Raw genomic sequence first — 72,089 nt, forward strand, 5'->3', positions numbered from 1 at the left:
CATACATGGAGAGCTAGTTTTATAATTGTTTGTGATATACTGCTGCACTCAGCTGTTTGAGATGGTATTAAATCAAGCCATGAAGAAAAATTTCATCATCTCTGGTTTGATCAGTCCAATGATCTAGGTCTTCCAGTCAAATGGGTTATCTTTATTATTTATTTATTTATTTATTTATTTGTCAACAAATACAAGAAAACAAGTAACACAGATATGGACACATGAAAAATTTTTGGCACAAAAAAAAAGGATATAAATTGGCAAAACATAGTCATAAACACTTAGAATGATTACATATAATTGGGAACAGTAGGACAGGGATGGTCGGCATTCTGGTGCGCTTATGCATGCCCCCTTAGGGACCTCTTAAGAAACATGAAAGGTCCACAGTAGACAGTTTACGGTAAAAGTAAATTCACTTTTATTAGTAAATTATTTTTGTGCATAAGAGCACAAAAGCGCCTACCGTTCCTGTCCTATTGTTCCCTTCATTATATCAAATTAACATAGCTGTTGCATACTTTTACTTATATATACATATTTTTCCTTCATGATGTGTTGTTTTTATTTATGACGATGTTTGTGTATACTTTTGTTGTGACAAAAATAAATAAATAAATAAATAAGGTATGTGGATTAGAGAGACTAACAACAGGATCAGGTAGATTGTTCCAGACATTTACTACTCTACTGCAAAAGTCATATTTCCTACAATTAAGAATAGAGCAAATTACATTGAGTTTAAATCTACTGATGGCCTTTGTATTATTATGGTTGAAATTAAAGTATTCATTAAAGATAAATGAAATCTTTGCCCATTACTAGCTTATCCTTCTTGTCCATTTCTAGATGACTCTTCTTCGATTACTTCCTCCTGCAAAGAGAAAAATGTTTTGTTCAGAGACGATAGCCATTACTCACCAATGACTATTGGGGAAATTGCATCAGCTTCTTTAAAGGATTGCATATGGGTTTTCAGGAAAAAGGCTTCTAAGTATTACAATATATTGCATCCAACATGCCAGTAATTAGAGGAATGTTAAACGGAACATATTGAAAACAGATCTTATTTGAATAGTTTCACATAACTTTCAGACTTCATGCCAGCCACAGCAATCAATTTCTACTTTCCAAAAACTCATCTCTGCATTCCGTAATGAGCTAACAGCAGGCCCAGCAAAATTAACTAAGTGGTTAACTGCAGAGAACAAAAAAGTAATGTCTACTTCTACTGCAATTTACAGCAATCAAACCTTATATGATCGTGTTCAGGGTTAGAAATTTAAGCTGGAGCAGCTGGCTGTCTGGGCTGAGAAGTTCTGATTCTCACCTTTCCAGCTTCAGCTTTGTGATGACCAGACTATGTTTCAACTGAAAAAAGAAGCATTACATTACACATCGGACTGTATTTCTTTGTTTGTCTAAATTTAGGCACTACCTGAATGGCTCACAGTGTCATCTACGACAGATAAATAATAATAATACTCATAGCCCTCAACTTACAATTCTTCATTTAGTGACTGTTCTCAAGATACAAGAGGCACTGAAAAAAGTGACTTATCACCATTTTTCACATTTACGAACTTTGCAACATCCCCATGGTCACATAGTCAAAACTCAGATGCTTTGCATCTGGCTCATATTGATGATAGTTGCAGTGTCTCTGACTCATGTGATCATTTTTTGCGATCTTCTGACAAGCAAAATCAATGGGGAAGCCAGATTCCCTTGATAACCATGTTACTGACTTAACTTTTACTAACTTAACCATGTTACTAACTTAACTTTTCTTAACAAATTGTTAAGTGAATCACTGAATAACTTCAGTGATTCACTTAACAACTTTTCAAGAAAAGTTGTAAAATGAGGCAAATTTCACTTAACAACTGTCTCACTTAGCAACAGAAATTTTGGGCTACATTGTGGTATTAAGTCAAAGCTATGTATAAATAACAACCAGTGCAGGACAAAAAAAATCTAGGATCCATTCATTCGATACAAAAACACATCCAACAAGGGACTTTGTTCATCTTAACTCAAGATCTGAAAAAAACCCACAAAATCATCAAGGCTTTCTGGCATGCCATGGAGAACTCCAGGCCTCTAGTGTTAAAATCTGACTAGTAGGCTTATCTGCTGTTCTAAAAAAAAAAAATTAAACTTTAGATTACTAGTAATCTAGTAGTGACTCAGTTCAACATACAGAATGCAAATTGTCTATTAGATTTAGGGTGCTTCCATTTATTGGTTTGGTTGGTTTTATAGTGTTGAATTTTGGATTCGAACCTAAATTAAACTTATTCTGGCATTTTTTAATTCCCAGGAATTAAAATTTTAAGAGTGACCAGGTGCAAAGGATGTGGGTTGTAGACAGAAGTTTAACTTCCAGTTTAGAAATTCATTCACTCACTGAAATTGTCCGATAGCTGTTTTTAGCTACATTTATTTTCTTTATGTCAATTGAGGGAAGCATTTAATGATTCAGAAAGTGTATAATATATCAGCTATATGGCATACATTTTATTTCTAAAGGATTTTTTTTTAACCTCAAATAATTGCCTGTGGATTGGAGGAAACTCTTTTATTGACTAATAAGAACAACACCATTAAAATTGAGACAGTTAAATGGCTTTAAGGAAAATAACCCAATGGGCTGCAAAGGGTCTAAAAAAAAGAAAAAAGTAAAGGTAGTAGTTGCAGCTATTCAACTGAAGCTCCGCCCCTTTATTTGTATTTGTACATACAAATTTGTATTTGTATGTTTGTAAAGTAAAGGTAAAGGTTCCCTTCACACATATATGATGTGTGTTCCCAACTCTAGGGGGTGGTGCTCATCTCTGTTTCAAAGCCAAAGAGTCAGCAGTGTCTGAAGACATTTTTGTGGTCATGTGGCCGGCTTGACTAAATGCCAAAGGTGCACGGAACGCTGTTACCTTCCCACCAAAGGTGGTCTCTATTTTTCTACTTGCATTTTTTATGTGCTTTTGAACTGCTAGGTTGCCAGAAGCTGGGACAAGTAACGGGAGCTCAACTCATTATGTGGCACTAGGGATTCGAACTGCTGAAGTGCTGACCTTTTGATCAACAAGCTCAGCGTCTTAGCACCGAGCACTACATCCTCTTAATGTTTGTATGCCACACATTATTTTAAGAACGTTTGCTGGGCAAAAAATCATAAAATAATTTCAAAATGTTTAGAAATTAAAAATTAAAATTAGAACGTTTAGAAATTAAAACTTCTATCATAAATACAAAAATTAAAATACACAGCAGCTTAGGAAGATGTCACAATCAATAGCTGTTAGCACAGCCAAGAGATGGGATCTTTCACACTTTTGTACATGTGTGTGATATTGATGCATGTACAAAAGGGAGGGGGATTCACTTGTATTAAACGTGATAACCATCTTGGCTTTTAGGGATCTCCTTGCAGATTCCACTGTAGTAACTCCAAATCTGAGTGTCATCATGAGTTAGTCATTTCAAACCCGAGAACTGTGCAGCATGCGATAAGAGGTCAAATAATAAGTTAAAAAGACTTCAGATAGCTTCAATGATGGAAGGACTATAGGAGGACTAAGTGAGTAATGTTCACTCTTTCAAGTGACATGAAAAAGTGAACATCACTCACTTAATCCTTAAAAAAGCCATCATAGATGGCTGTGCAATTCCAGTTTTGTAAAAGCCACTAAAAAAGAAGAAAAAAGCACCTGCCATGGAACAGACAATAATACTGGACCGACTATCTTACTGGTTCTTACTGTCCATTTTTCTCTGAAGAAACCTACACAAAACATATTTGTTTATGACAGATCACTGCAAAAAACACGTATTCCTAAAACACCGTCACTGCATATATTTCAGAAATATACACTGGGAAATATACAGGTAGTGTTGCAACCATTCATTTGGTGACTGTTTGAAGTTACAACAGCACTGAAAAAGTGATTTATAACTCATTTTCACATTTATGATCATTGCAACGTCCCCATAGTCATGTGATCAAAATCTGGGCACTTGGTAACTGGCATGTATTTATGACAATTGCATTGTCTATGGAGGGGGGTGTCATGTGATCACCATTTGTAATTTTCCCAGATATTTTCCGACAAGCCAAATCAATGGGGGAAGTCTGATTCACTTAATTGCAGTGATTTCTTTAACAACTGCAGCATTAAAGGTTGTAAAATGGGGAAGCCTCACTTAACAAATGTCTCACTTAACCACAGAAATTTTGGGCTCAATTGCGGTTGAAAATTTGCCAAATACCAACGGGTCATCAACAAACACATTGACTTAGAACCAGCATATGATTCAATAAGGAAGTGGTTCACCCCCTTGCCAGCTGAATTTCACACCTCACAGTAACCAGTCAGAAGTCACAAGACCAGAATCAGTCTTGTGATTCAATCAGTCACAAAACCAGCCAACCATCCAGGACCTATATAAATGAACCAGAAACTTCACCTCGGACTCCTGAAGAGGTTACTTAGTTTGGTAACAAAACATCTGGGAGCCAAACTCGGAGGACAGATCTCTACCTAAATCTACAACACGAGCTACGAATTTTCTCAACAATTTCAGAAACTATCTGTACATTATGTAACAAAGAATAACATCAAAGATTTTTGCAATTTAAAAAAAAAACCTTAGGTAATTAACTTTTAAGAACTACATAGATCAAAAAATTGTAGGCAACAGTTGTAACTTTAGAAAAAGCTACCAAAGAAAAATGGAGACAGGGTTTAAATGAATTTGTTTTCATCTATTTTTCAAAAAAGAAAAACTCAAGGTCAAAGATAAAGAGGGTATTCCCCTAAATACCTTTGTAGGCTGGGAACTGTGGGAACTCAGTATTTTTAGAAGGCACTTCCCACCCCCACCAGCTTGTGACAATGCAGTTTGAATGCTGAAATTCTCCTCATTCAGATTATGAACAAGTTTCATGTGTGCATCAGAAGAATTAAGTTTGACTGCACTCTTGTGGTGATGCAGGGCTCTACATATTATTTATTTTTCTATTTCTTGATAAGAAAGAAAAGTAAAAAGATTGTCACAGTGATTATAATCTTTAAACACCGTTATACTCTTTTAATATTCATAATTGTAATATAGGATGAGGTAAGATACGTAACTTGCACAAACTTTCTAATGGATGCTAACCCAGGTATTAATGTAATTACGAAAACAAAAATCTAGAAGAAGTCTACATAAAGGGGGTTTTTTATGTACATTTACATCACCTAATAAAAAACACAAAGAACAGTCCTGATTTTATTGATTCCCTATTCACTTTCCTTATTATTTTTTTCCCCACATCTTTACTTTGCATTTGCATAGCATGTTGCATAGTACTTGAAAGAAATTGGAAGACTAAGAGCTGAAGTTGAACTGAAGGGGCATGTGCAGGGATGGAGCAGTGGTGGGTTGCTACCGGTTCTTCCCGGTTCGGGAGACCCGGTAGCGGAAATGTTGATGTGAGAGCGAACCGGTTTGCTCCAACTGTCAGCTGGGCCCTCCTGCCCACCCCTGCGCTATACCTACCTTTATTCCTTCGTTTTTAGCCCAGCTGAGAGGTGCAGCAGACCAGACTGCCATGCCTCAGCTGTTCACCAATCCAATGCACTTCTGCGAAGTGAACCAGTGGTAACACCGATTAGAACCTACCACTGGGAGGGATCAAAAAAAGAAATCGGACAATGGAGCTTCAGTTGTACAATTGTGTTTCCATCTTTTTCCTCTTCTTCTTCTTCTTCTTCTTCTTCTTCTTCTTTCTTTCCTTCCTTCCTTCCTGACACATGCACTTCCATTTTGTAGCAGCATGATGTTAGAATGGTGTCTGTGAGATAGACATACTTGTGCTTGCATCTTTGATTAGACTTATCCATTATACTAAATCAAAATGAGCTGGGTGTGATCTGAATCCTGGAACTTTATTTACAAATCACAATTTCTAGTTTAAATGTTATTTGTTTTATTTATTATTTTTACTGTGAAGCCAAATCATTGTGGCTTATTCAATAAAGCTTCAATAAATAAGCCTAGGCTTCATTCAGTGGATCAACATAATCTTTCAGATTATGCACTTGATCTTTGGCTGTCCTTACCTTTTTGCGCTTGATCTTTGGCTGTCTTTCAAATTTGCTAAAGAAGTAGAGATATTTACAAATTGTCTTATCACCCCAGAGCAGGATGGTTATATAATTCAAGTGTCAGATTTTGAAATGCTATTTTACATATACAATAAATTTCATTCAAGTGATTCTGAGAGAGGAACAGAGGAAGACAGATTCTGTGATTTCCCCCTTTTTTCTTGTTCATCATGATTTTTTTTAAAAAATTCTGCAGTCTCAATATGTTATCATGTTCTTTTCCATAAAGCCACTGAATCCCCCCAGTTGTTTTGATCCCTAACGTCTCACATTTTTTAAAAATTTCTATTTATTTATTTGTCAAGTACATGTTAGATCATATATAGATAAGTATAAGCATGAATTGAACATATAAAATGAATACAATTAAAGGGAACATTAGGATAGGGACAGTAACATGATTTTCAACCCTTCTTTTGCAATAAAGGAATTGAACCACCTTATTTCCTTACTTATGTATATAGATTCAGAAAAGGAAGTGGTGAAACTGAGCTGCTTGCTGAGAAGTTTTCTGAGAAAGAAACCGTTCAGCTCATACCGGAAGCTTTGCTGTCTTCAGTTGCAGCACACTTCTAAGGAAAGCCCAAACCCAGGAGTTCAATTTATTTTAAATGAATTCTGTGGATCTGCTGCATTTTTCCTGTCTCCTTTGCTGCTGAGGAGATATCCTACAGTGTGTCACAGCTGAAGATTAACATGTTTTGCTTCCTAACTGACTAACCAGAAACAGAAATGGATTTACGAAGCACGCCCTATCGCTCCGAAGTGGCCCGCTGGTCGCCCAGTGAGTTGGCAGACTACTTTAGGAGGGTAAGTTTCATTTTAATTGAACAGTGTCATCTTTACCATTTCCAATTAGCATTCCCAATTTTCTTCATTGGAAAGCCTGAGCTTCTATCTATTTATCTCGTATCCAGAATGAGGAAAAACATATATGTTTTTATGTAATTTCAGCTTTCCAAAGTGATCCTTCCCAAAGAATTTCATATCTTAGCTTCTCATATCTAGGGAGAAATTATTATTATTATTAATAATAATGATAACAATAATAACAACAACAACAACAAAAGATAAGAAGATACTTGGTTGATACCTAGGAGGCTGGCAGCAACCCATATCAACCATTAGCACCAGTCAATTGTATTTGTGAAACATTTTTAAATGTTCAGTTGACTGAGTTTCACATTTAATGAATAAAAGAGATAATAATAGTAATAGTAATAGTAGTAGTAGTAGTAGTAGTAGTAGTAGTAGTAGTAATAATAATAATAATAACAATAATAATAATAATAATAATAATAATAATAATAATAATAATAATAATAATAATAATAATCTGTTACACTCTTTCCACTTATTTGCAATAAGAGCTTGGAATTCTACCAGTTGGCAATTAAGTCATATGGTTTCTCTGTAATGTGTGAGTGAATGACTGCCATTCCAGATTCAAAGTTACAAGGGGCCAGATTATTTACACCCAATTTGTATCATCTAGCTCTATGTAGGCCTTGAATTCAAGGTTAATTCTTTTTTTTTCTTCTTGGCCTACACATTCTTCAGAGAGAAAGGCAGCATTTCTGCCTCAAAGCAAAGCTTGGGAGGCAGCATTTCTGCCTCAAAGCTTCAAGCTTTGCTTTGAGGCAGCTGACTTTTGATTTGGAGGGCCATAATTAAAGGCTTTAAAGCTGACTTTTGATTTGGAGGGCCATAATTAAAGGCTTTAAAGCAAAAGACACGTTTCTCACCATTAATGGCCAGTGACAAAAAGAAGCATTTGGTTGTGCTTTCTAAAGTTCTCTGAGAAGGCTTTCTTGCATAGCCTGGTGTTTTAGCTTTATAACTATTGGAAGAAGGATAAGAACCAAATTGCAAAGAGCTATTGCTGTGCCAGGAAGAGGACATTCTTATGATCACACGCTGGTGCTCTCGTGTAGCAAATGTGGAATGCTGCTTGTGTTTGCCATAAAATGCCATCTCCCCTTCCCCCAAATTGAATTACAGTGTGCATAGATTGTGTAATATACTGCAGAGTTTTGAACATGGCTTTTAGAGCCATCAGTGGGCAGCATTAAAAACAGTTCAATTCTAGAAATAGTTTGTGGTCTCACTAAATTTCCTCCTATTTTTCCATCCGTTTATGTCAATCACTCTCTCTTTAATACCATGTTAGCTATTATAAGTGACTAGGAGCTACATAAACACCCCAAATAGTAACCCCGCAGTATTAGAGCCAATAGTTCAGACTCAGCTTAATGTAGCTTTCAGGAGACACAGCACTTCCTGCCTTGACTGCACTATGTGGCTACGACAACTTAATTTATTTTTCCTACAACTCATAGCAATGTGCTTTCACAGATGAATACCATGTTAGCAGTCAGAGAGAAGTTAAACCAAGTGGCAGACTTCATTAGAGTGGAGTGGAGACAGCAGGAGCACTGACAATTACACTACCTTGGACTTACAGGTCTTCTAGTCTTGACAGATTCAATTAGTCTCTTTCAGCTTTATTATACCCTCAGGCAATAGTCAAGAATAAATCAAGCTCGAGTGACAACTTTGCAGTGGCCCAGCAACAGACCACAATTCTGTGTAGATTAAGTCCTTTGTAAAATTTGAGGATGGATTTCTTGTTCTTTTTTCTTTTACTAATTGCTTTTGTGTTCTACAGATATACCATACCCTTCTTGCATTGGCTTTACAGACTTGTGGTCTATACTCTTTTTAAAAAAAAAAAATCAGCAAGACAACCAGCTTTTGCACAATATATCTGGTTTTGCATATTCTAGTTTTACACAAAATATTGCACACAAAATATTACACAAAGCCACAAAATATTGTGTTTGCTGAAAGATATTGATTTTCTTCCCTCTGCATCTTAAAAATCAAATTTCTTTCATGTGCTTCTACATTACAGTACGAGTTGACAATATTAATAAGTGATAGATCTCATCTTCCTTCTCTTACCTGTTTCTTAACCTGGAGGTAGTAAGATTGAACTTGGAAACTTCTGAAAACAGCATATGCTCTATTAGCTTCTTCTAATTACCATATTTTCTTGGAAAAAATTACAGTGACCATATTTTCTTGGAAAAAAAATAAAGGACAAACCTAAAAAGGGAACAAATATGGACGTGGTTCATAAGCATCAAAAAATCAATTGTTTATATTTATAACTTTGCCTTACAAAGGACAGTCCAAGAGCAAGACCAAGAAAAATTTAAAAAATAAAGCTAAAACTGAGCTTTCTGAAATAAAGGACTGTTCTTTGTAATAAAGGATATCTGGTCAATGAATCCAAAATACATCTAGAATTCAGACAAAAGTCTTGCATCTGTGTTTACTAATGTAAAATTAATCAAACGAGCAGCTGGTGATTTGCTAATTTTCAAGGCCTCCAGTTTTTCACAAACAAGTTCTGTTATTATCTAAACTTGGCTGTTCCTTTGTTTTGAACAGATTCTTCTACAATACTGTCTTCAGCAGAATTTAGGATGATCTCAACACCTTCCCGTCCTTTCCAGAATTTGTAAATACTTCTCTGAGGAAAGAGCTTTATCTTTCTGTCAGTAAATACTGTAAACATGATTCCAAAACCAAAACCAAAATTACACAGGCATTGACTATTTTATATCTAGTGCTCTGTTGCACTCTGTTGCACTAGTGAGCATTTCTTTTATGACAACACTGTCTTGAACTTCATAAACCAAAACTTCTTCCCATGTCCCTTGGGCCAATTACCCCAAATGAGTCTGCCTAGGTGGAGTCCCTTCCACATTGTATAACATCTGGATTCTCAGTCTTTTCCTAGTAGGAATGTAAAGTATGACTGGGAGCTTAGTAGGAATTTATTTTTATGGATACATGCTCTACTTTTTAGCAGAGCAGATTGCTAGAAATAGAGAAGTTCTTTGTTGTGGGGTGCAAATCTTATAGTTCAAATATTTTTGAAAGTGGGTTGCCTGAATGCCACCCATGTTAATTTAGCATCAGGTCAAATTAGGGACTGACCTTTTCAGCACATTGATGTTTAAAGCATTAGAGAATTCTGAACTGATCAGCTGTGGGATTGCTATGCAAAGTCCTATTCAGCTTTTGGCTTTCCTGCAACTTCACTTGCCATATTTTCAATTTAGTGTTTGATTGTGCAATCAGCAATAGAATAGAATAGAATATTCTTTATTGGCCAAGTATGATTAGACACACAAAGAATTTGTCTCCGGTGTATAAGCTCATAGCATACATACAAGTAACAAAGTGATAGATCATATATCATAGGTCATAGTTAAAATCATTGGTCATAAAATACCACAAAAAAGTGATAAATCATAAGACACTAATAGAAAAAGTAGTAGGAAAAATGAGAAGATGAAAAAGATGAGATGATAATAACATATAGTCTATTACATTGGTAAATATATTTAGGCCTAAGACAGTGCTGTGGGAATTAGATGTTCAGCAGAGTGATGACACGGGGCGGGGGGAGGGGGGAACGACTATCTTTGTGTCTAGTTGTTTTGACATGCAATGCTTTATAGCAACGGCCTGAGGGGAGAATTTGAAACACTTTATGTCCAGGCTGTGAGGGGGTCTGTAAATATTTTCTCAGCCCTCTTTCTGGGCCATGCAGTATACAGATCCTCAATGGAAGGCAGGCTGGTTGCAATTGTTTTTTCTGCAGTCCTAACTATCTATAACTAACTGACAATGTGGAAAGTTGATGCAAACCATCTCAGTCTTTTTTTCTTGTGTTGTTGTTTTCTCTAGTGCTAGATCATCTCTTGTACAACTGTAAAGAAGTAGTTTCCTTAGATGTCCTTTTTTTGGTACTATTATTCAGTACTTTTCAACCTGAGCAATGTGTTCAGTCCCTACAAACAGAGGTCAATCAATTAATCTAATTGCCTTAAATTAAAATATAAAAATTTAATAAAATAAATAAATAAATAAAATAAAAGCTGTCTTCATAATAACTGTTTTGGACTACTAGCCTCTGTCAAATTTACCAGTTAGATCAGGGGTGTCAAACTGGCGGTGCCTGGGCCGGATGCGCCATATGCAGGCCACACCCACCACAGTTCCACAAATGGGGAAAATATCACAAAATGTCACGTGACGGCAACATGACGCAGCAAATTTGACACTTGTGAGTTAGATGAAGCCCTTTGGTGGGTAGTATTAATGTTACTTGATTCCTGAATGATATTATTATTTAGGAATATCAAGATATTTATTATTTTTGTACTTTCTAAAATAATTTTGAGAGCTAAACTGCTTGATTGACCTATGCCATACCTATCTTGCCACCTATGTTGGTCCTATATTTGGCTTCTGACTTCTCTTAGTCTTTTATTTTTATAGTAGTGTTGAGGACTCAAAAAACCTTTCTGGACCATTCTTCAGGGTGAGATTGTGTAAGAATTATGCTTTAATTACTATCTTGCTAGAGGGTGGGACTCTGGTTTTGTATTGAAAGCTGTTGTATGTATTTATGATCGCTAAGTAGCAATCCATTGTATTCCTCTGGCTAAGATGTATGCTGCTGGAAGAAAATCTCAACAAGGATATGAGTGAAATGTTTTATGTTTTGGTTCAAGAAGAGAGATTTCAGTCAGTCAGGAAACTCTCATGAATTCAGTGTTCATTGTAATGAATATAATGTCTATAACCTGTAATGAAATGTAGTGAATTCATTGAAAATTGAACTTAAATTTAGAAAAAAAAATCCAGAACATTGTTTCTATGTCTTGGTTTATATACTTTTTGTCTGAGCTTCCTTTCCATTCTTAATATATCCAGTTAACATAATGAGAACAAAAGTTCTTCAAAATTTAAGAGAGGGATTTTTTTCCCCAGCAAGCCTTTTCTTAACCAAATTTATGTAGCCACATTATTTCAATCCAGCAGTTCCCAGTGCTGGAAGAAATTTTTATGGATGAATGTCAATCTCTTGATGCATGTGCAAAACACTCTTTTTGCTTGTGGGATTCCTGGAGGAAGCTTTAAGACAATGTAAACTATTATACTTCTAGTTATTTCTTCACTTCAGGGCTAAGAATTATGTTGCCTCTTTCATGTGATGCACTTCCTCATTGAAGTTGAAATTGCAGCCACTAGCCTAATGAGACTGTTCTGCACTCAGATTTGCTTTTGGGTGGTTAGATAATGGCTATGCACAGGAGAACCTATTAAAAATATTATCAATATTTCGGAGATGGCAAAAATCTCAGCGTATCTGAAAGACTATTCAAAGAAAGATATATACTGGAATGGAGAAGATGGGTTGATTATATTCAAAGCAAATATCAGACCAAGAAGTACCAAATAGCTTATGAATGAATAGAAAGTAAAAATTGTATTTGTATATTTTTCTTTATGTAAAAGGGGAGTTAAGGCTCTAGGGGAGGGATGGGAGTTTATGGATAGTTAGTGTATTCTAGCTTATGATTGTTAGATGTTATATCCTGTATTTTGCTCTGGGAAGTCCGGGGGAGTGGGGGGTGGGGGGATTGGGGGGAGGGGGGAGGGGGGTGGGGGGGGGGAGGGAGGGAAAAATAAAAAATAAAAAAATATTATCAATATTTGTAAATTTTTGCCCTCAAACTCTGGATAGTATACAGCAAGGAAAACAAGACAGCACAAACTAGACAAAATTACAACATGAATTATTATACCAATTAATATAATGAATTCCACTATTATTCAAAGTCAAAGGCATATCAGAATAGGACAGTTTTCAATTGCCTTAGGAAGAACCGGAAAGCATGAGGCAAATGCTAGCTAAGGAACTCTGAGAGTTGAAGTCCACACATCTTAAAGTTGCCGAAATATACTGCTTTAGAGATACTGCTGAAAAAAATCCTGCTTTCTGGGCCACATTGGTTGTACCGCTTAAGGGGATAGAAAGCTCAGCAAGCCCTTGCTAGATATTCGGACATGATGGGTAGACTCATTCATCTGAAAGGTGGTTGGTTCCTTATATATCATTTGCAACTTTGTAAGTGATACTTTAATAACTCTGAAGTAGCAAGCTGGCCGTGCCAGAGGTTTAGCAGTTGCATTCTGTATCAGCTGTGAGTTGTCTCCAAAGGCAAATCCACATAGAATGACTTGCAGTAATCTAGATGTGTACTGATCAAGGTGGAAGTTATCTTTGTTGGAGCATCCTGACTGAACATTAGCCAAAGCTGGGCAAAAGCCCTCTTCCACCTGCTCTTTTAGAAGAAAACAAACCAATCAAATAGTAAAGCAAATACATTAATAGGGACTTTCTAAGGCTAAATAAGTTGTGAAACTGTACAAGGTGTGAAGCTGTACAAGGTGTATAGAAGACACATTTCACAGAACTGCTACTTAAATGGTAATAAAAAATATCTTATAGCACTCTTCTCACTATGAGTAGTTACAATCTTAGAGCTAAAATTACACAATCTCTTCTGCAATTAAGGTTTATTTTTTTAAAATAAAAACACTCTAAAAAAAATCAGGTTAGATCTGCATTGGAAGCTCTGACAAATTGTGTCTTTAGCCTTTCAGTTCATGATGATGAAACAGTCTTGAATACTACACCTGACGGCTATCATTATAGAAACAATTCTGGAGTCATAACTCCCACTCAGTGTTATTTCTGAAGAAGCATGTCTAATTTTCGGGCATAAATCAGTTATGCTTTATTCAGAAAGTTTAAATCTGGTTAAAATATGCTTGTAATTATTAACAGTAGAAGCCTAACAATGCAAAATTGTGCTTAACTTCTGAATTTGATGGCATTTACTCCCCAAAAATATGAGTAGAGGATGGCAGGGTAACAGTGATTTTTACAAGTTGTCTTATCATTAACAAAGTTTATTTTCATTTGCAGTTAAACTTCAAGGATTGCGAGAAAGTTGTTAGGAAACTTAATATAACTGGACAAAGATTTCTGGTAAGTTTTTCAATATTTTTATAGATTTACAGAATACAGAGCTGGAACTGAACATAAGGATTATTTAATCCATTTCTAGAAAGTTTGGGAACAACATTTAAATCTTGCTACAATTTTCAGAAAGATATGTCAAAAGTTCTAATTTCTTTGGGTATGCAATCAGTCAATCAATTATTATTGATGGATAATAAGTAAGCTAATAAAAACAAAGGAGTATTGGTGAATAATTAGGGAAGAAGGTGAAGGGATGAGGAAACAGCATGTTACCTTTAAGCAAATATCACTCTCATGTGACCATTGCAATTCTATTTTTATTTTATAGTAAGCAACCTCAGTAACAAAACGATGGCACGTGCCTAATTATAGCATGCTTTTTTTTTTTGTTTCAGAGCATGTCTGAAAATGATATTCAGAAGTTTCCAAAACTAAAAGTTCCGTAAGTAAATCACATGCATTTTAAAATCTGATTTGGTCACCAGTAAATTGATGGTAAATATGTGGGGGAAAAAACCATCACAATCCAATTAAAAGGAAAAGTAATTCCTTGAACACAAGTTCTGCTTATGCGCACTAGAGGCTTCCTTCCCCCTCTCCAATTGTCTTACCCTGGATCAGATAAAATTAATTTTCTTTCCGTGATGATGTAGAGATGAAGGCAGAAAGCTATTTCTGAAAGATACATCAATTGTTGACCCAAACAGGAAATACTACTGGAATCTACTTGAAGAAAAGATACAACCATTACAATCTTTTCTAGAATAGAATAGAATAGAATAGAATGGAATAGAATAGAATAGAATAGAATAGAATAGAATTCTTTATTGGCCAAGTGTGATTGGACACACAAGGAATTTGTCTTGGTGCATATGCTCTTAGTGCACATAAAAGAAAAGATACGTTCATCAAGAATCATAATGATATGATCACTTAATGATAGTCATAGGGTACAAATAAGCAATCAAATCATTAGGAAACATTTAATATAAATTGTAAGGATACAAGCAACAAGGTTACAGTCATATAGTCATAAGTGGGAGGAGATGGGTGATAGGAACGATGACAAGATTAATAGTAGAGCAGACTTAGTAACTAGTTTGACAGTGTTGAGGGAATTATTTGCTTAGCAGAGTGATGGCGTTTGGGAAAAAACTGTTCTGGTGTCTAGTTGTTCTGGTGTGCAGTGCTCTATAGCGTCGTTTTGAAACAGTTTATGTCCAGGATGTGAAGGATCTGTAAATATTTTCACAGCCCTCTTTTTGACTCGTGCAGTATACAGGTCTTCAATGGAAGGCAGGTTGGTAGCAATTGTTTTTTCTGCAGTTCTAATTATCCTCTGAAGTTTGTGCCTGTCTTGTTGGATTGCAGAACAAACCAGACTGTTATAATTTAAACAACTTGTCAGAATCCAAACTGAGTTTATTTATTTAGGTATATAAAGTAAAGAACTTGGGTAGAATCTAAGTAGTATTGGATTCAGATTTAATTCAAATCGGTAAGAATAAGTCACAGCCACTTTTTTGTCCAAATTACTATGGGACCATAAAGAAGTTGAATTAGATGCCATTGATGCCGTTATCCTTTTCTAATACTTATTATAGAATTAAATGTAGAAAGAAATAGAAATAACGATAAGGTGCAAAACCACTTCAATTTTTTTATAGCCAAATATAGTATCCTTTTTTCTTCCTTATATAAATCTGGCCCTAAAGCTCCAATTTTGATTATATTGCAAGAAATGTCAGGAACATCTAAAACTTTCACAATTTTTTTTTAACTTTTCACATCAGGGAAGGATAGAGGTGTATGAAGAGAAATTAATTGTGTTGATAGAAACTAGATTTAGTGATCCTTCCTTTTCTTATCTGCTTCCTTTAATATGTTTTGTTTATTACTTCTTTCTTCAATTCTATGTAAAACACCACTCATTACCTCGAAAGGGAACAACATGTTTGGGTTTGTAAGAATGCATGTCTAAAATTTAATTGTTATCAAGCAAAAAACATTCATTCCTGTCTTCTATGGTAGGCAATTGGTATGAATATATAAATTACATAATCCATTGATATTTTGACTCACAGACTTCAGCCTTTTTTTAAAAAAAAATCTAAATCATTCTGACACTATTATTGTCCTTTAATTGTTTTAGAAGCGGTGTAGTTATACTGAAGTTCTACTACGTGCATTTTTTTAAAATCTAAATTGTTGCTATGGGATCTTTGCAAATGCACGCAACAATTTAGTAGGGTTGTTTCGGTACATTTAGGGAATATAAATAATATTCTGGTACAAATGCAATACTGGGTAAAATTCCAGTTTCTGAAATATGTCATAATTGTTCCTGGCTGCTCCAAATATATGGAACAGCAGAATATATAGCAGACCTGTTCAGGTTGTAAAACTTTTAGTAACAAAATATTTCGTGGGCTCCAGGATGTGGAGTGCTATAGTACAAGAACGCTTGCTTGATCTTTTGCAATATTTTGATATGGTTTTTCCTTTCAGTAGCATGTGTTTTCCTGTCTCGGCTTCACTATCCAAAATAGCTTCAAGATCACGTGTTTTGCAACACACAATATCATCTTCTTTTATTACCACCCACATAGTAGTTTTCGGGTTTCCCCCCCCCCCCCATTTATAGTTCTTTTGCTTTTTTTTCTCAACCATCTCGACAATGACAATGTTAAGAGTAGGAGGAAGAATGTTGGTCTCATAATTGAGAAAGAATTACTGTTTTTCATAGGCCTTATACAGGAATTATTCAGACTGACCAATAGGTTCAGATTGCTTTAGATAATGGAAAAAAGCACTGAGGAAGCTTTGTTGGTGTCTACCCAAAATAGAAAACATAGCACCTAAGAGTCATACTTGTGCCACAAATATTCTGTGGGATTCAATTAACATGCATGAACTAAATCAAAGACAAAAGAGGGGAAGCCTGTTTTATTGCATGAGGTTTGGAACCGCTGTACATACATGGCATGGCCTAAACCATGTGGTCACTGTTTGTTTTCTGATTGCTTTATTCTGGCAGATTGCCAAACACAGAAGATGCTTTGTTTTGTTTTGCAAGCAGACTGACAAATGCAAAAGAATGCATTGTGTGTGGCCTTAACAATAGTGTTGTGTTGCTCATTCAAGTTGCTAAATATAAAACTATATTGCTTTATTTGTTTAAGGGAAAAAAAAATCCCAAACCAATTGTCACTTAGGTTTTTGTTTATTGTTCATGAGATTTGTTGAAATCTATCTGTTGCTAATGACATCTCTGCTAAATTTAGTTTTATTGCTTTTTCTGCAAGCAGAGGTTTCAGAAACCATTTTTAATGGTTGCTTCCACTGTTTGCTAGGACTTTTTTTAAAAAAATGTTGTATAATTTATTATCCCCTTGGTCGATTTTGTATATGTGTGCAGAAACCTATCTCCTATTGCTCCATTAATTTTAAATATCCAATGATAAGAGCTCTGAAAATATTTTTAAATTTTATTGTTGGAACACAGAACATTCAAATGTTCTTGTATTTCACTTTAGTGCACATTACTATGCATCTTTCTACTCTTCCATCCACTTACATGTTTGTCAAGACCAATGAGTATAAATTTGTCAGTCCATATCACACAAGAAAAGAAGACGAGATAATAAAAAGGAATGAGAGTCATATACAATTCCAATCAACCATTATTATCCGATTTACCATATTCATTCATTCATATCTTATATATACATGTACTGGCTAAATTACTAATCCATTGTACTAAACCAGTAATATGGTTTATTTGATTTTTATTTAAACTTTATATACCGGTAACTATTGAAATTTATCAGGTGCGATTTGTGACACAGAGCTATAACTCAGCTGTGAATTATTTAACAGACCATGGTTTAAACAAAATATGTGTTGATGCTACATGAGGAGCCAGCATCTTTCCTTCCCTATCTCACATGTTTATATGCATACTCATGTTTCAGGAGATTGCTTATGTGCCAGTAAGTCAATATTGACTCTTAGTGACTACATAGATGGATTTTCTCCAGGATATTAGATCATTCAACATGGAATCCAATCACCTTGCTGCTGGTTGTGCCTTTTCTTTTTCATGACACCCTTTCTTGGCATTATAAACACATTCCAGCATCTGAATATCTTTTTCAATGTCTTTATCATGATTCCAAATGCTGATCTGTGGCTTTTTTTAAAAAAAAAATGCTGGTTCCTTTAGTTTTACATGATTCTAAAGGCAAATACTATTCAATATTTCAGCATCTTGAGTATCAATTTTAAGGCTGATTGCTAAAGTTACAAACATATTATAAACCATTCTTTTTTTAATCAAAATAGCAGAGTGTCAGCCCTGGAGGCCATCTTTTACTTTGGATCTTCAGGGCTGCCACACTTGGTGGATGGGCATGCTGTTTGGAAATGGAAGGGGGGTTGTATGGAGACAGGATAAGATGTGTATTCTTTTCCCTGGGAGTCAAGGACGTTCAGCCTGCCCCTGGAGAGACATGACTGGGAAACAACTCCAGTCGGGACAGTGACCTGATTGGACCATGTGATGGACATGTGGGTGCAAGGGAAGGGACTTTGACTTTCCTTTGGGTGGGAAAAACCCAGGGACCTTTAAGATTTGGGTTTTCCCAGATATGCCAATATGAAATCTCTAATAAAATGGAACTTTGAGGAAGATGCCTGCTTGGAGTTTTATTTCTCATGGGGGTGTTACTTGAAACCCTGAAATTGAGACTAAAATTGATTTAAGTTAAAAAAAATACAATTTGCTATAAAGAAACTATTCAGAAGAGGAAAGTTCTTACTTCAAGTAGCCTTGAAAAAACTAGTGCCATGAAAAGTCTTAGAGTTGAGTCTTCATTAAGTTGAGCTTAACCATTCTTGCCTTCTTAGACATATCCTTGTAGGTGTTGTTGTTGTTGTTGTTTGCAACAGTGGGGTTCTTTTTCAACTTCATGGTTTTGCTTCCAATCCTGAAGTTCTCTATGATCTCCTCTCCAAGTATTAATCACTGTTCCTACTTAGTTCCCAAGCCCAGGTGAGCATATTGTTGTTGACTTAGGATGTCTTGGTTTCTCTACTGGAAAACTGAAGAATGGCTGGATAGCTGGCAACTACTAGATAGATGTTTCTTCCAACTTATTTTAGGAAATGAAGTTCCAAAGTCAGGCTATCTGAAGGCCAGGAAAACAAACAATTGAAAGGTCTGGAAGCATGGAGAGCTAGTAGTAACTGAGTAGTTACTAATCCAAAAGATAGAATCTGAAATTTCTGTGCCTAAGGAAGCCAAGTGACATCAGTCTGCCCCATTAGATCTCACAAAGAAGGCATGTTATAGGTACCATTACCTAGGGAACCTACATTTGATGTGTTCCAGAAGATGTGCCCTTTTTGCTATGGTGCCTGCCTTATAGAATATCCTTTCTTTTAAATTAGACTGGTCCCATTGCTTTTGACCCTAGTTATACTGCTAGGCCTGGGGCTCCCAGGAATCAGATATTTGTCTTGATGGCTCCATGGCTGAGGAGGTCCTTTTTAATCCTCCCTTTATTACTTTGGTTTTTATGATGTTTATTACTATGGCTTTTTGTCTTTTAACCTGTTTTTATAATGGCTGTTTAATTAATTTTTATGTGCCAAGATGCCTTACAGCAGTATTGTAAGTGATAGCATAGTTAGGATGTAAACACTTAAGCCTTTGTTTCCTCATCCTCGCTCTTTCCCTCTGCAGACATAAAAAAAGAAAGGAAGTAGAGAATAGAGGAACTGGAGGAAGGGGTCGAAACTTCTCCATTGAGCATTTCTCTTCTAGTGTGTTTTAACTTTAGAATGTTAAGTGAGTTGTTTCTAGTTTAAATCTGCTGATACTAACATTTTGCCAGATCATGTTTTTTATTTAGCATTGGTGAGGAATAATATTCTATGTGTAGTTCTCAAATTTAAGTATTAAAATATTGAGTATTAAAGTTCTGAGAAAAAGCTAACGAACTGTTCAAAAAGCATTGTGGACTCTTTCATTAGACCACTGAAGCCTATCCAGCCACTCTAAAAATTCAGAGAACCTCTGTTTGGATTAAGTAAGTGGTTGATCTTGGCAGCTTCCTCACCAGGGATTTATATCAATTTTCAACATCATCCAGCCATTGTTGTGGTGCTATCAAGTCTGCCTTGATTGATAGTGATTTATGAAATGTGCCCTTTTGGGGGAATTGATAGTGATTTATGAAATGTGCCCTTTTGGGGGAATTTGTTTTCTGAGGTTTTCACGGGTGTTTGTATATAGGTCTTTGGTTGTTCGGGTTTTCTCCCATGTAAAATTGGAAGTGTCTTGGCGACGTTTCGACGAAGTCTCATTCGTCATCTTCAGGCTTCAGCTTCGTGCTTCTGGGAGCTTTTGCTCCCAGAAGCACGGGTTGAAGCCTGAAGATGACGAATGAGACTTCAAACGTCGCCAAGACACTTCCAATTTTACACGGGAGAAAACCCGAACAACCAAAGACCTATATATATATATATATATATATATATATATATATATATATATAGTGTGTGTGTGTGTGTGTGTGTGTGTGTGTTTACTTACTTTATTTATGTAGCCACCCACCTCACTTTTATATGACACCAGATGGCTTACAATAAAACAAATAAAAATATAAAACACATAATATAAAACAACATACTGTAAAAACACATAGCAGCCGGGTATTATATAAGCAATCATGTTATAAATCTCCTAGATTTCCCCCCTCGGCAGTAGAGATGTTAAGAAATGAAATGAGAGACACAATGTAAGAGAAAAGGAATGGGAAGGTAGTGGGAAAAGAACATGGCCACTATTGATCTTGCTAGAGGAGAGATTGTGTTGTTTCTCTCTCACTGGAAAATACTTTCCTTGGCTGATCTTCAGTTTTGTTCAGAACCAAAAGCACACCCCTCCTTTGCCATTCTTCTGATATAAACCCTTGATTTGGATTCCCTGCATGTCTGGGATCTTGTAACCCTAACAGAGGCAACTTTCTAAAATTGTTGCTTCTCACCAGTCTCTCCAATCTCAAAAATCTTTTTGCTTTTTATAAAGCCTCAGTGAGGGCAAGTGCCTTTTGCAAGGCAGGAAATGCAAGTAGAAACAACACAGGTTTTCTTTTGCATAACCACATTGTCTTGCTGATCGGGTGAAGGCCCAATAATGTGAATTCTACATTACCTGACTTTTGTTTGATACGCTGTTGGATGGTTGCTTTCTCTCAGGTAAGAGCAGAAAAGAGAGAGATTGCCAATCTGCTAAGACCATGCAACAGGATGCAGTGGGTGTGTACATTTTTGTTTTATTTCCCACTCTCCCTCTGCTCTTTTGTGGCTTGTATGTTTGTTAGTCATCTAGCCTCAAAGTTCATTCAGCCTTTTCTTATTGCTAGTAGGAAATTGTTTTCCATTGCCATCTTTCTACTACCAGGATCCTCACCATGTGACCAAAATGAGCAAAGTATTCCAAGTATGTCTTACCAAAGCAATATGAAGGGATACTAACACTTTGTGTGATCTAGAAACTCTGATTCTGTTGATGCAGCCTAGGACTGCATTGGCCTTTTTGGCAGCTGTAGCACACTGCTGGCTCATGAAAATAAATGAAAATGAAATTGTGCACTAGGAGTTCTAGATCCTCTTACAGTTACTGCTGTTGAGCCAGGTACCACCAGTTCTATGCCTATGCCCCCCCCTTTTTTTTTGCTTATGTGTAAAACCTTAATTTCTCACTACTGAATTGCATTTTGTTGGATAAGACCCAGTGATCAAGTCTGTTAAGATCCTTCTGGATCTTGACCTATGTTCTAAACTGTTGGCTATTCCCCTCAGATAGGTGTCATCTGCAAATTTGATGAGTTCCCCTTCTATCCTTTGTATAAATCATTTATGGAGATGTTGAAGAGTATACATATGTAAAATAAAGGCAAGATGTGAATGAATGAATGCATGAATGAATGACTCAATCATACAATCAATGCCAAGCCGCGATATAAAAGCTCTTTTGCTGTTTTTAATTTGCATTGCTAATGCTTTTTTTTCTCTGCATTTTGAACAGGATTGCTTCTTCCCCTCCTGAAAATTCTAGAGTTGGTTGTGTTGTTGTTATATGTGATATGTGGTATCAGCCTAAAATGATTTGAATTCTTGGATGTTAAATTCTTTTTGTTGACTTATATGATTGAAACATAATGTTGGGTGTATGGTACAGGCAACTGTGTTTACTCACCAAGACTGAATTATGCAATCCTTTAGATGACTTGATTTTGAATTCTGAATACACATGGTAACATTGATTGGGTTGAAGAGAGTAAGTGACAGGACTGTTTTCTTCTGTTAGTCATCTAAGCTTCAATGCAGTTGTGTCAATCTGCTGCTGAGGATGTTCTGCAAATGTGCCTTACTATTTTTTTCCAATACTGTTTTAATCCATGATAAGACTTTTGTCTAATCTAATGGAGATAAATGGATAGATAGATAATGATCTTAGTGTACATACAACATATGATGGACCCTTTGATCAAACCATACGGAATGAAAGAGAGCAATGAAGTGATATGTGAGTTAGAGAGCCAATGTCTTGAAGTTCAAATGAAGTTCTGGCAGGAGAATGTTGTATTTTTTTCTGTGGTATTGTCAAGGGTAGAGCATTAATACAGTCTTGGGATGAAGCTCTGTGATGGTTTAAATCCATATAGTCATATGAGTACTTTGACAGGGTGAATAGTTTATGAACCCCCAATTTATCAAGTTTTGCAGAAGTTGCTTGATTTCTTTTTTTGAAGATCTGAATCTAGTTTGCTAGCAAAAATTAGCTTAAAAAGCTACAGGAACATGTATCTTTCAGGTTGCAAAATCAATAAGCTAAAGGATCTCCAATAAAACTCAGTTTAAGACAATAATTAAGTTGCTAAATGCAAACACTTGTCCTAAGAAAAATTAGTCCAGATTCAAATCCGTCGACTCGAGCTATTTCTACATGAATCTGGACAAGTCTATTTTCTGCAGTCTAACCTCAAAAGAAACTTAAAGAGGGAAGTGGCACTGAACTACACTTACAAGGGTAAGAAGTTTTTCATTCTTCATGTACATCTCTTAAGCATTAAAGGTTTTTTTTAAGTGTGAAATATGCTGCAGTGGTAAAAACTGAACTATATAGATTAACTTTATTGTCATTTTTTTTTCTGTGGGCACACTGACACACATTGAAAATGAAATTCTCTTGCATACTCCCAAACGTGTACACGTACATAACACACATATACACAGGCTCTACACACACACACACACACACATAAATACACCCATACATATAAATATACATTATACACACACACACACACACACACACACACACATACACACACACATTAATCACTGTCCAGCTTGAATACGAAACAGAAAGAGGAAGCTTGAGAGTTCACGCTAAGGTTATAAACAACAATCTCTTGACCCTTCATGATATAATTACACCGCACGCATAGATGTATAGTTCTGCATTTATGACCACTTTATAAACCATCAACAAGCTAAAAGGAAAAGAAAACACTGAAAGAGAAATTTGGTCTTACCAGTTCCTTCTTTATAAAAATATTTTTTTATTTAATTTAAAAGATTACTTAATGCATGCATTTTGACTAACCTTCCTATGCAAAAATAAAATTAAACCAAAATCGGAGAGCTTTTTTTCTTAAAGGTGACAGTGGTTTTTGAAATAGTAATTACTTTAATGGACAGGAAAAGAAACTTCTAAAAGCTCAGTTTCACATATACAGTACATATAATGTAAGAGTTAGTGAGAAGGTTGACCTTTAAACTGCCGCTGCCTCTGCCTCTTTTTATTTGACACCGTTTAATTTACTGGAGATTGAAAGTTTACCATCTAATTCCAACTGTAGATCCTTGCTTGTTACTCTCTTTACGAGCCAAGATCATATCCAAACATAAACAGTAGTTTGCAATCCTCTGCAGGAACCTGGTTAATTTCTCAAAGAAAAATCAACAGTGAGCCCTTCGGAAAATTATTGCATTAAATATGATCCACATACATTTATGAGGCTAGATTTTGCAGGATATTGTTGGGTAGTGGCAGTTAAAAACCTCTAATTCAAATATCTTCCCAAGGAAAGCAAAAGCACAAATATGTCTACATGGAGTCAAAAAGTCAAAATCCAAAAACAAATTCCAAGAAAACTAAAATTGTTGTCTCAGTAAATATGATGTTCCTTGTTAATGCATTCTGGAGTATCTAGTTAAAATATGATTTCATTTCAAATTTAATATCTAATATATTGAGATATATCTTTACAACCGTGAGAATGAACTTTGTTGAATACTGAAGATATTTTTGTTGAATACAACAGATATTTTATCTGGGAACTTAAACTAGAAGAATATGCAACAATGGCACAACTAAACCACAAAGATCCGTAACAGACGTTTAACCAAATTCAGGCAATAATGGATTTCATACATGCACTATATTATGGAGCAAATGTAAACACATACAATAAGCTTTCTAAGGGAGTCTAAATGTTTGTAAATATTGAATATTTATTGTAGTATAAAGAAGGGGGAACCAACAAATGAAAATTTACCTACTTTTCTGTAGGGGCATAAAAATATAGATTCTCACTGCATGTTACACACACACACACACACACACACAGAGTGAAGACCTTAGTATTAAGCATTAATCTCTTGGTTACAAACCTTTTTTATATTCTCACCGGCTCAAGGTTGACTCAGCCTTCCATCCTTCCGAGGTGGGTAAAATGAGGACCCAGATTGTGAGGGGCAATATGTTGACCCTGTAAACTGCTTAGAGTGGGCTGTAAAGCACTGTGAAGCGGTATATAAATCTAAGTTATGTTCATTTAGTTGTTAAACTAAATACGAGACCGCCTTCTGCCGCCGATTGCCTCCCAACGACCTGTGCGTTCCCACAGAGCGGGCCTCCTCAGGGTGCCATCGACCAAACAATGCAGGTTGGTGACCCCCAGGGGAAGGGCCTTCTCTGTGGCAGCACCGGCCCTGTGGAACGAGCTTCCTCCGGGGTTACGACAACTCCCCGACCTCCGGGCCTTCAGACGTGAACTGAAGACTTTATTATTTCAGCGAGCTGGACTAGCCTAAGAAATATTTTAATGAAATTTTAAATGGGTTTTAAATCAGTTTCTACCGTTTTAGTGATTTGGCCATTAAAATATTTGGTTTTAATTTGTTTTTATATTGTTATTTATTATATTGTTGTATTTTAATATGGCTGTGAACTGCCCTGAGTCCTGCGAGAGATGGTGCGGTATAGAAGTTTAATAAATAAATAAATAAATAAATAAATAAATAAATAAATAAATAAATAAATAAATAAATAAAAATTTAGAAGGCCAAGATATGCTAATATGCCGAGAAAAGGACTCTGCCTCTTAGTTCCTTCAGAACTCCTTGTGGTCTTACCCTATTATATCATAATTAGAATAGAATAGAATAGAATAGAATAGAATAGAATAGAATAGAATAGAATAGAATAGAATAGAATAGAATAGAATTTATTGGCCAAGTGTGATTGGACACACAAGGAATTTGTCTTGGTGCATATGCTCTCAATGTACACAAAAGAAAAGATACCTTCATCAAGGAACAACATTTACAACACAAATGATGGTCATAGGGTACACTTTAACACTTAATGATACAACACTTAATGATAATCATGGGGTACAAATAAGCAATCAGGAACAATCAATATCAATATAAATCATAAGGATTACCACCAACAAAGTTACAATCATACAGTCATAAGTGGAAGGAGATGGGTGGTGGGAACGATGAGAAGATTAATAGTAGTGCAGATTTAGTCAATAGTTTGACTAAATTTTTTTATTTAGGGAATTTTTATTTAGCAGTGATGGCCTTCGGGAAAAAACTGTTCTTGTGTCTAGTTGTTCTGGTGTGCAGTGCTCTATAGTGTCGTTTTGAAACAGTTTATGTCCAGGATGTGAAGGATCTGCAAATATTTTCACGGCCCTCTTCTTGATTCGTGCAGTATACAGGTCCTCAATGGAAGGCAGGTTGGTAGCAATTTTTTTTCTGCAGTTCTAATTATCCTCTGAAGTCTGTGTCTTTCTTGTTGGGTTGTGAAACCAAACCAGACAGTTATAGAGGTGCAAATGACAGACTCAATAATTCCTCTGTAGAACTGGATCAGCAGCTCCTTGGGCAGTTTGAGCTTTCTGAGTTGGCGCAGAAAGAGCATTCTTTGTTGTCTTTTTTTGATGATGTTTTTGATGTTAGCTGTCCATTTTAGATCTTGCGTTATGATAGAAGCTAGAAATTTGAAAGTTTCTACTATTAATACTGTGTTGTCTAGTATTGTGAGAGGTGGAAGTATGGAAGTGTTTCTCCTAAAGTCTACCACCATTTCTACGGTTTTGAGTGTGTTCAGTTCCAGATTGTTTCAGTCGCGCCACAAGGTTAGTCGTTCGACCTCGCATCTATATGCAGATTCGTCATTGTCTCAAATGAGACCAATCACTGTTGTGTCATCTGCGAACTTCAGTAGTTTAACAGATGGATCGTTGGAGATGCAGTCATTGGTATACAGAGAGAAGAGAAGTTGGGAGAGCACACAGCCTTGGGGGGCCCCTGTGCTAATTGTACAGGTATCTGATGTGATCTTGCTTAGCTTCACCTGCTGCTTCCTGTTTGTTAGGAAGCTTGTGATCCACTTACAAATCTGTTCAGGTAACTGTAGCTGGTTTAGCTTAGCTAGAAGAGTGTCTGGAATGATGGTATTGAATGCTGAACTAAAGTCTACCAAGAGGACTCTTGCATAGGTGTTTGGAGATTCAAGATGTTGTAGGATGTAGTGTAGAGCTATATTAACAGCATCATCTGTTGATCTATTTGCTCAGTATGCAAATTGCAAGGGGTCTAACAGCGGATCCGTATTGGTTTTCAAGTAGGAAAGTACTAGCCTTTCAAAGGTTTTCATGACTACAGATATTAAAGCAACTGGTCTGTAGTCATTCAGTTCCTTGATGGTGGGCTTCTTCGGCACTGGGATGATGGTAGAGCATTTAAAGCAAGAAGGAACATAGCACGTCTCTAGTGATTTATTCAAGATATGAGTGAAGACGGGGGCCAATTGGCCAGCACAGACTTTTAAACAAGAAGGAGTTATCTTGTCTGGGCCTGGAGCTTTTCCTGGCTTTTGTCTGTGAAACAGGTCATGCAATTCTTTTTCTGTGATCACTAGGGGTTGTGAACCCAATGGGATGGGGTCAGTTGTAGGAGGCTTGGCTGTTGTTGTTGGTGTGTCTGAGATGGGGGTTGTGAAGATAGGTGGCTGTAGTTTCCTTTCAAACCTGCAGTAAAACATATTCAGGTCATCTGCCAGATGTTGATTACCTTCAGCCTGGGAAAAAGGTTTGCCATAGCCGGTGATATTTTTAAGAGTTTTCCACATGTTTGCTGGTTCATTTCAGTGAATATATCATATGCCTAATATGCCTAATAATAATATATCACATGCCTAGTGAGGTCAGTGAGTCTATATCCTAATAGACTCACTGACCTCATTAGGCATGTGATATATTATGAAATACCTGGCTATTATATATAATCACATGCGCCACCACATTGCTTTTGATGTATATGTGTGCCTGTTACTGTCTTGTAACCCCTTCCTCTCCTCCTCATCTGTTTTCTCTGCAAATGGGAAAAAAGAAAACAGAGTCTGACAAAGACTAAAGGCAATTATAGGATTGAAGTAGGCTGCAAAGGTCATGAATGTGGGCATTGGTGGTAAAGTTAATTAAAGTCTCTTCCCACTTATGACTGTATGACTGTAACCTTGTTGCTGGTATCCTTAAGATTTATAGTGACTGTTTCTCTATGACTATCATTAAGTGTTGTGCCTTATGATTCTTGATGAATCTATCTTTTCTGTTATGAACTCCAAGAGCATATGCACCAAGATAAATTCCTTGTGTGTCCAATCACACTTGGCCAATAAAGAATTCCATTTTTTCAGCAACATCATAACTTGGAATGGTCACTGAATAAGGCAGTTGCTAAGCAAAGAGCACCTATATTTTAATTTACATTAATCTTCAAAGAAATTTTTAAGAAAATGTTGGAAATGGTGTAGTTTCCTGCCTGGGCAGGGGATTGGACTAGAAGATCTCCAAGGTCCCTTCAAACTCTATTATTATGTTATGTTATGAAAGTCTGTAACCTCCTCTCTTGTGAAGCCTGTTTTTGCCTCTAGTAATATCAATAAATTATTTTGTACCTCAACAAAATATGTCTTGCTTCATACATACCACTAAAAGTTCTATGATTACATGGAACTTTTATGTGTTTATTATTTACTTTTGTCTATTTTCTTTCTTTCTTATTGCATTAAAGCCTTAAGCTTGCCATACTTTATAGCAGGGGTCTCCAACCTTGGCAACTTTAAGACTTGTGGACTTCAACTCCCAGAATTCCTCAGCCTGCTTTGAGTAAAGATTACTCATGTAATCTTTCTGTTCAATATTGTATTTTTAAAAAATTAATGGAATAAATCCAGCTGATGTTGAGCGAGATACTGGATATACTATGTTAAACCAAATTGAGCATATTATAGAATAGAATAGAATAGAATTTTTATTGGCCAAGTGTGATTGGACACACAAGGAATTTGACTTGGTGCATATGCTCTCAGTGTACATAAAAGAAAAGATACGTTCATCAAGGTACAACATTTACAACACAATTGATGATCAATATATCAATGTAAATCATAAGGATTGCCAGCAACAAGTTATAGTCATACAGTCATAAGTGGAAAGAGATTGGTGATGGGAACTATGAAACGATTAATAGTAGTGCAGATTCAGTAAATAGTCTGACAGTGTTGAGGGAATTATTTGTTTAGCAGAGTGATGGCCTTCGGGAAAAAACTGTTCTTGTGTCTAGTTGTTCTGGTGTGCAGTGCTCTATAGCGTCGTTTTGAGGGTAGGAGTTGAAACAGTTTATGTCCAGGATGCGAGGGATCTGCAAATATTTTCACGGCCCTCTTCTTGATTCGTGCAGTATACAGGTCCTCAATGGAAGGCAAGTTGGTAGCAATTATTTTTTCTGCAGTTCTAATTATCCTCTGAAGTCTGTGTTTTTCTTGTTGGGTTGCAGAACCGAACCAGAGAGTTATAGAGGTGCAAATGACAGACTCAATAATTCCTCTGTAGAATTGGATCAGCAGCTCCTTGGGCAGTTTGAGCTTACTGAGTTGGCGCAGAAAGAACATTCTTTGTTTAATATACAGTTTAATATACAGTTTAATATAATGATTGTTTTATTAATAGCTCCTTGTTTCTTTTCTCATCTCAGTATTCTAAGTAAATTAAGTCAGGAAATAAACCGACATGAAGAAAAAAGAAGCATCTTTCCAAAAAGGTAGGAAAAGTTTAATATATTTCTGTTGTAACAATCTTCCAGTTACTTGCTGCCATTAGAGGGCAGGAGAGGATGCAAATCCAGTTGTTAGAATGAATGGAACCTCTTTCAGCTGTGTTTGCTTGATACAGTATTAATTGCCAAACCGCATCCTAGGAAGGAATAGCAAAAGCAAACTTAGTTCAGCCCAAATCATTGAGCATGGATCAAGAGATTGAATTTTAAAACTTAATATGAGTGGCATTAACATATTGCAACATAACACATTAAACACCAGCAGAGATCATGGGGCTGAAGCGGCTGCCGCTGTTGCGGCCCTGGAGTTGGGTCAGGCTGAACCCAGAGTTCTGAGATCCAAAACTAGGAAGTGATAAAGATATTTGGGATTGTGTTGGTTTTCCTTATTCTCTTTTGTACGATATTCTGTTTATTCTTGACTCTTCTTTATTACGTATTTAAAATTTGCAAACTTTGCTACTTCGTGTCACCTGCTTGCCTTATGGCTGTTGTATGTGTTAAAAAATTTGAGTAAAATTCTTATTTTAGATAAGAAAAATGAAAATTTACCATACCTGATATGTATTTGTATAAACCTTTTTTGACTAATAAAAACTTTTTGAATAGAAAAAAATTAAACACCAGCAGAAACTATTTCGTTAATGAGTGTACGACTTGGCACTCACCTTCTCTTGAATAGATGCTGGGTTTATTCACCCAATTCAGCTGCTTATAGGGAGAAATTACCAGGAGTTTCATTCTTGGTTAACGCACTGAATTAGTTAATCTAAAAGCGCCTCTGAATGGCTTTAATATTTTCACCAGCAGATTCCAAACCCAGTTCCTAAAACAGAAACTTGATACCTTCTTCCTCTTCACTGTGGACAACCTTCCTTTCCAATCTAATTGTCAGTTCTACTATTTTTGGCCTGATGCCTTGCCGGTATCCTGCCATCAAAAGCTAGGTGGGGAGGGGGACCAATGGGCAATGAACCTGTATGGGGAAATGGTGGAAAATAGGGAGGGGGGACTGACATTATGGAAAAGACCAGAGATGCACAGAACCAGTTTGTGCCAGTCTTCAAGGCCATGACACCTGAGCAACCTGGGAATGAAATGTGGATTGCTCCAAACATTCAAGTGATTCTCACAACACATATATGCCTCTCCATTGGCCAAACAGGTCAAAGAGGAAGGCCTGGGTTGGGGATGGAGATGGAATATATAATCTTTTGCATCGGAACCTTAGTTCTAGCCTGATTTTACTGCAGCCAGCAACCTTTAGTAAAAGAACCTATCACTTCAAGCAAATGGAGTTGAGGGTCTTTCTTTCTTAAGGGATCTGACTGGGACATGTCTGACACTGATGTTATGTAGTTGTAGTTGACAAGGGTCGCTTATGAACTATTTTCATCTGTGAATTTCTTTTACAACAAGAGCTCAGATTTTTTTTCCAACTGAGGCAGGAAGTAGGCATTGAAAGTCAATGACATGTGCTTCTTTGCAAAATGTAATGCAACACTCAGAATGCTTCTGAGTAGTTTTGGCCTCTGCAAACAGCACCCAAGGAGTGAAATGAAGTGTTAGGGAGTTTCACAATCTAGTGGTGTCATGTCGTATATTTTATTGCTAATTAGCAGATCTTCTTTCAAGGGCAAAGGACTTAAAGCAAAAATAATATGGCCCTCCATTTGCAGCAACTCCATTCTGACTCTAGTGTTGAGCACATTTCTTGAAATAAGCGTCATTAATTTCAGTGCCTCGGGCTTTTAGTCTCATTAGCTTCACAGCTGACTCCAATGGTTTGCACTAAGAAGGCAGCCAAAAAAAAAGCTTCTTTAAAGAAAGCTCAGCTTGTGAGAATGTTTTTTTTTTAAAGAATCTGAATACTTGGTCTGAGAAGAGGCAGAAACTGCACAAATATCTGAACAATATATCTGCACATAGCAAAACTTGTACAGCTGACTGGATGTGAGAGGGTGTATCTGCAAAGGCACACACTATCTAGGAATGTTTAGAATGGGTTGTACTGGAAAAGCTGCCATTTTTTGATGCAAGGAAAAAGAGATGGAACTGCCTTTTGGCCAGGGCTGGATTGGGGACAATGTCACATATTCAGGTCCTCCACAAATAGTAAGCCAGAGCAATCAGGACACTTGAATTAACCTATCAGGCGCAAGCAAATAGAACTGCTCATGAATTGTCTCAAGCAGAAACTTTATTGTTAGGCAAATATGTTACAAGAATTTCACCAGATTGAGTGCATTCCCTTGGGAATGTCCAGACAAGGCTTCAGGAATGCCCACTCTTAAACACATCCCTCCAGTTTAGCTGGAGATTCTACCACCCATAACCCAACCTTCTTATCATTGTCATCACCTAAAACATCAATTTGTTTATTTCCTCTTCTAATTTTACAGAACGCAGATGCAGAAATCTCCTGAACATACAGGTAAAAATATTTGTTATGCCTATTCACTGTGCACCAATATTCAGAATTCATGCTGGTAGCCAGTTTTTTGGTTTTTTTTAATATTCCTACTGGATGATATGGCTTTAGGTTATGTTGGTTATACTTCAATGTTACAAAACTCAATGCAAAATGTTAAATATGTTTAATTTAAATGATTTCCAAGAGAAATAAATGAAATCAATTTACTTTGGAGCCAACAGTTTGATACATAATAATGGCTTTTAAAACAATGGAAGTTGAAGAGCAGAGGGTTAAATAAAATTTACCACAAGTGGAGAAACATTTTTTCTGCTTGTTCTTTGATGCGATACTAAAAGAAAGAACTGGATTCCTGTTTTGCAGCTGTAAAACCCACTCATAGTTTGGGTTTCCACCAAGGCCATTTAAATTGAACAGATAAAGCAGGACTGTTTACAAAACTTGCACCTTGCTCATGGTTCGGATTTATCTCTCTCTTCCATTCATTTTTGATTGGCAGGCCCAGGATTGAAGGCTTTTGTTTAAAAAAGATGAAAACAGCATTGCATTGTTGCAATGCAAACTCCACCCCTTTCATACTTGGGTGTGATGCCACGGTACACATTCAGAAGGGGTGGAACTCACAACATAGTGCTGCATTTGTTATTGGATCTTTTGAAATTATGGTTACCCGGAATCAAAACAAAACTACCTAAGAGGCTTAGTATCATATATTGTTTCGATACTGATTAATCATAGGCACTGTTTTCACTTCAGTGTCAACTTTCTCTCTTCACCACATGATTTTGCTCTAAAATCCCTCCTTCTAACCCAATGAGACAATTGTAAGTTATGTTTAACTATATCAGTAAGAACATAAAGTTTGAATATAATACAACAAAAGCATCAAGGTGTATAAAATCTGTTATGCTTTGCAACTTATTTCATAATTAAGTAGGAAACACATAAATATAATACTCATTCTTGAACTGATAAATCATACCAGTAGATAATTGTGCTAACAGAATTAAATCAAAACAGGAGCTACTGACTGTCTCAAAGATTTTTGCCATCCTAGTAAATAACTACTACTTATTTATGTACTTCCTGCTGTATGAATTGTGAAATTGTTTTCTTTTAAAAAATTAACTGAGGCTATATTATTTCATCATTTCTTATGATCCTCTTTTTGCTCATATATCTGCTTCAGTTAAGAATAATTCGGATATACATTTTCATCACTCAATATCCACAATACAATATAAGCAGGATCTCCGCTAGTGACTTAAAACATTTTCAGTATTATCTAACCATGATTGTGCTGATATAATAGGGCAACCTTAACATTGTTAACACTGACTTAACAATGACAAGGTGAAACCAAAAGATGCTGTAAGTCATTGATGGAGAAAATGGCCATAATCTGATACATGAAATGTCAAAACAGGGCTCTTGAAATTTCACACTCTATCATTTTCAGTGGAATACATTCAAATATTCAAATATTTAACTGAGACAGACAAATAACATTGTGGAGGGATTAGCATGACGTATCACAGTGAGGGTTAACCTTTTCCAGACCGAGTACCCAAAGCGCACCCATATGCAATGCATGTGTGGCCCCGTGCATGCACCCTGTCGCCCTGCATGTGCGCGCGGCCCCACCCACATGCACCATCCCCCCCCCACATATGTGTGTGGTCCCCACGCGCCCCATCTCCTATGCATCACAGCAGAGACCATCAGATAATATATACATGCAGGAATAATAATAATAATAATAATAATAATAATAATAATAATAATAATAATAATAATAATAATAATAATAATAATAATAATAATAATAATAATAATAATTTAATTTTTATACCACCCTTCTCCCGAAGGACTCAGGGCGGTGAACAGGTAAATAAAACAATACAATATATTACAATAAAACACATTTTCAAAAACTTATTCAAAATAGCCTAAATTTAAAATACCATACAAAATATAAAAAATAAACCCCAATAAAATCCATATTTAAAAACCCTATTTAAGCCAGTCCTGCTCGAAAGAATAGATATGTCTTCAGCTCGCGGTGAAAGGTCCGGAGGTCAGGAAGTTGTCGAAGTCCTGGGGGAAGCTCGTTCCAGAGGGTAGGTGCGCCCACAGAGAAGGCTCTCCCCCTGGGGGTCGCCAGCCTACACTGTTTGGCTGACGACACCCTGAGAAGACCCTCTCTATGGGAGCGTACCGGCCGGTGGGAGGCATGTGGTAACAGAAGGCGGTCCCGAAGATATCCCGGTCCTATGCCATGGAGCACTTTAAAGGTGGTAACCAACACCTTGAAGTGCACTCGGAAAACCACAGGTAGCCAGTGCAGCCTGCGCAGGATCGGTGTTATATGGGAGCCACGAGTGGCTCCCTCTATCACCTGCGCGGCCGCATTCTGAACCAACTGTAGTCTCTGGGTGCACCTCAAGGGGAGCCCCATGTAGAGAGCATTGCAGTAGTCCAGGCGAGAAGTGACGAGGGCGTGAGTGACCATGCATAAGGCATCCCAGTCTAGAAAGGGGCGCAACTGGCGGACCAGGCAAACCTGGTAAAAAGCTCTCCTGGAGACGGTCGCCAAGTGTTCTTCAAAAGACAACCGTCCATCCAGGAGAACACCCAGATTGCGCACCCTCTCCATCGGGGCCAATGACTCGCCCCCAGCAGTCAGCCGCGGTTGCAGCTGACTGTACCGGGATGCCGGCATCCACAGCCACTCAGTCTTGGAGGGGTTGAGTTTGAGCCTGTTTCTCCCCAGTAAAATCCACTTAAACTTCACTACCAGTTTGCAAATGGGAGCGTGCGTGTGCGTGCTCGCTTCACTCATGTGCGACACCTCTGTGCATGTGCAAGCATCAACAACGGAATGTGATGACGTCCGGGCATGTGGGCGGAGCCTCCCACCGCTGACTCTACCAGTTCTCCCGAGCCGGATAGAACCGGCCGCATTTCACTACTGTTTACATTACTTTATTAGCTCTGGTTCCTCTACCAAGCTCTGCTAACTATGCACTAATGGATAACTGAGAAAGCATTCCAGACTTTGATGTTTATATTCTTCTGTGTATTAAGAAACATATTTTTACTGTTTTTCCACAGAATATAAACCAGAGGAGGGTGATGGTTGGTCCTCCTTTGTAAGTATATTTTGGGATTTCAAATAAGAGTTGCATTTGTTATAAAGAACACCCAGGCAAAAAATAAATTCGGTTAACTGAAAATGTATATTAATTTGATTTAATTTACACATTAATTTAGTATGATTACCCTGCATAAATAGAAAAATTTACCAATTTCTGTAGCTATGAAAATGATGATGGTTTCTCTGTAGTAAATTTTGATAAAGCTCTAGGTAGACATAGATTGTGCACTTGGTTTTAAATAACCGCAATTGATATGTTTGAAAGAAACAGAATTATAGCAAACATGACAAGACTGCTACTGCACTCTTTGTTCTATTTTGCTAACAGTTTGGGGTTGAAGCTTCTATTAAAATGTGACAATATGTATATTGTAATATTGTTTTTAATCTCTGTAAGCCATTCCAAATTGTGCATGAATGAACAGTCCTAAAAATTAAAATTATAAATAAATCCAGTTTTTTGAAGAACATTATTTTGTTTCAAAAAACCCCAAAATATCAGGAATAATTCAACTTTTTAGTGAAACTTATTATGCAGTTCAAGGACAGATAAACATGTTTGAAGAAAGTGAATTTAGTGTCTCACTCTTTAAGTTACCAAGTTTCTAATTGTCACAGATTCTCTAAGCAACTTATTTCCCTGACAAAGCTAAACCAAGGATGCATTTCAAATCAGTCATTGGGGAGACAGCAGTATATAAATATCATATTTTTTTTAAAAAAATATGTAGTGTCACAGCAATAAGCATAATCTTGAAGATTAAGGAATACATTGTTAGCTTTTCTACCGCCTCATCAGAGTAATCACTATAAATAGAATCATTAGCTTCTGGAGTATATGTTTGTGTATTAAATGTTACTTTTTGTTGTGGCTTGTGATCGAATGCATCACAAGGTAATCTTAAAATGATAGATTGTTTTGGCCAAAGGACACATCTGTTCTGACAGGATGAAAGTGATGATTATGAAAGCCCGGATGAAAATCAGACTGGAGATGGTGTTGATTATGAAACGCCCAATGATCAAGATGGGTTTGATGAAAATGATGCAGATTATGAACCTCCTCCATCAAATGATGAGGACATTCACCGCAATGCTATATTTCCTCACAAACCAATTCCGCCCACTTCAGACTACATAGGTAACTATTTGAAATCTGATTTGAAGCAGCTCATTATTCAAATAATTGTGAGGGGAGATATAGTATTTCACAGAAGAGATGTGGAGAACTTTTCCCATTGAATAATAATAGCAACAATGTTCTGATTCCTTAAAATATTTTTTTTCAAATTCATTCTTTAAAATGTTTGCACGCTCTGTCAAGCTTCATTATGGAATTCATTGATAGTTTCTGAAAAGCCACCCTAAATATAAATATAAAAGTAAAATAAGGTGTCTATAGATATAAAATTATGCATCCTGACCACTACTATACTCAGTGATGGGATTCAAATAATTTAACAACCGGTTCTCTGCCCTAATGGTTTCTTTCAACAACCAGTTCGCCAAACTGCTCAGAAAGTTAACAACCGATTCTCCCGAAGTGGTGTGAAGTGGCTGAATCCCACCACTGACTATACTACTATATAGTAGTCTACTATATACTACTATATAGTAATCTAGATTACTATAATACACTCTACTTGGGGCCTGCTCATAAAGGATATTCAGAAAGTGCATGTGGTCCAAAAATCACCAGCCTGCTCTGGAGCTCTCAAAACTAGCAGTACATATCACCAGTTTTGAGGGCTTTGCATTGGTTGCCTTTTGGATCCAATTTAATGTCTTGTTTTGAACTCTAAAGCGCTTCACAGCTTAACATCTATATCCCAAAAGTGCTTTTTCAAGAGGCAACGGGACTTTCTGGTTTCAGTTGCCTCTTGAAAAAGCATCTTTGGGACAACCATGACCTGGATGACCGAGAATCTCCATAGACATTAGGATCTATAGAATTGCTGTCTCCAACCAGTTTGGCCTGACTCTAAATCTAACAGGAAGAAACAGGTACAAACGTCCTAGTTCTGGAGGTTCAGGAACTACTTTTCTATTGCAGTGCTGTATCTATAAAACAGCCCAGAGGTGAAAGTCAGCAGGTTCTGACAGGTTATGGAGAACCGGTAGCGGAAATTTTGAGTAGTTCATAGAACCGGTAAATATCACTTCTGGCTGGCCCCAAGAGTGGGGTGGGAATGGGGATTTTGCTGTATCCTTTCCCTGCCACGCCCTCCAAGCCACACCCACAGAATTGGTAGTTTAAAAAAATGAATTTCACCACTGGAACAGCCTCCTTGTGGAGATCAGGTTAGGTGCTTTGTGGCTGCTTTTCAAAAGCTCTTAAAGTCCAGGCTGTTTTAGAGAGCTTTCCCCTAATTGATTTTGATATTGCTATCGTGTTATTCTATTTTTTATATTGCAGCATTGTACTGTTTTTATTTTTATGTTGTTTGAATTGTGGTGTGTTTTTATTTTTATATTGGATGGTGTGTTTTTTTATATTTCCCCCCTATAGAAGTCACTAAGAATCATGTTTATTGTGGCAATGTAGAAATATGTTTTAAAAATACCTAGCTCACACAACAAAAAGAGCTGAATATATATGTCCTTGCCTCTGTTAGACAGACCTGCAACAGAAAGAGGTAAAACTTCTCTCCAGCCTCCTGTTCCGCCACAGAGGCCTGCCCACAGCCCCATACCAGGAGCATCCCGAAGCAGAGTCCATGGGGTATGTTTCTTTGAAGTTCAAATAGCTTATTTTCATATTTATTTGAAGAATGAAAGCTACCTACTTCAGTGGCATGAGGAAATGCTGTATAGCAGGGGTGAAATCTACTTACATTTCCAACCGGTTTGGAAGTGGACGCGCTCTGCATGCAGATCCTCTGCGCATGCACAGAGGGTAAAAAACAGGTTTTAACCAGGAAGTAACAACGACCAGGCAGGTGGGTGGATCCTCGAGCTGCCACCACATCTCCGACTGCCATCACTACCAGTTCATCCGAACTGGTTCGAACCAGGAGCATTTCATTCCTGCTGTATAGCAATGTATGCATGTCTGTATAATCTTCCTCACAACGTTTAATCAAACTGTCTTTTTTTATTATAAGGTTTTTTTTAAAACAAACATATCATTGTGTGAACAGTGTCTTACATTTTAGTACAAATAAAACAATATTCTTCATATTTAATACAGTTGACAATCTTATAAAGTTTTAGTAGTAGTACACATTTTTAAAAAAAATATAATCTTTCGTTCTTTGATTATTCAATGTTTCAGTTTGTTATTTTTATACCAATCTACAAATTCTAAATGTCACTCCTTTTACTACCAATAAAATATTAATAATCATATTTGTTGTGTTTAACAAATTTATATAGTTTTAATAGTAATACACAGATTTATTAAATTATAATCTTCCATTGTTTATCCCTTTTCTAATTTTTAATTGTGCCACTGTTATGTTTAAAAAAATCCCCTTTCTAATCACATTTTAATACAAATAACATTTGTATTTGTATTAAACATTTATTCAAACTGTCTTGAATTGTTTGCTTTGCATATGCTTTAGGTATACTCTGCATTTCAGAGTTGAAGAGGCATTCTTCACTAAAAGTATTCTAAAGAATATAAATAAACCCAACCTTGGTTAATCTTGAAAAATAAAGCAGGGTTAGGCTAATATTTGGATGAGAAACCAGCCAGGCCATAGTCTAGATGGGGATGGGGAAAAAAGTGTGGAAGAAGCCATAGGCAAATATTTTATATGTTATTGTCAAAATCCCTAAATAAGCATATACAGGAAATCAACCGGACTCAATCTTAATTTAAAGGAATGTTTTTCTTTATAGTTTAACCTACTTCAATATGCATCCAGACATAAAAGATAATTGTAATAGGTAGAAGATAACTGTATATTACTTGCTCATTCTGAAACCTTTGTTGGCACTTCTGGAGGGCATCTAAAATTATTTCAGCAAATTAAAATCAAGTTAGGTACCATATTGTTGAATGCATTCTTATTTATTTATTTATTTATTTATTTATGTTAATGTGCTTTGGCAGACACCTTTCAGTTCTCCTTCAAGCAATGACAGTTACAGAGACAAAAGTGCAAATCTCTTTAGACGTAAGTGTGCTTTCTTTCTTGCATTTAATGTCTTTCCACTATTAAAAACATAAAATATTCCTCCTGCCTTCCCAGCCTTCCCACAATTCTAATTTGAATTTGATTCTTTTTAATGATAGTATGTTGAGTTTTTAAATTAACTTTATTTTGTACAGGGTTTTTGATTGATTGATTGATTTGATTTATGAAGGAAAAAAGGGGATATCAATAGCACCCAAAATTGTGCTATTCCACTTAGACAGTTAAAGCTATTCTTTAAGTTTAACCAATTTTTGAATGGAAGTTGTTATTAGAATTTAAAAAATAAGTAAAAGGACTTTGAGTTTTGGAAATAATGCACAGAAATATTAGCACGCTATCTGATCCAATAAACTTTTTTTTCCATTTCATTCCAGCCCCAGTTGATCGAAGCAAAAAACCACCAATGGATCGACCTGGGCCAACCTTTGAGAGAGAAAGCCTTGGAGCTGGTGAGCATGTTATTTATTTTATTTATTTTATTTGTTAAGCATATATAAGATAACAGGTAAAAGTATGAACATAATTTGAATACATGAAAAGAGTAAGAGTAAAAAAGGAATATTAGGAATATTAGGACAGGGACGGTAGGCACGCTGGTGCTCTTATGCATGCCCCTTACAGACCTCTTAGGAATGGGGTGAGGTCAACAGTAGACAGTTTAAGGTTAAAGTTTTGGGGGACTTACTATCTGCAATATCAACTTTCTTCACATTTAGAAATGAAGCCAAGTTAGTGCAAATTTGCAAGTATGACTTTGACATACTTTTCTTGCTGCCTTTCTGGAGAATATTACATTATGTGTGTGTATATATATGTATGTATGTATGTATGTATGTATGTATGTATGTACAAAAAAGGAAAGAGATTGTGTTAAGCAATGGTGGGTTGCTACTGGTTTGCCCCAGTTTGGGCGAACTGGTAGCAGCGGCAGCAGGAGGCTCCGCCCACTCACCTGAACATCATGAAATATGATCTGCGCATGCTCATGCACAGACGTGAGCGAACTGGTAGCAAAGGGAAGTAAAAACCACCCCTGGTGTTAAGATAATGTACTTGCCTCAGACTGGCCAAATTGTAGATTTATTTACGTCTACATTGCCATCAGTGTAATTATGACGTAAAACATTTCTCCAGAGTTAATGTGCAGGGTGATATCCCAATTCACAAAAGAAAAAGAAAAATCAAATGTGAACAGGGCTGTCAAGAGTTGCAGAAACAGTAGACTGATGGTTCCATTCACAACGCAGTGTCCCTGCGTTATCCTGATTTCAAGTCCTCAAGCACAGGAGACAAGGGACTCCACCAGCCAAATGTTGCTTACAAGAAGAGATTCATTTAAGAGATTCTCTTTTTAAGTCCTAGTTAGGGATTGCAACATGCAAGTTGTCCACAGAGCAAAATGGGAGTGCTGTACGGCTAAGTAAAGCATGAATACAGGTAGTCCTCGACTTACAACAGTTCATTTAGTGACTTTCAAAGTTATAATGGCACTGGAAAAAGGGACTTATGACCATTTTTCATACTTACGACCATTGCAGAATCGCCATGTTCATGTGATCAAAATTTGGATGTTTGAGTACTGACTCATATTTATGACCGTTGCAGTGCCCCGGGCTTATGTGATCTGCTTTTGCAACCTTCTGATAAGCAAAGTCAATAGGGGAAACTGAATTCACTTAACAACTGTGTTACTAATGACTGTGTTACTAATTTAACAACGGCAGTGGCAAATGTGGCAAAAAAGGTATAAAATGGGGCAAAACTCACTTAAGAAATTTCTCATTTACCAATCTAAATTTTGGGATCAATTGTGGTCATAAGTTGAGGACTACCTGTATTTTAACATGTTTTATAAGAGATAAAGCCATTATTAGATTTTTGTTTTCTTCATAATGACATGGTAATATCCTTCAGCTTTTTTTTAAAGTTAAATGTAACCTTAGCAGCACTGTCTAGTTTTCTGAGTCCAACTGATGAGTAACTAACTGTTCTTCCCTCTTTTCATTTTTTTCTCAACTAAGGCAAACGAGCTTTTCCTGAAGTGGTAAGAGATGGCTTTATTCTAGTGAATAAATATAATATTTTAGCTTGTTTTTTCAGTTTTTTTAAATGTACCCTTGCTTTTTTTTCTTTCTAGGCTCTAACACCAAAGCTCAGGTAACCATTTAATTTTCTGTAAAGTAAATCATCAGAATTAGCCAAAGAAATATAATATGAAGAAATTCACTCCCAAATCCTCTCTCTTTCTCTCTTAGATCTCTGGCAGAAGACTTGGCAAAGATACAGAAGCCTCCTCTGCCATCCACTGAGAGATTCGAAAAAAATAGTCCTTCCTCTAGAAGAATGCTACCACACACAAAGTAACTATATCTGTAAACCATAAATAATTCAGCATTAGCCTAGACAAGTGCTGTGCACTGATGGGCTACATCTCTGGAAAACAGTTCTATGGAATTGCTGGAATTGTTGACTTCTAGCAAAGTATCTTCTATTCTTTTGAAAATGCTCTGAATACCACATTTTGATTTTTAAGCTCTAACATAAATAGCAGAATGTTACATGACTGAAATGCAAATAGGCATTGTCAGTAGCCCACTTGGAAAGACAGGGATATAAATGATTCACATAGAATATTGCTAAGTGAATCTAGCTTTCCCATTGACTTTGCTTGTTAGAAGGTGATCACAGGACCTCAGGACACTTCAAATGTCATAAATATGAATCAGTTGTCAAGCATCTGAATTTTGATCATGTGACCATGGGGATGCTGTAGCGTCTGTAAGTGTGAAAAATGGTCATAAATCACTTTTTCAGTGCTGTTGTAACTTCAAATGGTCACTAAACAAACTGTTATAAATTGAGGACTATCTATATAGGGATTCCTTTGGTATATATTGAAAAATTAATTTGCAATGTTGGACCGGCTTACATATATACACACTAACGTATAGGCAAAAATTGTATGCATAATATATTAAAGCATGGTTTCTTTCATCATACTCTATTTAATTGACCATCACTAAGTTATAGAGCATAGTTTTCAAACCACAATGTCCACTTCATACTGCATATTAAACCATAATTGCTTTGGTTCATTTTGGTTTAATATGTTGCATAAACAGAGGTACTAAGTAGAGATTTCATACTTCAGTTTTCTTGTTTAGGTTCCTAAGGGAACAGCAACTACTGTACTCTTTTGCCCAAAATGACTTGTCCTCGTTTAGAACAACAACAAATTACTTGGAATCAAAATGTCATTTTAGTTACTGATAATGCAATTCCATTACTTGGGATTTAATTTTTATTCGATTGTTTTAAACAGATCAACATTTTTTTTTAAATTAAATAATACTTACAGAAAGTATTAGTAATTTTACTTGTTTTTTAGGAGCAATCAGATGCTTGAAAGACAGATAGAAGTAAGTATATCCATATATAATCTCTCTCTTTGAAAATGTCATTTGCACATGTTCTCAATTTAACAAATCTTTTTTTTTTTTGCATTTTCTAATTTGAGTCTCAGTAATCCTTGAACTAGCTTATAGGATGTCTTTGCTGCCTTAATATACTATTCCAATATGGTTAGCTTAATGGATAAATTAGCAATACATTTAACAATCTGGTTTTTTTTAAAAAACAATACATTTAATACATGCTTCCTATCCAAACAGTGGAAGATTTAAAAACAGAACCTCCCAAAATTATGCTGCCAAGTGTAGAATAGAGTAGAGAGTAAAAGAGGGTGTCCATCTTGAAGATGATTATTATTATTATTATTATTATTATTTATTATATTTGTATACCGCCCATCTCCCGAAGGACTCAGGGCGGTTCACAGACAAAAAACAACAGAAAACATATAATAGATAAAAAACAGCTAAAGAATAGATAGTTAAATTCAATTGATGCTCTAACTTTTAAATACAAATTTAAAACCTCATTTAAACCCCTTTTTTAAAAATCCCAATTTAAAACTACATTCAGGCTAGTCCTGCTCTTCGAAACAGCAGCGTCTTCAGCTCGCGGCGGAAGGACTTGAGATCGGGGAGTTGACGAAGCCCCAGAGGGAGCTCATTCCAGAGGGTAGGGGCCCCCACAGAGAAGGCCCTCCCCCTAGAGGTCGCCAGCCGACATTGTTTAGCTGACGGTATCCGGAGGAGGCCCTCTCTGTGAGAGCGCACTGGTCGGTGAGAGGCTAATGGTGGCAGTAGGCGGTCCCGTAAATATCCCGGCCCTAGGCCATGGAGCGTTTTAAAGGTGATGACAAGTACCTTAAAGTGAACCCGGAAGACCACTGGGAGCCAGTGCAGATTACGCAGGAGGGGTGTTACATGGGAGCCAAAAGGTGCTCCCTCTATCACCCGCGCAGCCGCAGATTGAAATGTTTTGGCTGAGCTGGTAAACATTAGGCTCCTTTTACATGCAAGGGCTAGTCTGACCTGAGATCAACACCAACAGTGGGGAAAGGCCTATATAATTGCAAGCTAGGGCAATTATTGAGTAGACCAGATCAGGAAATGAATTCCCCAGGAAGTCTAGGGGGATACTTTAATGCAGTAGTGGGTTTCACTTACCTTCACTACTGGTTTGGAATCGGGAGCGTGCTTGCGCACAGCTCTTCTGGGCATGTGCAGAACCTTCTGTGCATGCGCAGAGCATCCATGATGACATCCTGGTGGGTAGGCGAAGCCTACTACTGCCGCCAATTTGCCCAAACCGGGGCGAACTGGTACAAACCCACCACTGCTTTAATGGCTAAAATAAAAGTATCTTGCAAGTCTGATTGTGCTTCTCCTTTCCTCCTTCATCTACCTCAGTCAGAGGGGTATTTTCCTGAGACTCCACTTAATACAGGTAGTCGTCGACTTATGACCACAATGGAGCCCAAAATTTGTTGTTAAGTGAGACATTTGTTAAGTGATTTTTACCCCATATCACGACATTTCTTTCCACAGTTGTTAAGTGAATCATCATAGTTGATAAGTTAGTAACCTGGTTGTTAAGTGAATCTGACTTCCCCCTTTGCTTGTCAGAAGGTTGCAAAAGATGATCACGTGACCCCCGGGATGCTGCAATGGTCATAAGTATGAACCAGTTGCCAAGCATCTGAATTTTGATCGCATAATCATGGAGATGCTACAAAGATTGTAACTGAAAGCGGTCATAAGTCATTTTTTTCAGTGCTGTTGTAACTTTGAATGAGCACTAAATGGACTGTTGTAAGTCAAGGACTACCTGTACTATCTCTCATCCCAGGATTTAAGAAACATTTCCATCTTTTATGTTTAATCAACAGCTTCTGAATACTGTATTTGTATCAAGGCTCTTTCCCTGGGTGTCTAATAAGGGAAGTCCTATAAAGGCAGCTTTGTGGTGTTTCTTTGAGAGCTTGAGGAAGGGAGGAAGGGAGGAAGGGAGGGAGGGAGGGAGGAAGGAAAGGAGGGAGGGAGGGAGGGAGGGAGGGAGAAAGGAAGGAAGGAAGAAAGGAAGGAAGGAAGGAAGGAAGGAAGGAAGGAAGGAAGGAAGGAAGGAAGGAAGGAAGGAAGGAAGGAAGGAAGGAAGGAGAAACATAGGATACTACCTTAAAAGATTTCTTTCCTCTTCTAAGATAATTCCTATTATGTCACTCATGTTTATGCATGTATGGATGTATGGATATGCACATACCTATGTCTATGATACATACTTTTGATGTCTATAAATTTTGTACAAATTATTTTGGTATTCTAAATAAACCATTTCAGTTAATCAATAAAGAACTGGCAACACTAATATTGATTTATGTTATATTTCTTTCAGATGGAACCAGACAGTACGTAATGTTTTATATTTACTTTACTATTGTCATACCCAGTGAATCTGTTTTCTGTTAAATATTAGCAGTAAAGAATGAGACACTTTCCAAGTGTCTTTCCAAACACTTTTCAAGAAAAAAAAAGAGCTCTGGAGAAGGAATTAAAAAAAACTTTCCATGGGAAATAAGCAATTTGCACTGAGCCACTTACAAGATGATGCCACTACTGTACATTGCTAACAACAGTGTATGCTAGGAATGCTAACAAATTACACTTGATATGAAATTAGCAAATCTGGAGCCAGTGGTAGCCAAACAATATGGACTCGGCTTATTAGAAGTCTTATTAGATGTTCATGTGGAAAGCATGAATAGGACTTATTGTCCTTGCATAATTATTTTGCTACAGCATATAATATAGCTCATATGAATGGATAAAAATCTAAAAAAAAGTCCTTCTCATTCAGGGCAAACCCAGCTTAGTTCAACATTTTGTTTGTCACAATAGTAAACCTGATGCCGTTAGGGTGCTCATCAGCAAGAGATAAATATATTCCTCACTCTTACCATTGCTCCAATGCAAATTCTATTTGGATGCAGGCTTTCCTAAGTGAGAATTAATCTTAAACCTTCCAAGACCAATAGCTCCTAATAAGCCTGTCCTCCCACCATTTTTCCAATTTCTTTTTAAGAAGAAGGAAGGCGATTAGTTTATTTGCGGTTATTCTTTCCACAAGTTAACTGTGCATGAAGTGAAGAAGTATTTCATTTTGTGTGTTTTAAATAATCTTTCAATCAGCTCTATTGTATGGGTTTTTAACAAATGTTTTGAGGTAGTGACAAAACCTCCCTATTCACGTTCTCCATGCTATTTATATTCCTAACTCATGTCTCTTCTCAGTTGCCTATTTTCCAAGCTAAGAAGTCCTACATGTTGTAGCCTTTTCTTGCAGAGGAGCTCTTTGAGCCCTCAGATAATTTTGGATGCCCTTCTGAGTAGCTACCAGGCTTATAAGCAGTATTCTAAAAGAATATGTACCATAGATTTGCTAAGAATATTACAGTGTTAGCATTTTTATTTTCAATCCCATTTTCTAGTGATCCTTAACATGAAATTGGTCTTTTTCACAGCCAGTCAATTTTTTTTTTGTCAAATGTTTGTTTTTGCTCTTCTCACTAGATATTCTCCAAAGGCCAGTTCCACAGCCATCACCTCAGCCCTTCAACACCTTTCCTTCCAGAACCACTAAGTCTAATATAATTCCTTTCCCACCAAAAATGAAGACAGATCTACATACAGGAAGGTTGGTTGAATGAACCGTCAACCCAAAGTACAGAATTAACTTATGCTGTAACTATTATTCATCATTTAATTCTATAAATAATATTCTTTTAATAATGATGTTCTATGCTAATACTCTACAGTAGATTAGTATCCATTTTAATAGTTAAGTAGTCTGAAAGAAGAAACTTTCATAATAATATATTTAAGATTTTTAATCTAAAGATGTTCCACGGAAATGGGAATCCCATAAGCCAATAGCTAAGACCAGAGGTGGGTTTCAGCAGGTTCTGACCAGTTCTGGAGAACTGGTAGTGTGTCAGGCCTGGAAACCATGCTAGGCCTTAGGTTTCCAGATGCTGCCACATTTCTCCCCCGAGGGGAAGAAGGGGGGTTGAGGGGTATGGTAACATTCTTCAAGCGGTCAAGGTCGGATTGTGTTCACATCTGCAGAAGGAGTGGCAAGAGAGGTTTCAAATAAAGTGGAAGAACGTTGGACCATGTGACCGGCAAAGGGGTTAAGGGGGTGGGACTCTTGGGGTTTGTATAACTGGGAAAAGAATCCGGAAGTTTCAGTTTTGGAATTTCACTCATTGTGTGCCAGTTTCCTTATGCTAGTAAAGAACTCTGAAAGACAATGGCTTCGAGTTTTTTTATGCAGAGGAGGTTTTTCTGGAACCTTGACATTTGAGAAGTTTGAGAAGTTCGGAGAACCAGTAAATACCATCTCTGACTGGCCCCGCTGATCAGGAGGAAATGGGGATTTTGCAGTAACCTTCCCCTGGATTGTGGAGGGAATGAAGTTTTTACAGTATCGTTCCCCTGCCACACCCATCAAGCCATGCTACGCCCACCAAGCCAAACCCACAGAATCAATAGTAAAAAATTTTGAAGCTTGCCACTGGCTAAGGCTATAATAATTTATTATTTGTTTATAAAGCTAACAAGCAAATTAAAATGTTTTAGCATTGGTCTGAGACTGCCAATTATGTCTTTGTTTCTATAAAGAACATAAAAGAAGAACGGAATAGGAACAGGAAAGGAAGATACAGCCTCCCTCTATGTTCTTTATAGAAAGGGTTGGATGCTTGTTTTAGCCATGGATCTACTGTACTTCTCATATTAAAAGCTTCAAGGCACATTTAAAAGATGTCCAATGGAAGTATAATTTTAATATTTATTCACACTATAAAATTTCATTCTGGAACAATAGTAATTTGAAAATAGTGGCTATACTCTTATTTTGGAAATCAAGAGTACCATCTGCCCCAGTAAAATGGTGATCCCAACTCTGCCTAAGAAGATAGCAGCAGTTCATCTTCCATTCCTTTCTTAAGAAACCAATGCTGGACTCAATCTTTGGACCAGAAATTGGGCAATTTTGATCCTTTGTCCAAGCTGCCCATTTTAGGGAAAGTCATTCAGAAGTTGATCAGGACACAGCTTCTAAGAACCCAGAATACATCTGGATCTATTTCAGTTGCAGTACATATTTAGTTACAGTATTGAAGCAGAATTTATTGCATTTATGGATGATCTCTACTGAGAGCAGAATGGTCCTTCTTGAGCTTTCAGTGACTTTTGATAACATCAATCATGATATATTTCTGGATGGGCTAAGGGAGTTGGGATTGGGGACACAATGTTGTGGCAATTCTCCTGGAGTTGCTGGCCGGGTTGGCAGTTGAAACCCCCAGACTGTTGGTCATGGGGGATTTCAATTTGCCATCAGCCGGCGTAGCATCTTCAGCAGCTCAGGAGTTCATGGCTTCCATGACGGCCATGGACCTGATTCAGTTAATTGACGGCCCTACCCACGTCGGGGGAGGCACCCTAGACCTGATTTTTATCTCTGGCCAGTGGTCTAATGATCTGGTTTTAAATGATTTAGTTGTTGAACCTTTGTCATGGTCAGATCATTTTCTCCTTCATCTAGACTTTCTGACCGCTACCCACCACCGCAGGGAGACGGAACCAATGCGCTGGTTCTGTCCCAGGCGCCTGATGGACCCGGAGAGGTTCCTGATGGAGCTTGGGCCGTTTCCCGAGCACCTGGCCCATGACTCGACTGAAGAACTAGTTGCGGCCTGGGAACGGGTCGCGGCTGGAGCTTTGGACCGTGTCGTGCCTTTGCGGCCTCTGACCCGGCGTCGGTCTCAACCAGCTCCTTGGTTCTCCAAGGAGCTGAGGGAGATGAAGCGCCGGAGAAGACGCCTAGAGAGTGCCTGGAGATCCAGCCGCTCTGAGGCTGACCGGACACTAGTTAGGTCCTATAGTAGGACCTACCTAGTGGCAATGAGGGTTGCGAAGCGTTCCTACGTTTCTCCCTCATTGCGTCGGCAGATAACCACCCGGCCGCCCTGTTTCAGGTGACCCGCTCGCTCCTTCAACAGGAGGGGCGGGAGGACCCCCTACAAGGGCGTGCCGAGGAGTTTAATGGTTATCTATACGACAAAATCGTTCAGCTTCGGGACGGATTGGATCAAAATTGGGTAGATCCAGGCGAGGGTTCTGAGGCCCGTCTTGTTGAGGTGGTTTGGGATGACTTTGATCCCGTGACTCCCGAGGACATGGACAGGTTGCTGGGTAGGCTGAACGCCACCACATGTTTACTGGATCCGTGCCCCTCCTGGTTAGTACTGGCTACTCAGGAGGTGACACGAGGCTGGCTCCAGGGGATTACAAATGCTTCTCTGCGGGAGGGGGTCTTTCCCGCGGCTTTGAAAGAGGCGGTGGTGAGACCCCTCCTCAAGAAGCCTTCCCTGGACCCAGCTGTTTTAGGGAACTACCGGCCAGTCTCCAATCTTCGCTTCACGGAGAAGGTTGTAGAGAGTGTGGTGGCATGTCAGCTACCCCAGTACCTGGATGAAGCTGTCTATCTAGACCCGTTCCAGTCCGGCTTCCGGCCCGGATACAGTACGGAGACAGCTTTGTTCACACTGGTGGATGATCTCTGGAGGGCCAGGGATAGGGGTTACTCCTCTGCCCTGGTCCTATTAGACATCTCAGCGGCTTTTGATACCATCGACCATGGTATCCTGCTGCGCCGGTTGGAGGGGTTGGGAGTGGGAGGCACCGTTTATCGGTGGTTCTTCTCCTACCTCTCTGACCGGACGCAGACGGTGTTGACAGGGGGGCAGAGATCGACTCCAAGGTGCCTCGTGTGGGGTGCCGCAGGGGTCAATTCTCTCACCCCTCCTGTTCAACATCTATATGAAGCCGCTGGGTGAGATCATCAGTGGCTTTGGGGTGAGATACCAACTGTACGCTGATGATACCCAGCTGTACTTTTCCACCCCAGGCCACCCCAGTGAAGCTGTCGAAGTGCTGTCCCGGTGTTTGGAAGCCGTACGGGTCTGGATGGGGAGGAACAGGCTCAAACTTAATCCCTCCAAGACGGAGTGGCTGTGGATGCCGGCACCTCGGTACAGTCAGCTGCAGATGCGGCTGTCTGTCGGGGGTGAATCATTGGCCCCGATGGAGAAGGTACGCAACTTGGGCGTGCTCCTGGATGGTCGGTTGTCCTTTGAAGACCATTTGGCAACCATCTCCAGGAAAGCATTTTATCAGGTTCGCCTGATCCGCCTTCCTGGATGCCTTATGCACAGTCACTCATGCTCTCGTTACCTCTCGCCTGGACTACTGCAATGCTCTCTACATGGGGCTCCCCTTGAAGAGCACCCGGAGACTTCAGCTAGTTCAGAACGCGGCTGCGCGGGTTATTGAGGGAGCGGCTCGGAGCTCCCACATAACACCTATCCTGCGCAGACTGCACTGGCTACCTGTTGTTTTCCGGGTGCGCTTCAAGGTATTGGTTACCACCTTTAAAGCGCTCCATGGCTTAGGACCGGGCTATCTACGGGACTGTCTACTGCCGGCCTCTATCTCCCATCGTCCGGTACGTTCCCACAGAGAGGGACTCCTCAGGGTGCCGTCAGCCAAACAGTGTCGACTGGCGGCCCCCAGGGGGAGGGCCTTCTCTGTGGGGGCTCCGACCCTGTGGAACGAACTTCCCCTCGGACTTCGACAATTACCTGACCTTAGGACCTTTCGCCGCGAACTTAAAACTTATTTATTTCGTATGGCTGGACTAGCCTGATTTTTATCTTTATTGGATGGGTTTTTTAAATTTTGTGATTTTATGGGGGAGTATGTTTTTTAACATTTGGGCATTTAAATTAGTTTTTTAAGGGATGTTTTTAATTATTGTGTGTATTTATATTTTATCTGCCTGTTCACCGCCCTGAGTCCTTCGGGAGAAGGGCGGTATACAAATTAAAATATTATTATTATTTATTATTATTCTTTTGAGGTCATTTCAGTCAATGTTGTTGGAGTGGAAAGGCTTTATCGTGTGCCTGGTTTTGCACAGATCTTTAGGGAATTGATAAATTTTAAAAAGTTTAACCAATTTTTTGCCAATCAAGTCTCTAAATTATTTTAGTTATTATAAAAGGAATGTGTATTACCTAAAACTAAAATGGTAATATATTCCATTAAAACATCTCTTGTCTTTCTGACATGATCCAGATGCATCTAGAGCTCCTAAGATGTTATCAGCATTAGAATTTGCCTTAGATTACTCTAAGTATTGGAAATATTAGTTGCTTGCAAGAATTCTAGAATAAAGGATTGCAATAAAGGCAATTTCTGGTTTAAATATAGTGAAGATTATAAAAAAAGGGGGGCAGCAAAACTTAACTTCTACCGTTCATATAGCTGTTGATTAAGAGGATACTTACTATAACAGAATTCATCTGTGTATCCTAATCAGTCCTTGTTTTCATTATAGCGTTCCCTCAAGTGCATCATTACCAACACATCTTCTGCCAAGTATGTATTTTAGAAATATTTTATGAATGTCAAGCTTGCATTTTGAGATAATCTACAGATACTGAAATCTAGTATTTCATTAAATCTTATCAGTTGGAGAACCATAACATATTTGTATTATAAAGCATCAATGATCTGTGCGTCACAATAAAGGAATGGGACAAATAAATTAATGACATGAAAGAAAAACAGAAATGTAAATTCACCTAACAATTTTCACTATGCTTTTTTGTAACTTCCCATACTTGCAAATCAGGCACAACTTCATGTATTGCCTTTTGTTCTAGATCTGAACTAGTGGTATAATTACACAGTGATGGGGATGCATATAGCTACTGTACATGCCAATAAATATGGCTATTAAATATATGAGCAATTAAGGTGGCCCTTTAAAATGTGTGTGGCGACATTTCACATATATAAAGAATGATAAATCATAATTTAGGGTAGAGTAATAAAAGTAAGGAGATGCACATGTACCAGTGGAAGCCAAGATCAACAAATAATCTACCCTGCACTATATAACCAGTTAGCACTGTACATTATCTACTTGTCTTTCAGAGGTGGGTTTCAGCAGGTTCTGACCAGTTCTGGAGAACTGGTAGCGGAAATTTTGAGTAATTCGGAGAACCGGTAGTACAAATTCTGACTGGCCCCGCCCCCATCTATTCTCTGCCTCCCAAGTCCCAGCTAATCAGGAGGAAATGGGGATTTTGCAGTATCCTTCCCCTGCCACTCCCACCAAGCCACGCCCCACCCACCAAGCCACACCCACAGATCCGGTAGTAAAAAAATTTGAAACCCACCACTGTTGTTTTTGCTGCTTCTACTCTGCTGGCACCAGATAGAGGAGTAACATCTGTATATACTGTATATTACAGTGAAAGAGAACATCTGTGGTGGATTTTACAAATGGAAAATTTTGGGAATTTTTTCATCTCTAGCAAGCTATCAATGTATTTGTGAGTGAAAGTTTGTGAGTAATATAGTCTGTTTTTAATCACTTTGTATACTAGATTGACAGCAAAACAGCATTAATCTAAATCTTGGTGTCAGTATGATGTACATCTGGTTCACTCAAAATAGATTCCTCAACTATATCTCAGTATGAATTCAGTGGGCTAACTTTAATTTCTAAATACATTTAAGGTAATCTCTCCAGAACCTTTTCGAAAACCCCAGCAGATGGCAGACCACCATTACCAATTCCCAATAAACCAAATGCAGAATTTCCTAAAGCTGACAATGAAAGAGTGGAACAAAGTCATAAGGTATACAAAAATTAAATACTGGAACATGTAAGTGATTTACTCAATAGAATCTCAGATCCAGCTGATACATATGAAATCAAGGGAACAGTATATGGACATGAGATGTTAGGTAAGATAAGTTAAGGTCAAGGCAAGTTGAAGTCAACGATAAAGACCAGCAGGAAGGTAGCTATTTCTATTATTCAAAATAAAATAAAAGTAAGCCTTGTAGGAAAACGTGTAAAGAAACTTGTCATATAATTCCCTCTACACAAAGTAGAAGCTTTTCTATAATATCTGTAGCCTGCAGAGGTGGGAACTAGATCTGTAAGAGGCAAAACATGCCCTCCCCCGAAAGCATATGCCCATCCAGTCACATATTCACTATCATGATTGGTGGATAGGTTCTTGCCAGCTGTTTACTCCAGAAAAAAATAAACCAGATTTAACCAATCATTTTGCTTAACATGCCCTGCACACATGAAATCAAGACACCATCATTGGTGGGGGAGGGAGACTAAAACACAGGCAAAGGAAATCAGCAATGGGGACAGCAAATTCCATGGCGGCATAGAATTATAGCAATCCAAAAATAAATGGATAATATTTTAATTTAGCAGTTAGCTAACATATTTGATAAACCTCAAGGAATCATTGGTAATTAGAAAAGTAAAAAAGCTAACACAGCTAAAAATGTCTTGACCCTGTCTAATCGTGGGTTAGACATGATGCAAGAGAATACACAATCCAAACTCAGGTCAAATTAACACCCCTCTTGATTTAAACTGCAACTTTTTAAACTTAGATTTTCCCCACTGTTTCTATTGCTTTCCTCATTCTTTGCTTTTATAAACACTATAATATTAGCTTGCCAGGCAGAAGTATTATAAATTGTATAAATTGTATTATATGCAGATAGTTCTTGACTTACTACCCAGAATTTGAGCCCAGAATTTATGTTGCTAAATGAAACATTTGTTAAGTGAGTTTTGCCCCATTTTATAACTTTTCTTGTTACAGTTGTTAAGTGACTCACTACGATCGTTAAATTAGTAACACGGTTGTTAAGTGTCTATGGCTTCCCCATTGTTTGTGCTTGTCAGAAGATTGCAAAAGGGGATCACATGACCCCGAAATACTGCAACCTTCATAAATATGAACCAGTTGCGAAGCATCTAAATTTTGATCTTGTGACCAAGGGGATGCTGCAATGGTTGTTAAGTGTGAAAAACATAAGTCACTTTTTTCAGGGATGTTGTAAGTTTCAATGGTCACTAAATGAACTGTTGTAAATCGAGGACTACCTGTATTAGAAAGAAAATATGCAGAACATCTGTATAGACCCTTAAGCAAGGACTTAAGACAAAGCAAAGCAAAAACAAGGTCTGGCAAAAGCTGGGAAGTATGGAAATTGTTGATTAAACTACGTACGGGAACAAGAAGAATCAGAGATATTCTGAACAAATAGGACTATCTGATGGCTTCTGCCCTTGCGTTTGTGATGACAGGCAGACAACAACATATATGTATACCTGTGCTTTGTGATTAGTGTACACTTGAGGCTCTCATGGCAGTGAGATGCAATTAATGTTGCTAATTTCTGGGCAAGATCTGTTTAACTTGTACATATTTTAATCTTGCATTTTATATTTTAAATGTTATGCTGTGTAGCATGCCTTATTTTAATCATGATACTTCTGCCATGAATAAAGAAAGAAAGCGAAGAAAAAATTGTAGCAGGGAGAGAAGATGAAGGAAATACCTCTGGATATGGCTAAAAGTTCCAAATACTAGGTGGTAATTTTATCTTAAGACAGAATTTGGACAATTGCATAGAAGTATTATTAAGTAAATGCATGGCAGGTGCAAAATATTTTAGAATGGCATCCAAAAGCCATGAAGGATAAACAAATTTTTTTCAAGAAGATGTAATATAATTTGTTTATTTACATTAAACATACATATTTAACAACTTAAGCAAAATTAAGTCCCAGCAGTTGAATACTTTCGGGACTTTAAATGATCTGTATGATTTCCTAAATACGTTCAAAATTCCACCTCCATGTTTATGATAATAAACACATTTTTTTCCATTTCTTTTTTCATTTGGCTGACTGATCATCAGGGTCAACAAAATCAGAAGTGGTATGCTGCTGATATCACCCGGTCAGATGCAGAAGTTGCACTTAGGAATATAAACCAGGTAAAGATTTCAATGATTATTGTGTGTATGGATCAGTATTTTTCAACCTCAGCATATTTAAGAGGTCTAGGTTTCATGCCCTGGACCCAGCTATTTTGGGAAATTACCGTCCAGTCTCCAACCTTCGCTTTCTGGCGAAGGTTGTAGAGAGTGTGGTTGCATGGCAGCTCCCCCGGCACCTGGAGGAAGCTATCTATCTAGACCCGTTCCAGTCCGGCTTCCGATCCGGCTAGAGCACGGAGACTGCTTTGGTCGCGTTGGTGGATGACCTCTGGAGGGCCAGGGACAGGGGTTGCTCCTCTGCCTTGGTCCTATTAGATCTCTCAGCGGCTTTTGATACCATCGACCATGGTATCCTGCTGCGCCGGTTGGAGGGATTGGGAGTGGGAGGCACCGTTTATCGGTGGTTCTCCTCCTATCTCTCCGACCGGTCGCAGACGGTGTTGACAGGGGGGCAGAGGTCGTCCTCGAGGTGCCTCACTTGTGGAGTACCTCAGGGGTCGATTCTCTCGCCTACCCTGTTCAACATCTATATGAAGCTGCTGGGTGAGGTCATCAGTGGTTTCGGGGTGAGTTATCATCAGTACGCTGATGATACTCAGCTATACTTTTCCACCCCGGACCACCCCAACGAAGCGGTCGAAGTGCTGTCCCGGTGCCTGGAAGCTGTACGGGTCTGGATGGGGAGAAACAGACTCAAGCTCAATCCCTCCAAGACGGAGTGGCTGTGGATGCCGGCACCCCGGTACAGTCAGCTGCACCCGCAGCTGACTGTTGGGGGCGAGTTAGTGGCCCCAAAGGAGGTGGTTTGCAACTTGGGCGTCCTCCTGGATGGATGGCTGTCCTTTGATGAACATCTGGCGGCCGTCTCCAGGAGGGCCTTTTACCAAGTTCGCTTGGTCCGCCCATTCCTTGACCGGGATGCCCTATGCACAGTCACTCATGCTCTGGTTACGTCTCGGCTGGATTACTGCAATGCTCTCTACATGGGACTGCCCTTGAGGTGCACCCGGAGGCTGCAGTTAGTCCAGAATGCAGCTGCGCAAGTAGTAATGGGAGCCGCTCGAGGCTCCCACGTAACACCACTGCTCCGTTGTCTGCACTGGCTTCCTGTGGTCTTTCGGGTGCGCTTCAAAATTCTGGTTACCACCTTTAAAGCGCTCCATGGCTTAGGACCCGGGTACTTACGAGACCGCCTGCTGTTACCGTATGCCTCCCACCGACCCGTACGCTCTCACAGAGAGGGTCTCCTCAGGGTGCCGTCCGCCAAACAATGTTGGCTGGCGGCCCCCAGGAGTAGGGCCTTCTCTGTGGGAGCATCGACGCTCTGGAATGAACTCCCCCCTGGCCTACGTCAAGTGCCTGATCTTCGGACCTTCCGTCGTGAGCTAAAAACATATTTATTTACTCAAGCGGGACTGGCATAATAGTTTGATTTTATATTGGGGTTTTATTAATATTTTAAATTTTAAATTCATTTTTAACTATCAGCTGTTTAGTAATTGCTATATTTTAATTTCTTTTAATTATATATATCTTGTATTTTATTTCTGGCTGTACACCGCTCTGAGTCCTTCGGGAGAAGGGCGGTATAAAAATTTAATAAAATAAAAATTTAATAAAATAAAAATAAATAAATGCCGGTGGGGTATTCTGGGAGCTGAAATCCGCACATCTTAAAAGTTGTTGAGGTTGAGAAACTCTAGTACATACATAAGTATATAAGATTATATACATTATAGTATATAAGGAAATTGCTAACTGCTTAAAAATGCAATCAAAATTTATCTCAGTTATTTATGTATTTTTAATTTTAAAGCTGTTGCAATGATATCTTTTCTCAAAAATGTTTTCATATGTTATTTTTTTAGGATGGTTCATTTTTAGTAAGAGACAGCTCCAAAAAATCAGTTACGCAGCCGTATGTTCTAATGGTGCTTTACCACAACAAAGTTTACAATATCCAGATACGTTATCAACAAGAGACTCAGGTCTACTTCTTGGGAACTAGCTTGAAAGGAAACGAGGTATGCTGTGGTGTCATTCTCTTAACTCCGTAATATTTCCACTATGAAAGATTATTAAATGTAAGACTTTCTAAGTCAGTCAAATTGCTCCTCCCTCAGATGTTCTACAAAATCTGTATATATTAACTGAGCAGAATCAAATCTATAAAAATGATGATGTTATCCATTCAAGGATATCCAAATCTTGGCTATTCAATGAGCCAGATCTCTCCACATCTTCTAATATTTCTATAAAAATATTAGTAACTAAATAAAGATCTGTTGATCTGTCCTCAACTAAATAATTCTATAAAATGAAATTATTGCAAAGTAGGCAAAATGAAGTTTTTTTAACTTTTTTTTTTCTGTCACAAAAATAACTGAAAGGTATTTTGCAAATCACACAGGACTTCACTTCGGTGACTGACATTATTGATTACTTCAAACGAATGCCCCTTCTGCTGATAGATGGAAAAGACCGATGCTCAAAGAAGCAGTGCATGTTAACATATGCTGCTGGAAATCTTTAGAAGCAAAAATGCATGAAGCTCAACTTCAAGCTCAACTCGGTCTTTTAAGTTAGAGGAGCAACTGATCTGTGTTGGATGAACTCTACATTCATATTACAGGAGTTATCAATTTGCATTGGATGAACTGAGATAATTTCTTATCTGTTTTTTCATATTGTACCATAAAGGTTGCTAATATATTATCTCTCCCTCCCTCCCACCCACCCCTCTTGGTATGAAAGCTGTTAAGCACATTCATTTTTCACTGAAAAAATTATATGTGTTATATCCGTTGATTAAAATATACTCTGTAGACTGTTTTATTATTACTGGATTTTTTTTTCAAGATGAAGTCTTCTAAACAATAGTTCTATATACATTTTCCATATAAAGTTTTAGTAACAGATTCATTCAAGAATAGTTTAACAGATATTTCCTGATGTTATCATGAGGAATGCATATGCATGCCTGTTAATGTTTGTTCTTAGTGAAAACTTGTTTATTGAGTTCCATATAGGATAGCACTGGTTAATTGTGATAATTAAGAGTCAAAGGATATTTGTGTGGTCATTTTCTACTTAAATATTTGTTAAAGAACTGATTGTTTCCTCTTGCAGTCTTTATTTGTATTTTTCTAACAAAGCTATTGTATATTATGACTTCTCATAATATAAATGTTTTTATTTTTTATCGGTCTTCGAACCATGAAATGTAAATTTATTTCTGTACCAATCATTCAATCTGGGTATAGGAAACCCTACACCCAGTGGTATAGTTTCCTGCAAGAGCAGGGGACTAGAAGACCTCAAGGTTACTTCCAACTTTGTCAATCTGTTATTATTATCTAAATTACCTTTAATTTTAATTAATTGCCAGTCTGACTTATTAAGAAGTATATTTTTTATTAAACTGTCATGGCAATTTGTCTGGATTGTATTTTTTCCTAACATATTATTTACTTAAACAACTTAAACTGAAGAACCGTTCTCATTTTTTATACTATTAAAGAAGTTGAAATGACACTGAATTTTTAATGCGGACATTTCATAATGTATCTTACAAAATGCAAAGATGATAGACTGGGTAGAATGGGTTGATTTGTTGAAAATAATATTTTAGTGACTTAAACAAACCATTTAGTCAACAAATCCGTTCATTATATTCTTCTTGAACAGTACCAGAATATTAAGATTTTAATTTTTTATTATAGTAGAAGAGTGAATCTTTGAATCTTTGATCTGCCTGTTGCAGTGTAAAGCTTGTATATTCTTACCTTATCTAAAATAACAAGTTTATTATAACAAGATTTTAAATGAGGGACATGGTGGCTTAGTGGCTAAGACCCTGAGCTTGTCAATTAAAATATCGGCAGCTCAGTGGTTCAAATCCCTAGTGCCGCATAACGAGGTGAGTTCCCGTTACTCGTCCCAGCTTCTGCCAACCTAGCTGTTCAAAAGCACGTAAAAAAAATGCAAGTAGAAAAATAGGGACCACCTTTGGTGGGAAGGTAACAGCGTTCTGTGTGCTTTAGGCATTTAGTCATGCTAATGACTAGTGGAGGCCTAATGACCATGGAGACGTCTTCGGACAGTGCTGGCTCTTCTGCTTTGAAAGCGAGATGAGCACCACTCCCTAGAGTTGGGAACAACTAGCACATATGTGCGAGGGCAACCTAAAATAACATGAACATTTGAACATCACACCAAAGCATATTGATTATTGTGTCAGGAAATTACAAGGAACCACAGACTTCCTCTTGTCTAAGATACATTTGGAGGCCTTTGTCTCTAGTTTATTCATTTAGATGAAATAAAAATTCACTATTAAATGTGATTAAAACTAATTATGGAACAGTCTGACGCTTTCTATATTAAATAAATCATGACTAAAATCAACCTCATAACAAGTTATGATTGGGGGGAGGAGTAAAAATTTCTGAGCACAGGAGTAAAAGAGGGAAAGGGACCCATTAGTGCAAGCCCTCAGTGGTTTGGTCACATTGTCCCGAGCAAGAAGCAATCTGATATTTCTGATGAATGATGAATGAACCCCCTTCTACCTCAACAGAAAATATTTCGATGAAATGGATTGTATGCTTCTTCTTTTTTTTATCCAGGAAAATAATTATGAAATATTTACCTATGAACAGCTGCATTTATACAGGTCAATTTTATTTAATACACAATTGTTTTAACAACTAAACATTCCAAATTAAGAATATAAAAATCAAAATATTTTATCATTCTTATTGAAACAATATTGAATATTTATTAGATTATTTATCTAAATAAACAAATACATAGCAAGAAATGTATACTGGTGTTTATATAATCTGAAAATAGGCATGGCTTTTATGTCCAGAAAAAATATTATTTTGCATCAATATATGCTGGGTCTTTTTTCACAATACAGAAATATTATCTTAAACAGAGGATTCAAGTCTTTTTTTTTTTAATCTCTTTCTCTCTCTCTCTGCTCATATGCAATTCAAACCCACTGCTTTCATATAAAATGTTGGTAAAAAGTAAATAGAAGAAGAAAATGCCAAAAGCATTTTTATGTGATGCCAGCTTATATATCAATATTTTAGTAGCTCAAGCTTAAAAAATTATATTTCTAACTTCTGATACTCAATTATAAACATATTCACAGAAATATTTTAAAGGACATTATGATAAGAGACCATTAAGAAATCAGTAAAGTTCCCTTTCACTTAACCATTTTAAATATTGATGTTTTAGACAACAAAACTACCGGAGAGACGCTAGCAAAAATAATATTCAGTTTTTATGTTCGAACTTGTTATGTATTAACAGTTGTGCCTTTAAATATTTGAGCGGGAAATCAGCACGTTGCTGATTGGACGAAGCCTCCAGCAGAACTGTATAAAAGGAGAGGTTTTTCCCCCAGCCTGTTGCTGGGTTCACCCTATATTAAAGAGCTGTTGTCACTACCCTGGTCTCCAGCCTCGTTACTTCCCGAACTTAACATTGGCGGCGAGGTGGGATCTCGAGGCTAAGGAGAACCAGAACCGAGCTGAAGCACGCTAGTCCCGAACCCAGCAAACTCAGGGCAGAAGCGGAAATGGCAAACACGCCACCCGCACCGTACAACCCGGCAAGGAGAAATGGGAACATATATGACCCGTTTGAAAGCTTTCTAGAAGCCAACGAACTACAGGATCCTGATAACCGCAAGCGGGCTTACTTCCTAAGCCATTGCGGGCCGGAGGTAATCGAGATTGCGGAAGCCCTGGCAGAGCCAACGCCGATACAATCGGTATCGTGGCCGACTCTGCAGACTTTGCTGAAGAACCATTTCGCACCGGCGCCGTCCAAATACGTGCAGCGGTTTGAATTCGGAGAACGTAGACAGATGGAGGCGAGTCCGCCGGTGACTACATGGCCGCTTTAAGAAGGCGTCCAAGGACTGCGGATACCGAGACTTAGGCGAAGTGCTACTCGAGCAACTCATCCGAGGGTCAAGGACATCCGCCTCTGGCGGCGACTGCTAGCCAGGAGCAACCTGACACTAGCCACCGCTCTGGGCGAGGCCAGAGCACACGAAATGTCTACTAAAGCAGCAGAGACTCTGCAAAGCCTCTTCAATCCAAGGCGGCGCAAAGCCAACGCCAGTACACCAGGAGGAGATTCAGTCCGAATCCGAAGGTGAGGCGAGATGAGGAAGGGTCTGCGGACCGAAAGCGACACTGAGGACCGTGGCGAGTGCGGAAGCTGCGGAGGGCAGCATCAGCGCCAACGCTGCAGGTTTAAAGACGCAACATGCCGGCGGTGTGGGAAGAAAGGACACTTAGCTCAGGTTTGCAGAGCGGCCCAACCTTCCGCCGAAAATTCAAATCGGCCAATCAAAGCGGAACCGGAAAGGCGGCCCGCGATTGGTTCAAACAAGAAAGCGCGAAGTCTAACCAAACGACTGTCATTATAGGCGCGCCTCAACCAAAGTGGAAAGAAGATTTTCACAAAGCCCAAGATCGAGGGAGTACGGTGCAGGCTTGAAGTGGACACGGGATCAGCGATCACCATCATGTCCTGGGACACCCTGGCGAAGTCGCTGCCGTCCGTCATGAGCGCCATCTGCAAGCACAGCGGCTACGAGTGCCACGACTACCAGAATCGCATCCCTGTTCGAGGACCACCTCCGTCCGAGTCGAGTCGGCCCTCACAAAAGACCCTGCCCATCACGATCGTCGAAGGAACTCTGCCCAGTCTGTTGGGACTAGACTGGTTTCGTGCCCTGGGCATGGGAGTGACTGGCATCTACAGAAGTGACTGCAATTTGAAAGACATTCTCTTTAACGAGTTCAAGATGTCTTCAAGGACTGCCTGGGCAAGTACAAGGGACCCCTATTTCCTTCAACTTAGACCCCAGGTAGCCCCATTAGGCTTAAGGCGAGGAGAGTCCTTTTGCCCTAAAACCAAAAATTGATAAGGAGCTGGACAAGCTCATAAATCAGGGGTTTTGGTGCCAGTCGATCACGCAAAGTGGGAGGCGCCAATCGTCACCCCATCAAATCGGACGGGTCAATTAGAATTTGCGCTGACTACAAGGCGACGCTTAACAAAGCCTTACAGAAAAGCGCGTGCCGGTTCCGTGGTGCAACATTTATTGCACTCCTTGGGGCAAGGGCAAGTCTTTGCAAAGTTAGACTTGGCCCAAGCCTACCAACAACTGCCAGTGAGCGCCCGCTGGCGAAGCCCAAGCGATTGTGGCGCACAGGGGGCATTCAAGTGCACCGATTGCAATTTGGGGTTAGTGTGGCACCAGGGCTGTTCCAAAACCTGATGGAACGACTACTGCAAGGGCTCCCAGGGGTAGTTCCCTACTTCGATGATGTCCTAATTTCAGGGGAAAACATGGAGGAATAGGGGAGCGGTTAAGAAAGGTCTTGAGCATTTTCCGGACAGCGGATTAAAAGTCAAGACAAATCAATGTCAGATAGGGGTCGAATCGGTCGATTTCTTGGGCTACCGGATAGACAAGAAAGGAATTCACCCTACTGAGAGCAAAGTTAAGGCAATTAGGAAGGCTCCAGCGCCCAAAAACAAAGCAGAGCTGCAGGCATTCCTGGGATTGGTTAATTTTACGCGGTCTTTTAAAGAACAAAGCAACCGTTCTTGGAACCGCTGCATAGGCTCTTAGGAAAAATACTGTTTGGTCTTGGGAAAGTCAGAAAATAGGGCTTTTGAAGCAGTAAAGAACCTGCTCTCAAGTGATAGCCTGCTCATCCAATATCACGACTCACTACCCCTAGTGCTGGTTTGCGATCGTCCCCTTATGGGGTGGGGCTGTACTCAGCCATAGACTTCAAACGGCACAGAAGCCCCTATAGCGTTCTACTCTAGAACGATGTCCTCCCAGAGAGGAACTACAGCCAATTAGACAAAGAAGCATTAGCCATTGTATCAGGGTCAAAAATTCCATGAGTATGTCTTTGGGCGGAATTTTGAAATCGTGACTGACCACAGACCGTTACTGGGATTACTGGCTGGCGACCGCCAACGCCTGTGGCACTTTCGCCACGCTTGACCCGATGGACTATATTTTTGGCAGCTTACTCATACAAGCTGCAGCATCGACCAGGAAAGAAGTGGGGCATGCAGGCGCATTGAGCCGATGCCCACTGCCAGGGGCGACCGAAGACCCCACTCCGGGACACCCATCCTCCTTATTGACTCGTTGGACTCTGGCCCAGTCACATCAAAGGAAGTGGCTCGGGCATCATACCGGGACATTGTGTTAAGGACTGTACTCGGTTGGGTACAGAGAGGGTGGCCGCTGCGCCGGGCGACGGTTCAAAGAATTTGTTAAAAGCGTGATGAGCTCTCGGCTCAAGGGGTGCCTGTTATGGGGTGATCGTGTAATAATTCCTGTTAAGTTAAGGGCAAGGTATTGGACCTCCTCCACGAGGTCACCCAGGCATCGTAAGGATGAAGGGTTAGCTAGAAGCTATGTATGGTGGCCACTCATGGGCGCAGAGATTGCTGAGAGGGTAGGAAATGCCAAGCTTGCCAAGAGTCCAGACCGCTACCCCAACAGCCCCAGTCAGAGAATGGGAAAAGCCCCAAGGGCCTTGGTCAAGAATCCACATTGACTTTGCTGGCCCCTTTCACGGCCAAACGTTCCTAGTGGTGGTGGACGCATTTTCCAAATGGTTAGAGATCATACTTATGAAGTCCACCACAGCCGAAGCAGTAATCGCAACCCTCGCCACCTATTCGCAACTCACGGGTTGCGGACACTCTGGTGTCCGACAATGAGCCCAATTCACGGCAGCCCAGTTTGAAGAGTACCTGGCAGAGGAAGGCATCCGACATGCCTCTCTGCACCTTTCCACCCTGCGTCGAATGGCCTTGCAGGCGTTCCGTCCGGGCGCTAAGGAGCCATTGTCCAGGCTCAAGCCAGGTGACTGGCAAACAAAAATAGACTTTTTCCTAGCCGTCCAGCACAGAACCCCAAGCACAGCCACTGGAAAAAGCCCAGCCGAATTGCTAATGGGACGGAAACTCCGGTGCCCACTTGACCGTTTGAACCCCATTACACACCGAGGGTTACAAGGGGAACTAGAAAAACAAGGAAATGAGCATAGGCGACCGGGTGTGGGCCGAAACTATGGGGCGGCCCGAGTTGGTCGCAGGACAAGTAACAAAAGTAACAGGGCCAAAATCGTGCGTGGTAGAGCTACCAGACAACCGAGTGTGGGCGCCACATAGATCAGTTAAGGAAACGAATAACTGACCAAACCAAACCAACAGAGACAGGTAATGACCAATACCACTTTGAATCCACAGCTGACAATGACCCGGGGGAGGCGCAAGACTTAGCTGAGGTCCCAGAGTTCCAGCGACGCCATCAGGTCCCCGAGGGAAGCAGCAGGGAAAATTCCAAAATTAATCCAAGGCCGGAGGGCCAAGAAAAAGAGTCGGCCAATAATCCAGAGCCCGATGGCCCAGAGAGAGAGCTGGGAGGAGAAAACAGCCCCTCCGACCAGCTCAAAACACCACCCAGAACTGAACCGCGCAGGTCAGAAAGAACTAGGAGACGCCCAGGTTATTTGCGTGACTACGTCGAAAAATAACATGTAAATAAATATGTAAATAAGACCAAGTGTTTTCTGGGAGGGGAGGAGTGTTATGTATTAACAGTTGTGCCTTTAAATATTTGAGCGGGAAATCAGCACGTTGCTGATTGGACGAAGCCTCCAGCAGAACTGTATAAAAGGAGAGGTTTTTCCCCCAGCCTGTTGCTGGGTTCACCCTATATTAAAGAGCTGTTGTCACTACCCTGGTCTCCAGCCTCGTTACTTCCCGAACTTAACAGAACTCTTCTTGACTCTTTTCCTCATTTTCTCTTGAAGCATTTGCTTGAACAGGGTGACTAAAGTTCAGAAGAAGATCACAAAGCAGAAGTTCAGTTTTTACTGCAAAGCAACATTTGATTTTGTCTTTAAAAATCTGTACATTGTGCTGTTTCTCTGTATTATCTCATGTGCATTTATTGCTCCAAGGGATAATAATATGACTGCTTTCACAATGCAATTTGGATAAAAAGGATGAGAAAGAAAATGGCTTAAAATGGCTTTTAATGTTATATTGTGATCAGGTATGCATGACAATATTGTATTATATAAGACAATATTATAAAAAAACTGAAAGCAAGAAAAAGGGGAAAAATCTGTTATATTCTGCATGCTATTTTTAACACTTTTCATGAGGAGTAATCAAGCAAGGATACCACATTCCAGTTAAACTCTCAATTATTAAACTCCCAACTATTAAAGTTGGGAATCTTTAGGAAATAACTAAAATGGAAGGGAAGGCTAGAAGGAAACTGTGAAATTGGAAAGAAAGTAGTTCTGAAATGATTTTCTTGAAATGCAGGTAAATATATTGTGAGGAACGCTAGGGACATTCCTCTGTTCCCACAGAACATTTAAAAACAAACAAACACCACAATTAAAATGTATGCTTGTAGATTCTAGTCCTTTTTGGGCCACCTACTGATTTACACAAACTGTGGGTACAGTACATACAGTATTCTTGATTTCACAATTAAACATTGCATTAACATCACTAATGCCAAGGGTTATTGCCATTATCATAGGATTTATGTAGAAATTGCTGACACTATGCTGCAAAATGAACTGTAAGGGCCTACAAGTTTGGCAAATCTGAGTTATGCTTTTAAGTAGCTAAAGACAAATTGTAACTAAACAGCCCTCTCCCATTTCTTAATACTATTATTGCAAGGAGTGTTTGCATTAAGTTATGTTTTCTGCTGTATGTTTGGAACCACAGCCAAGATGCAGTGATTCCAATAGCACTTTTTTCTCTAGATGTTGGTCACATAGATGCAAAACCATGCTCAACCACAGAAGCAATTCAGCAATTCAGTAGCTCCTGGCAAATTGGTATATCTAAGATTAATCTAGAGCCAGAATGCTATCATAAACTGTGTTAAAACTGTTTCTATGTGTGTTTGTGTTTACGGCTGTTCATTACATAAACATATTGACTTAGCAATAGCAGTTTAATAGCAGTTTCAACAACAGAACATTTAATTTACAACTTCTACTCTCTTGTATTATAAAAAAGATAATTTAAAAAAAATTAATATACATTTAGAGCAGGATTCTCCAAAATGATCAATATCAACTGAAGACTTGATGGTACTATCCATTATTGTTATTATTAGTAGTTTTACTATTAGTTAAAGTAGCATTTATTAAATTATTTTCATATAATAAATGGTTCAATGAGCTGCAGTTTTGGGACTCTCAATTTAAAGAAAGAAAAATATTCATATTCATATTATTCTTCATTTATTCTGACTATGGCATTAGAAATTACCAATAAGTTTATTCATTTCAGATGATACTTCATCCAAAGTTCTGATTGCATTATCAATAACAAGCAAGTGATCCTTATCATTCATGGACATCTGAAAAGAAAATAGAAATAAAAATCAGAATGAAGTACAATTTTCTCCAAACCTTTGAAACTCTTTTGATAACTGTAATGATATAGGAATCAGTTCTCGTAAAATGTGAGCTAAGAAACAGTTTGTTCTTTAAATTCCAAATAATGGTAGTTTATTTGTACCTCACACACATACAATAAATTGCTAGAAAAATGATAAGCTCTTCAGGGTGGTTAAGTTTGATTCCTGATTATTTTCTAAGCAACAGAACTTAAGACATAGTTTACAGTTGTCTTTGCTTCTTACAGTGTATATTTTTCCACTTCCTATTTTAGGCCAGATTTTTTTCAAACTATGTTCTGCACAATTTTAGGTTTCCATGAAAACTTGATGGGGTTCTATGAGAGACAGAAACAAAAAAAGAAAAAGAAATTCACTTCAGTGTAGCCAATTAGTATTAGTAGAAGTCTCTTGATCGGGGATTGTAGGATTATAATAATTATAACAATAACAAGATGTTTCAAAGTTTGAAAATCCTTGTCCTACTACAGCCATGGCATCACTAAGCAGGTTCAGTACTGTTCAGTTCTTTCAAGATTAGTAAAAATCAGCTAACTTCTGCCACCTAGCTTTCAGAGAAAAGATAAACATGAAGAGTGATTTTTATTTACAACTGAAAGCACAGTCAAATAAGTATTTTTATCTGAATATGGGTTAAATCTTCCTTGCTTGACATAATATTCTATTTGTGTGAAAATGGAATGAAAACTTTAATAGCCTCTGCAATCACAACTGAGGTGGTTGAATAATCAGTGGAGCTGAATGATGAAATATACTGACTCGATATAAAGCATCTATCATGAAAACAGGCAGTTTGTTATCTATTTCTTTTACCATAAATGCAAATAAAATTATCTCCTTTGGTATCTGTCTGTCTGCCTGTCTGTCTGTCTCTCTCTGTGTGTGAGTGTATTATATATGTCAAAAACAGCAGTAACTGCTTTTAATTCCTTTAACCACACGGTGGCACCATTGGTATTTTAAGATATTAAAGTATATTCATCCTGTTAGCTTCATTTTACTGTACTACATCATGGAAACTCAAAATGTAAATACACTTGTTTTATTAGTAGTAGTAGTAATAGTAAACACCTAAAAGAAGCTGTTCTTTTGGGTCAGGTTCTGCTTAGAAGAAAAGGCATTCAATTAATTCAATCGTTATAGAGCTAACCTGCAGATTTTCTTGTGTATGAGTGAGATGTAAACAATAGTGTTAATCTAAAAATATACTAGATATATTACAGGATGGAAAAGTAAAGGCACTCCGGTTTTAAGTTATGTATCAGGTTTTAGGGATTTATGTTTGTTTGATGCCAAGTTGCGTTGTGATCTGGGCCACTATCTGCATTGCCCTTGAAATTGTGATATTTTAGATGGAATCTACCTATCTATCTATCTATCTATCTATCTATCTATCTATCTATCTATCTATCTATCTATCTATCTATCTATCAATCATCTATCTATCAGCTATTTTTAGAACAAAGTGACACCCCCACTCCACTCCCCAGCGAAGCATCCTCTTAAATAACTTTTGAGGAACCTGCAGGAAATAGAAATTAAGATAAGAGCTGCAGGTCGAATTTGCCGTTTGCAATTCGTTGCTACTATTAAGACAAGCCAAATTGTAGAAGCGGTGGACGTGACGTTCTTCGTGAAATAAAATTCTGAAAGGATGTTTAAGGCTTTTCCATTCCCTTTGGGAAAGCGAGGGCAAATATATCGCCTGTCCCGGTGTATTTTTAACCCCTCTTCGTTTGCACACTGAAAAGCGATAGCGAGGAAAAAGCCCGGCGATAGAACTCAGCCGCGTAAGTCCGCCGTGAAGCGGCTTCTCTTTCTTTCTTTCTCCCGCTTTGTTCCAACGTTCGGCCACGCGGGGTCGCTCGAAACAAACGCCTTTTGCTAAAAACCGAACGCGGGAGAAAGAAAAGAGCGGAAAATAAATTCGAACCAGGCGATCTTTGAAGATTCTGAAGAGTGACCCTAATTCTTTCGTTAGACATTAAGCTATTACCACGGGACTTAAAACCAAGCAAGTTTCCCCGATGCTTTTATGCGGAGCTCACGCTGCGGACTGTAGGTCGAAACGACATAAGTGAAATGGGAGGCGGCCCCCTCCGATGCCTAAAGGGTTGGAAGCGTGTAAAATAAACACTTTAATATTATACATTTCGAGCAGACTATGAGCACAGAGGAAAAGGCAGAGCCCACCTCGAAGAAAGTCAAGTCAGCGACCCACGACGAGGGGGAAGGAGGAAAGTGGCAGCCGGAAGGGTGAAGAGGGAGATGAGGTGAAGGAAGAATAGCGGGCGGGGGGTGGGGGAGAGACTACACAAATGGAGGGAAAGGGAAAGAGAGAGACAAGCAGGAAAAGCAGAATATCTGGGGAATGCAAGAGACAAGTATCCATGTGCGTGTGCATTTCTCTATGGCAGTGTTTCTCAACCTCAAACCATTTTAAGATCTGTAAACTTCAACTCCCACAATTCCCTGGCCAGTGGTTACTGGGGAAATCTGGGAATTGGAAGTCCAAGCGTCTTAAAGTTGCCGAAACACTGATCCATGGCAAAATAAAACTGAAGGCCCTTTTAGTTTAAACCAGGGGTCTCCAAGCTTGGCAATTTTAAGACTTGGCAACTTTAAGATTTGTGGACTTCAGCTCCCAGAAGTCCAGCGGGGAGCAAAGCTGGCTGAGGAAGCAAAGCTGGCTGAGGAATTCTGGGAGCTGAAGTCCACCTGTCTTAAAGATGCCAAGGTTGCAGACCTCTGGTTTAAACCATTATTGAGTGCAGGGAAGTTAACCACACACTTTGGTTTCAGAAGTCCCAAAAGTTGCCCCTCCTGTTGACAACAGAGATAATCCAGTGGATTCAATCTCAAATGTCTGAAGCCAAGACAGACACTCAAGGACCAGCCACCATTTCCATTCCCTGCCTGGTTTCTGGGGATGTGCAGGCCAGCCTTTTTCTGCCAACATCAGAACCAATTCCAGAGCCTGAACTGGTTGTTGTTTACAAGAGCAGACAAGTAAGGAACTAGTACCAAATCAAAACTACCTGCAAACTATTCATGGAGAATCCTGAAATTTGAATATTTTGAAAAATATATTTTAATATATATTGGAATATGCTGCTTAGACTCTGCTAATCAGAAAAACAAGTATTTCTAGTACCAAAAACAACATTTAGTTTTTTAATCTGTTCCAGCCCCCCTCCCCAGCCCTCTTGCAGTTTTTCTGTATGCTTTGAGCAAGTAAAAAAAAATGTCTTTTTTGTCTTCTCAACTTTCTTGCCTCTTATCTTTTTAAACTTCTGGTTCCCTTTTTCTTTCTCTGCAGATTTTTGGTGGCTTTGATTCTTTAAACATAATTGTCAAATAAAATAATATTAATTCTTACAAATAAAATATTTTTACAAATAAAAATATATATTTTTTCATTTTACTTACTTTCGTAATAAAAATCAAGTTTTTGAAAAGTTCTGACTTTAATTTGCTGCTTCTGATTACTTCCAAAACTGTACTCTCTATTCTAGAGTAATTTCATAAATGCTCATTTTTAATGCTTGTTCAACTGGACTTGCAGTTCATTTTTTTCAGTGGAACTGCATTTATTTTATTTATTTTATTTATTTGTCAATCATATATAAGATAACAGGTAAAAGTATAAACATAATTTGGATACATGAAAAGAGTAAGTAAAAAGGAATATTAGGACAGGGTTGGTAGGCACGCAGGTGCACTTATGCACACCACTTACAGACCTCTTAGGAATGGGGTGAGGTCAACAGTAGACAGTTTAAGCTTAAAGTTTTGGAGATTTAGGGAAGAAACTAGAGTCAGATAGTTACAGTTAGTAACAGTAAGAGTCAGGTAGTTACAGGCAGTGGTGGGTTTCAAAAATTTTTACTACAGCTTCGGTGGGTGTGGCTTGGTGGGCGTGGCATGGCATGGCTTGGTGGGTGTGGCAGGGGAAGGAATCTCCATTCCCAGCCCACTCCAGGGGAAGGATACTGCAAAATCCCCATTTCCTCCCAATCAGCTGGGACTTGGGAGGCAGTGAATAGATGGGGGTGGGGCCAGTCAGATGTGGTATTTACCAGTTCTCCGAACTACTCAAAATTTCTGCTACCGGTTCTCCAGAACTGGTCAGAACCTGCTGAAACCCACCTCTAGTTACAGGTAACAGTTGGGAAAAATTTCTCCAAACATGAGCCAGATTTTCACTTCTCATTCCATTCTTTGTAATCCAGAAAGTCCCCTACATTCCGAACCCCAAATACGTAAAGCAGTTTACAGATCTAGACCAGGGTCCATAAGCCAAGTAAACTTGCTGATATATCCTTTTTGATTTTGAAAAATTTGAAATGTGAAATATGTACAAAACATTTGACATGGGAAACTTGAAAAATATTCTTATTGAAAATAAAAATAAAATGCAAACTAAAAAAATTCCTCATCTTTCCTAGGTATGGAACAATCTGAAGAGCAGGGCATACAAAAAAGTTTACAATAGAATAATACATATGTGAACTTAATCATTAGAATTTCAAATTTCAGGGAAGAGCAAATTATACCTTGAAGCTAAATGAAGACCAATGCGGCTTGTATAGAATACATATAATGTTTTAATATATTCACACCAGTTAATAATCAAGAGGCTGTGTTCTGAATCACTGGAGTGTCTGTATACAGTTTTCAAAGGGCCTCAGTATAAATCAACAATAATCACATCAATGGTTTTAAAACAAAGATATAGAAAAAAGACATTACAAATTCCATGCATGTTTAAAATCACTAATAACGACTTGATCCTTTGATGAAACATGGTATTTTATTTCTCATTAAGAATTTCTAGTACATAAAAAACGGCATCAAAGAAGTTCATTCACAAAGCAGCCATATTTGTATACTGAAGTCAGAGATATATTTTATTGGGTGTCTTGTTTCTTTGCTTTCATATGTAAGAAGATAATCAAATGTAAGCTTGTCTTAAAAGCATGTTAATATTTCTCCTTTTAAAATAAGTGCTTTCACATTCTAATAGCATCTAATTCAACTTGTTAATATATAAGATATATCATTTACACACAGCAGTATTTAAGCCCTCCTCATACTCACTCATTATATTGCCTTAATCAGACCATGATAGAAAGAATACAAAACAGAATTAGTTCATTTTGCCTCAAATTATTCTCCTCCAATACTTGCTGGGACATTCAAATCATTCTTGCTCCTGAAGCTCTTGAAGTTAAATTAAACCCATTTTTAAACTAAAACAAATAGCACCAGTTAGAACATTTTGAAATTAATTACTAATTTGAGGGTAATGCAGCAGCTTTTTGATGCCGGTAACTGTAAGACCTAAATCCATATAAACAAAATGACCTCTTAAATTCAAATATACTTTACATGTGCAAATATTTGTGTTCTAGTTTATATTTAGAGTTCCCTGCTTCCAGTTTTACCTTAGAAGTGGATTACTGTTTTACATTGCAGTTTTGCATGAAGATATTGGGTTTCTTTTTCTTTTGATATATTCTTTTCTAATGTAGGGATTTATATTAAAAAGATAAACTGCCTAAGAAAGCTATATTCATTCTATTTAATCAATGCAATCTTTATTTTATTGTCTCATGGAGCTGATAAAACTATGCTTTAGTTAAATTTATCTAAAAACAGTTCGGTTAGGCATTGCAGCATAATTTGCACATTTTTGTGCTGATTATATTTGGAAAGCCTAAGTGTCAACAGGTAGGGTTGATTTACCACTACCAGCAACCAATATTCCCACTATTCATTACATATTTGCTGTCTGCAAAAAAGTAATCAAGACAGGTTTTGTCCAATGACAACTAATATACAAAGTTTGTGTCATTTTTTTTCTAAGCAGCATTGTTAATATTAATTTGTAACAATA

General features: G+C 38.2%; 1 protein-coding gene across 1 annotated transcript; it reads left to right on the forward strand.

The window, feature by feature from the left end:
• The first annotated feature begins 6,640 nt into the window (after positions 1–6,640).
• Positions 6,641–59,394, forward strand: LCP2 (lymphocyte cytosolic protein 2). The gene is made up of 21 exons (XM_058167875.1): positions 6,641–6,962; positions 14,011–14,073; positions 14,463–14,509; positions 29,479–29,544; positions 31,962–31,993; positions 35,108–35,145; positions 36,099–36,291; positions 37,766–37,872; positions 39,211–39,274; positions 39,670–39,744; positions 41,317–41,339; positions 41,433–41,452; positions 41,551–41,655; positions 42,684–42,714; positions 45,095–45,107; positions 46,225–46,393; positions 51,164–51,204; positions 52,354–52,475; positions 54,580–54,657; positions 56,529–56,684; positions 57,071–59,394. The coding sequence occupies exons 1-21, from the start codon at positions 6,885–6,887 to the stop codon at positions 57,191–57,193; spliced, it is 1,644 nt and encodes a 547-aa protein (XP_058023858.1). The 5' UTR covers positions 6,641–6,884; the 3' UTR covers positions 57,194–59,394.
• Positions 59,395–72,089: the final 12,695 nt, after the last annotated feature.

Source organism: Ahaetulla prasina, chromosome 2, assembly GCF_028640845.1.
Source record: "Ahaetulla prasina isolate Xishuangbanna chromosome 2, ASM2864084v1, whole genome shotgun sequence".
NCBI lineage: Eukaryota > Metazoa > Chordata > Lepidosauria > Squamata > Colubridae > Ahaetulla > Ahaetulla prasina.

Excerpts from the sequence above, each read along its gene's own strand:
- LCP2 (XM_058167875.1), top strand. The coding sequence starts at position 6,885 with ATGGATTTACGAAGCACGCCCTATCGCTCCGAAGTGGCCCGCTGGTCG. Across the intron at positions 14,510-29,478 it reads TTTCCAAAACTAAAAGTTCC|TATTCTAAGTAAATTAAGTC; the intron begins GTAAGTAAATCA and ends TTCTCATCTCAG. Across the intron at positions 39,275-39,669 it reads AAGTGCAAATCTCTTTAGAC|CCCCAGTTGATCGAAGCAAA; the intron begins GTAAGTGTGCTT and ends ATTTCATTCCAG.